Consider the following 71,849-nt stretch of genomic DNA (forward strand, 5'->3'; position numbering starts at 1 on the left):
GTGGCATTTTTAGGGCCTTTGATGGTGGAGGGAGGAGCATTTCTTTCCGTTTAGGAAAATCACTACTCAGTTCGGTCTGGAATTAATTTTCTTCGTCCAATTATTTTCAATCAAATGCATTGTGAAGAAGCCACTGTGAACTTGTTCAAAAACTCTTCTGTTGTGTTTCTGTGGCTGTTTCAGTGTTCAGAAAAATATTTTATCCCTTTAAGGAGTCCTGACAAGAAGTTACAGAGGATTAACAGGGACCAGGTTGTAAATTGGAGTTGGACCATCCATCATGGAGGAGGGGCTGTTGACAGTTTTAGAAGCCTTGCCGTAAAGAGGGAGACACTGTGTGCTCCATTTTGTGGATTCAGGATCCTGTATCAAGTGAGACCTCTTGATAAATAGTGGAGCAGCTGAGAATTCAGATACTTGGGGTGGGGGGCGGATAGAGCAAGACCTTCACAGGTCAACAAAAGAACATCAAGAAGACCATTCTTTCAACAGGCATCTGGCTTGGGAAGAATAGCTCGACACCGAGAATACGTCTCAGGCAGTGGGGCAGGACACAGGCTCAGCATTTTTAAAAAATTCCTTTTCCATTAAGAGATGGAGTCTAGGTCCCTCTTCTTGACAGACTTCAGACACCTTTGACCAGTAACACATGCGGGAAACAATACCATGCAACTTCTGAAGCTGGATCACAAAAAACAATGCAGCTCTGTCTTGTTTGCTGAGACAATGCTCTTGGATCTCTGTAACCAAGTCAGAGGTCTGACTGTCCTGTGGCCGCCGTGCCACAAGGCAACCGTGCCACACGGAGAGGCCACCTGTAGACCTCTGGTCTGCAATCCACGTCTTTTCGTTAGGTGAGCCAGATGCCAGATGCATGAGTGAACAAGCATTCTAAATCCTAGCTGTCAAGCCACCCCCAGACTCTGAGTCTCCCCTGTTGATGCTCCAGATGTGGTGGAGCAGAGACAAGCCATCCTCTCTGTGCCCTGTCCACATTCCTGACCCACGCAATCCATGTGCATAATGAGATGGTTGTGTTAAGCCACTAAGTTTGGGGTCATGTGTTCATGCAGCAGTAGAAACTGGAATGGGCGACCTGTAAAATGGTGGAAAAATAAAGCAGATTGAGGTGTTAGATAGTGAGGCAGATGTAGGTGGGGGCAGACCTTTGGGAGAGGGTGTTAGAAGACTTCTCTGAGGAGCTGACATTTAAGCAGAAAGTTGAATGATGTGAGCATGCGGGTTTCACTTCTGGGGGTGGGGGACGGGGAACCACAGATCCTGGTCGTAGGTAGAAGCCAGTGCAAAGGCAAGAGATGGAATGAGATTATTCAAGGGATAGCAGGACGGCCTATGTGTCTAGAGCTCAGAGAGTGAGGTGGGGAGTGATAAGAAATCAGAGGGAGCCACACGTAGGGCTTTGCTGATCTTGATAAAGGATTTGAGTTTTATTGTAAGCCAACAAGAGGTTTTGAACAGGGGAATATTCTCTACACTCACTCCCTCATTGATTTTATCCAGTCTCATGACTTCAAATAGCTTCTATATGCTAATAATTTCTAGATAGATATTTCTCATCCAGACCTCAGCTCTGAATTCCAGATTCTTTATATGGCTGCCTCCTCAACTCTTCACATAGTTTGTTTGATAGGTATTTAACATGTAATGTGTACAAACTATTAGCTTCTTCCCTGTCCTAAACATCCTCCTCACATCATCTACTCAATATTGTCAAATGGCGACTCTGTACTTAGAGTTGCTCCTGTCACCTTTGACCCCTTTCTTTCTTTCACATCCCTGTCGGATCCATCAGTAAAGACTACTGGTTCTGCTTCCTATCGCTTGCCTCTGCTTTCACCCTCACCTTCCTTCCATATATTGTCCTGGCACAAATATGTATCTGTTGGAAAGTCTGATGACAATCTGATTGTCTTTTCCTTACTAGTAGCTTGATCTTTTTGCCTAGATGTCCAAGGGATTTTATATTTCTCTTTAAAGTCTAGACAGTTATCAGAATATATTTTGGTATTGCTTCTTCTGAGTTGGTTTTGACTTTATATATGTCGTGTCAAAATTTTTAAATTAATTTCAGAAAAGTTTTCTTGGATTGTAGTTTTTAGTTTGGGTTCTATCCCTTGCTTTGGTTTTCTGTTTTAGGGACTCCTTTTATACAAATGTTGGATCTTCTTTGCCTGTCTTCTATTTCCGTTACTTTCTCTCAAATCCCTGTTCATTCTTTCTTCATTTCTTTTGATGTAACTTTTTTCCTTTGCATTTTCTATTTCTCTTAAGGCATAATCTGCTGGATTTATGCATGCTTAGTACTACTGTGATCTGTTTTTGACAACACTTCTACATCAAATGTCTGCATTTTTCATACCAAATTCAATAACCTGGTATAATAGCTCATGCGACCAAGGGAAACACTTAATAGCAGATGAAAAGGTAGATACAGCAAGGCCTGGAAGGGTCCTGACCACAGGAATTTCTGTCCTTGAGGACTTTGGGGTGTATCACCCCCCTGGAACATGAATGTGTTCACCAACGTGGAAACTCTTTGGACCCCTTCATTTAGGTTTTTCTGGAGATTCCATTACATAGGCTAGACCTGATTAAATCATTGGCCATTGGTGATTAAAGCCCTAATCCCTCTTCCCTTCCCAGAGGTCAGGGAATGGGGCTGAAAGTTCCAACCTTCTAATCACATGGTTGGCATTTAGCTGGTTTCTCTGGCAACCAGTCCTGACATCCTGAAGCTGTCCAGGGGCCCAACAAGAGTCATCTCCTTAGCATAAACACAGGTATGGTTGAAAGAAGCTTATTATGAATAATAAAAGATTCTCCTCTCACCCTGTGACTCAGGAAATTACAAAGATTTTAGGAGCTCTGTGCCAGAGACTGGGGATGAAGACCAAATATATATTTCTTATTATATCACAACATCACAACTCTTGTCTTCTTTTTAATGTAATCTAATTTCTGATATGGATAAGACATTTCTAATACTTTCTCGAGTTCTATCATTTTAATACTGAGTTTTTCTAGCTCTGATTTATGTTGTTCTTTTAGGTATTTGGGAGAAATAAGTTGTAGATTTCATTTGTTTTGTGAGCATGTCTTTCTGGCACGTTTTATAGTCTCTAGGGATGTAATTCTGTCATTTTTATATTTTTTCCTGAATGACTTTCTATGTTACTTTTTTGTGTGTTGAAAACTTTTATAGGAAATTCATTCTTCTGAATTTGTAGAAGATGTAGTTCCACTTGGCTTCTCTAACTTCACTACTCTAGAATTCCCCCTTCTGTTGTCTCCATGCAGTATTCAAGACCGTGGTAGCTGACTTTCTGAGGTCTCTAGGCTCTTTTCCCCTTATTCTTTTTAGGTGGCCCTTTCATCTGTTTTTTTGGCTCAGACAGTTCCACCCCTTCCAGATCTTTACTGCAAACCCCTTGAACTCACCCATGACCTGAGTGGGTAAAACCCTTCCAGTTACAGCTGCTATTCTCAAATTGTCTCTGTCAGCTTTCCACTGAGTACCCGTTCAGTACTCTGGGATTTTCAGGTTTGTCTGATCCCTGATTCTCTGCTTCTTCTTGTACAGATATTAATATTACTCAGGTCTTGTATCTGTTGGTTTGCCCTCACCCATTTATATTCTAGGGACTTTGTCCCCCAATACTTTTGTCAGTTGGTTTTGTGCTACATATGATCCGTGAATTTTGGTTTTGCTGTCTGTACTCCTGGTACTGTCTATTTCTCATGATGGGATTTGGGAGGATTCAAAAATTATGATATCGTATTCAATGTATTATCCAGAATGGTGTTATTAAAATGTGTATCAGATCACATCACATCATGATAAGAAATGCTTTAGTGACTCTCCATGTCACTAGAGCAAAAGCCTACATCCTTACATTGACTTATAAGGTGCTATGTAATCTGACTTTCTCTATCTCTCTTCCCTGTTACCTCCCCGAACTCATCTCATACAACTCTCCACTGTGCTTATTACACTACAGGCACACTCTTTATTGTCCTCTTTATTGTTTCCGAGGCATGCCAGGAATGGTTCTGCTTCAAGGTCTTTACACTTGGATGTTCCCACTGGTATTTATTCAGATGTCTCTGTCTCATCGAAACCTGTGCTGAATGCCCTATCTAAAATTGCAAACCCTCCCAACATTACCTATTCCCCCACTCAGACCTTTCCTGCTTCATTAAAAAAAAAAAAAAAAGGTTACTTATTTATTTTGGGGGCGGGGTGAGGAGCAGAGAGAGAGGGAGAGGATCCCAAGCAGGCTCCACACTGTCAGCGCAGAGCCCCGATGTAGGGCTTGAACTCATGAAACTGTGAGATCATGACCTGAGCTGAAACCAAGAGTCTGACGCTTAACTGACTGAGCCACCCAAGCGCCTCTCCTGCTTCATTGTTTTAATTAGCATTTATTACCACATATTTTATTTATTAATTTACTTATCGATTTTTTAAATTGTCAGCCAGAATGGTAATTCCACAGAGGTAGATATTTCTGGTCAAAACTAAATTTTTGTTGAATGAGTGAATACATTTCAAAATTCCCTCTGTGGAGAACAGCACTGCGTGGGGTGAGAGAATTCAGAGGGAGAGACCAATGAGAAAGACTACTGCCACTCTTCAGGCAAGAGAATGTGCTGGAAGCAGGGGTAAATAGTTGAATTTGTGGTCTGCTTTAAAGGGAGAAAAGGCAGTCTTGCTAATTATCAGTGTAGGTTGGTAGATGCCTCTTAATTGTTTGATTGGTGAACTATTGTAACATGTGGGCATGAAGATGATTTTATGACAGGCCGATCACAGCTCTTGGTCCCCATAAATTCTCAGTTTTTCATTGAATAATCTGCCAGGTGTAAAAGGGAAATTCAAGAGTACTCAAGGCAGAGGATATCTTGGAGGTGGGGATAGGAAAGGCATTTCAGTGAGAATTTGCCACATGTTAAATCGGCCTAGCGCTTAGTGACTTAACAGAAGATTTATTATTTTTCATGATTTTATGGGTTGGCTAGGCAGTCTGCCGATTTTCCCTGGGCTCACTCACGTGGCTTCATCCAGCCAGAGGCTCAACTGGGCTAGACATTCATCTCAGGATGGCCTCTCTCACATTGTGGCAGCTGGTGCTAGTGGTCAAGTTGGGGGGGGGGGGCGCTCACTTCTCCTTCATATGGTCTCTCCCCTTCTAGTAGGCTACGCCAGCTTCCCAACATGGCGGTCCAAGGGTACATTTCAAGAGGGCAAAAGTGGAAGCTGCAAGGGCTAGTCTTGGAAGTCACACACTGTTAGGTCTGCTAAATTCGATTTGTTAAGGCAAGTCACAGCTTAGCCCAGATTCAAGGATAAAGGAAACAGACTGTAACTCTTGATAGGAGTAGCAGCTCAGTCATTGCCAATCGGCATGCTTACCAAGATTTGGGGCCACATTTTGCAATCTCCCACAGAAAGGAGCCAACATTAAAAACAATTTTTTTTAATGTTTATTTATTTTTGACAAGAGAGAGAGAGACAGAGCATGAGCGGGGGAGGGGCAGAGAGAGAGAGAGGGAGACACAGAATCCGAAGCAGGCTCCAGGCTCCAAGCTGTCAGCACAGAGCCCGACATGGGGCTCGAACTCACAGACTGCAAGATCATGACCTGAGCCGAAGTCAGACGTTCAACTGACTGAGCCACCCAGGCGCCCCAGAAAGGAGCCAACATTTATGGAGTGTTAATTACGTTCCTCCACACACTGTGCCGGTACAACACATAGCTGAGTCTGCTCGAGCCTCACAGAAATCTTGGGAGGAAGGCCACTGAAGAAATGGAGGCCCCGGGACAACACATTGCCTCTCCTAGGACCCAGAACCAGCAAGGGGGAGGCTGACGTTCAAGTCCAGAGTTATCTGACTTTGAAAGCCTGCTTTTTCCCCCCTCTTCTTTCATACCGATACCGGTCATGCCTCTTTGTTGTACAGAGAGGCATTCAGTTGGCTTTGTTAAGCATTTTTTCTTTTCTTCTGCCTTCTTTCTCTTTTGCTGATTTAATGAGTTCCTTACCTTGTTTGGGGATTTTTTTTTTTTTTTTTTTTTTGGTTCCACACTTCCTAGCTAACATTTACCGAGTAGTTACTCTATGTGAGTCACAGGTTTGCTCACGGTAGGCTCTGTTGTGTAGACGGCAGCGTTCACAGTCGACCAGGCTGTTCTGGGTTGCCGGATTGGTCAGTGGTCTGCTGTCCTACCAGACTGACCTTCCTGTCCCTGGTGTTGTCATGGGAGTTTTCTTCTCTGCTGCAGATTTCTGCCCCATTGGAGGCAGCTGTGAGCAGGCCACCAGGGCATAGGAGCCGGGCCGCATCCCGCACAATGGCCTGAAGGGTCCTTTGTCTTTGGGATGTGGCCACCAGGTAGTATTCTGGAGAGCCTGGGCCATCTCCCTTCTGGCTGGGGCCATGGGATCTACTTGGGTGTGGATTTACCCCCTGGCCTCCGTGTGTCCTGTTGTTCTAAGAGGAAAGATGAGCGATCGTGTCTCCTAACTGGGCAGGGAGGGGAGGAACCTCTCGCCACGCCACGCCCCGCCAGTTCCCCTGGTCTGGGTGCCCGTTTCTGCCCCAGGCAGGGGTTGCTGGTTTGTGAAAGCACACTCAGACAGCAAGGTTTTCATCGTCGGCTGACCGCTCACCTTGGGACAGCCAAGGATAAAGTTCAAACCACGTTCACGTGCGTGTTCCCACGAGAACCCTGCAACATTCCTGTGGGGGCCGCAGGGCGGGTGATAACGTTCCCATTTCGGAGAGGAGGACAGCGAGGCAGCTGCCTGACTCTCCTTTAGACCCAGGAGGACTCAAGCCCAGGTCTGTCCACCCGTAAGTCCTGCTCTTCTGCCCTCGTGCTGGGCTTCCCCTTGAAGACCAGGTGCCAGGGTGTGGACATTTAGGAGGAGCCTGGGAACATGGGAGGAACAGATGGCCTGGAACTCTCTCCAGTATCTGCTCGTCACCACCTAGAAGCCAGCGGCTGTGATGCAGCCACAAGCTTCATTCAGTGATGGCTGCCTTCATTCTGTGGGTGGGACCGCAGTGCCGGCTGCCTGGGGAATCCCATTGGTGACAGCACAGCATCCTTTTGCGCTGACGCGGCAGCAGATGCCCCAGACCAACTCCAAGCCTGACAGCATCTCTGCGAAGCATGTGAAGGGACAGCAGACGTCAGAGCCCTCCTGTAAATCACCTTCACAAAGGCTCTTTGTGGTTGATTCACTGATGACTCATTTATAATCTGGTTTCAACATTGTGAGTCAAAATGTACCACTTTCATTAAAAATAACATTCACTGGGGTCTAACGGCTTTCTTTTTTCTGTTTTTTACTGTACTGTGTGGTTTCTGGATGGGAAGCTGTCGGCAGGCGAGGTGTTCCGAGGCACTTGAACATCATCATTATGCGGTGCCTTCACAGGCTCCCGCTGCGCCAGGGATGATCGAGCAAAGGAGACCGAACACCTCCCGTGCGTCCTGCAGCCTCCAGCCCCGAGAGTGTGCGCGTCGTCGGCGTGGGTGTGCGTAGGAGTGTGCATGGGAGTGTGCGTGCCCAGTGCACGAGGTCCAGGCGAGAGACCAGGTTGTCTGGCCTGCAGGAGATTCCAGCCCACACACAGATCCAGAAGCATCGGGAGGACCTGGGATGCTTGTTCATGCAGATTCCTGGGCTCTACCCACACCCCCCGTGGGCGGGGCCTAGATAAACCCCCTCAGGAGATTTCGGGGCACAGTAAAGTTGAGAGCCTTGACTTTCGGTGAGACAGATGGGAAGTCCCTGTAGGCAAACCCTTTCTGTGAGTGGAGGAGTGAGGGGAAGGCAGGTGGGCTGCGAGACAGAGGGGATGGGGGTTGTAGTGGCACCAAGGGTGAAGTGGGACCCCCTGGGGTCCCCGTGGGGACTGCACTAAAACTCCCAGCTCTATTTGAGGCACCCACGGCCTTTCTGGTTTGGGGACCAAAACTTGGGCATCCCCTACGCCCCTGGTAGGGGAAAAAAACACCATACAGAAACCATTTAGTGGGTATTCTGCAGGGTCAAAAGCCCTCGCTCTGGTGATATCTTTATATTTTGTGTTCTTCAGCGATGCTGGAAACTCTAGTGGGAAAGCTGCTGATGAGGTACAGTTGAGGCTGACCTGGAACAATGTCAGGACTGGCACCGAAGGTCTCAGCTGATCTTGGGAAACCACTGTTCCATTGCAGCCATTTGTAACTTTCTTTGCCAATTTTTGCTGTTACTGCCCTAAAGTTTTGTTTCATGAAGACTTTTCCCTGCACGCCTAGGGGGAAGTGTGACCTGACTCCCCATCACTCCCTCCTCTGATGGGTCTTCTCTCCAAGGCCTTCTGGGACCCAAGCTCTCTTGATGGAAATATGGCGTGAGGTCCGGGAGTGAGGCTGAGATTAGGAAGGTGAAAGGTTCATCCCAGATGGCCTTGCCATCCTGGCGGTGGGCGTTGTCATTCGGCAACTGTGGCCTGGCCTGCCGGGGCTCCCTGACCCTCTCACTGTTCCCAGCTTCAGCTGGCACAAACACCCAGGACCTTGTGGGGACATCACCACGGTCCTCACCTTTTTGCTGCAACACCACTCATTCCTGTCTCCCCCGGCTATTCCCGACCATCTGTGGCTTGCTTCCCATGCCTTCCCTGGGCTCACTCCTCCCAGCTTACTTCCACTTCCGTGGTTCAACCCAATTCTAGTTGCTTCCTTCTGCTTCCATACCAGTGTACTTCCCAGGATGCTTCCCAGCACCAACCCACATGGCCGCCCTTCCTGCTGGTTTCCCCTCACCCTGGAAGGTAATTGGGTAGCTGCCATGAAACTCTGGTGGTTCAGGAAGGGATCTTATAAATTATCTGCCATTTCCTGGTCCTCATGCACCTCTCCTCATCAGTCAGCTGTATCGTGAGGCAAACGACCACAAGGAAGAAGAGGGTCTTGATCCCTGGGCTCTGTATCTTCGTGCTTAACAGATGCATCGTCTGGCCCATTACCTGTCACCTGCCCATTTTTGGTAAGAAACTTACTTCAGCTCATTTAACTATTGGGGTCTTCGCCGTTAGCTTTGGAGTTGGTTTCAGGGGACAGCTTGGTTAAGGAAAGAGAGGCGACAGAGTAGTGTCCGAGAGCGCGAAATCTGGAGTTCGGGTTCAAATCCAGGCATGGTTGCGTCTCCTTGCACGACTGACTTAACCTCTCTGTGCCTTGGTTTTCTCATCCACAAAATGGGCCCGACAACAGTAGTCCCCATCTCTGAGATTTTTCTGGGGATTAATGCATTGACTGGTCAATGCCACGTGGACTTGTTCAGTTTATTTCCTTCACTTTTACCGAGCAGCAAAGAGACCCGGGGAGGATGAACAAGAGAGCGGCAGAGCCAGAAACCAGGGGTTGGGCAGGGGGTGGGGGTGGGGGTGGGGGTGGGGGCAGGCTGACTCTCCCCTCGCCCTCGCTCCCAGCGCCACCGGCCGCGCCTCTCAGCGGCTCCAGCATCGAGCCCCTGTTCTGTCTGCTCCGCCCAACTGCGCGAGTTTCCTAACCGAGCGGAGTGGTCTGAACGGCGGCCCCCAAATTCCAGGCCCCAATTCCTGGAACCTCAGATGGCACCTTGTGTGGGAAAGTTTTTGCAGATGTGATTAAGGTTTTTTTTTTTTTTTTTTTAATTTAAATTGTGGTGAAACGTACAACATGAAAGCGACCATCTGAATCATGTTTCAGTGCAAAGTGGCGTTAAGTACATTCACGCTGTTGTGCGACTCTCACTGCCTTCCCTCTCCAGCTCTCCTTTTATCTTGCAAAACCGAAACCCTGCACTCATTAAACTCTGCCTTTCCCTCGGATCCCCACTCTAGTCCTACCGTTCTACTTTCTGTTTCTATGAATTTGACCCCTCTGGGGACCTCAGATAAGCGAATCCAACAGTATTTGTCCTTCTGTGACTGGCTCATTCCGCTGAGCATGATGTCTTGGGGGTTCATCCATGTTGTAGTGTGTCAGAGTTTCTTTTTTTTTTTTTTTAAGTCTATTTATTGTGAGAAAGAGAGAGAGAGAGCACAGGCAGGGAGGGGCAGGGAGAGAGAGAGAGAGAGAGAATCCCAAGCAGACGCTGAGCACTGAGTCGTCTTCCGTTGTATGGGTGTACTGAACTTTATTAATCCATTCATTCGTCTGTTGGTGAATGCTTCAGTTGCCTCCACCTCTTGGCTGCTGGGACTCATGCTGCTGTGACACGGGTGGATGAGTGTCAGTTCGAGTCCCTCCTTTCAATTCTTTGGGGGCACATCCCCAGAAGTGGAATCACAGGAGCCTGTGATAATTGTCTTTGATCTTTTGAGGAACTTCCGCACCGTTTTCCACAGTGACCATCTTTCATTCTTACCAACCATATATATGGAAGAGCTGGAGACCTGGAAAAGGAGGAGATTTTCCTGGATGGTCCAGAGGGGTCCCCGACGCCATCACAGGTGTCCTGGTAGGGAAAAGGCGGGGGCAGTTCAGACACACAGGGAAGGCCACGTGAAAATGGAAGCGAGGGTTGGAATGCCGAGGCTCTAAGCCAGCGAATTCTGGCCGCCACCAGAGGCTGGAAGAGTCCGGGAGCAGAGAGAGGGTGGTCTTCCTGACACGCGGGAGTTCAGCCCAGTGAAACTGATTTCGAACTTTTGTCCCGAGAGCTGCGCAAGGGTAAATACGTTGCTTTTATTTTAAGCTGCCAAATCTGCCGTAACGTGTTACGGCAGCCACGAGAAACTAATACGCTGGTCTCCACACATTCAACGTCGTTTTCCCTCCACTCAGCGCAGTTCCAGTGTTCTTTCAAAAATGCAAATGGGGGCGCCTGGGTGGCTCAGTCATTAAGCGTCCAACTCCTGATTTCGGCTCAGGTCATCATCTCATGGCTCGGGAGTTTGAGCCCCGCATTGGGTTCTGTGCTGACGGTGCAGAGTCGGCTTGGGGTTCTCTCTTTCCCTCTCTCCCTCCTCCTCCCCTACTCTACGCTGTCTCTGCCCCTATCCAAATAAATAAATAAAAACTTTAAAAAAATGCCTTTAAAAGTGTGAATGGGATCACGTCACTCTTTGGCGTGGGTGCTTTCCGTTGTGTCTCGTTGTCCTTGGCGTGGTGATCAACTGCCCCTCGACAGGCTGATGCAGCCCTCAATGCCAGGTCACAGCCTACCTCTGTGGGGGCTTCACGGGAGCTTCTCGTGTCCTTTGCTGTTCATACCCATTTCTCCTTGGTCCTCAGACACACCGTGCTGTCTCTTGCTTCTAGACCTTCGCAGTGCTGCTCTCTGTTTAAATGGCCCCATCCATGCTTTCTCCTCCCACGTTTGCCCTAAGTAGTTTTATAGGGATAACTGCTAAGCGTCTGCTGGGTTGGCGATCTCAGCGGTAACTGTCACCGCCTCTGGAGTTGCTCCGCGTGACCGCCGGGTGAGGTTGGCCGCTCAAGACAAGTGGTCTCTCGGCTCCTGGTGCCGGCTCATCACCACGTGCCTCACCCTTGACTGCAGGTGCTTGTCTGCTTGTCTGTCTTCCCTGCTGGGGGGGGGGGGGGGGGGGCAGCCTCCTACAGGCCGTGACCCTGGCACGCTCGCCCCCCTCGGTCGTCACCGTCTCACACAGAGCTTGGCCCGCGCGGTGTGTAGCAGCGAATGTTTGCTGGCCAAATGGCTGAGCGGATTTGGTAAGGGAAGCGAGGCAGACTTCACTCCAAGACAGCAAGGCCGATGTCCGAAGTCACACTGTATGTCCAAGGCACGCAGTGCCTGGTGTCTACCAGGAAGCACGTGATACTGTGCTGGGTGCCAGGATTGGCACCACTGTTGGAGGAGGATCAGGATACTTCGGGAGCCAAATAAACCACCCGAGCGTCGCTCGTCACCGGCCAAGGGGGTTGTCCCGGAGATGTTACTGGTTCATCTAACCACACGGATGTTACTGGTTCATCTTGCCTTTGCTCTGAATCTTGGCTTGGCATGTCGTCACCCACACCTGTCTCCCCCATCCCTCATGCAACCCGACACGCAAACACACAACCCTGACGTACAAAGTATTTCTGAAGAAACTTTTAGAAACTTAGAATGGTGCTTAAATAACACATAATGTAAAACTTCCCGCAGCCATTTCTAAGCGTACATCCCAGTAGGGTTCAGTTCCTTCACGGTGTCATACCGCCATCAGCACCACCCGTCTCCAGAACCCTCTTCATCTTGCAAAACGGAAACTCTGTCCCCACTAAGCAATTAGTCTCCATTCTCCCCCGGCCCCTGCTCTAGCCCCTGGCAACCATCGTTCTACTTTCTACTTCTATGGATTTGACTCTTCTAGGTACCTCGTGTAAGTGGAATCATACAGCATTTGTCTTGTTTCGACTAGCTCATTTCACTTGGCATAATGTCCTCGAGGTTCAGCCATGTTGGACCATGTGTCAGAATTTCCTTCCTTTTTAAGACTGAATAGTATTCCATCGTATGTATGTATGTACCATATTTTGTTTATCCATTCGTCCATCAATGGACACTTGAATCGCTTGTGCATTTTGCTGTTGTAAAGAACGCACTATCAACATGGGCACATAAATATCTTTTAGACTCTGCTTCCAATTCTTTTGGGTATCCACCAGTGGAATTGATGGATCATGTGGTAATTCTATGTTAGATTTTTTTGAGGGATTGTCTTACTGTTTTCCATAACAGCCATACCACCATTTTACATTCCCACCCAAAGTGATGAGGGTTCCAGTTTCCCCACATCACTGACTCCTGAAGTTTGGATGGGTTTTGTAGACTTCTACTGAATATTTCTTGGTAGAGGTTGGAAGGAGGTGGTTATATTCATATCGTACCACAAATTGTTTCTAAAAATGTTCTTTAAAAAAATGGTTATGTGTTTATTTTTGAGAGAGAGAGAGGCAGAGAGAGAAAGAGAGAGAGAATCTCAAGCAGGCTCCACACTGTCAGCCCAGAGCCTGATGCGGGGCTCAAACTCATGAACCGCGAGATCGTGACCTGAGCCAAAAATCAAGAGTTGGATGCTTAACTTACTGAGCCACCCAGGCACCCCTGTAAAAATGTTCTTTAAACATCTGTCTCTTCCCTTGCGATTCTACTTCTGATGGAGATGGCTCCTCTCCCCTCACTCTCGTTCTCACCGACAGGGACTCCCTGTTAGTCGTGTCATCCTTTTCATTATTTATTGTTTCAAAGTATTCCCCCCCCCCCAGCTTTTAATTTTTTTAGAGCAGTTTAAGGTTCATAGCAAAATCGTGAAGAAGGTACAGAGATTCCCTATATACCTCTTGTCCCCCTGACATGTGTAGCCTCCCCCATTATCAACAACTACCCACCAGAGGGGTGTATTCGTTACAACTGATGAACCCGCGTGGACATACCACATCCCCAAAGTCTGTGGTTTACACTATGGCTTACTCTTGGTTCTGTGTATTCCATGGGTTTGGACAAATGTGTAACGACAAGTACGCATCATTATAATATCATACAGAGTATTTTCAACGCCCTAAGTTTTTCTGTGCAAAAGTGCTTTTTCATTAGGTAGTCGCTCATGGAGTTCAACATTGAAAATGTTCACAAGCCTCCCTCCCAGACAGCCACCTACTTCCTCCCACCAGACATTCCCCCATGTGATACTTCCTCGGGTGCATAGTGGGAGATATTTTGTATACATAATACAGGAGAGCAAATTGATGAGGGATAAGGTGAAGCATGAAATATACAAGCGATAGCAAGGTGTCACCAAAAACAGAACTGAAAGCACACGTACAGGGTAAAGTCAGGTAGGTCTGTTTAGTGCCAGCTGAGCTGATGAGATATAACGTAAAGTAACCACCTGGTTCTTTGCATGATTTGGATCACAGAAGCACAGTGTAGGTTGCACACATCTGGAAGCACAGCAGTTTGCACTACAGCAGTCCCCAAGGCAGGACCATAGGACTATCTGGAGTTGGGGCTGTGGTCCAGGACCCCCAGAGGAGAGATTTCTGGGCAGACTCAACAGAGGGGGGCAAAGGCAATGTAGGGTTTGGTGTTTGGACAAATACATAAATCCAAGCGTGCATATCTGAGACATCTGGAGTACTGAAGACGCGCTCAGTTTTTCAGTGATCCGATCAGTTGTCAATGCGAACACAGCTTTAGAGATGTCCCCGCTTCCCGCCCCCTCCCTCCCCCCATCCCCTTTCACTTCCCCTGCCTGTAGGTTTCATTTGGAGGACAGGTCCTGGCCAGGTCAGGAGTGGTTGTGCTTGTGAAAAATCTGTTCTCTTCTTCTGTGGTGCGTGGGTAGTGTTAGTCCCTCCAACAAGTGGGGCCATGGACTGGTTTTCACCAGTGCAGCACGATAGGAGGTGACATTGCCTTCCACAGATAGAACAAAGGTGTCTATGCGTGCCATGGAAGGCAACCACTACTCAGAAAGAACCCTGTTCATGACCTCCATACCCTACTGTCTTCCTTTGGTTGCCTCTACAAATCATATCCATCATTAGAGAATAAATATTTATTCCATTATTGAGTATATCCAACAAAATGCCCCTGTGGACAATCTTCAAACCTCTGGGCAGTAGCTCCACTGACCATAGCTTGAGCCTGTGTCTTGGGCCCTCTTGGATCTATTTAGAAATATCGGTCTCCTCCTCGCAGGGACCCCTCAGATATTCATAGTTCCTATGAGCAGATGGAATGCCAGTTCCCGGTAGGTCTTGAGACGTGCAGGTAGCATATTGTAATTCAGGATTAAACAAATTCGCACAACCCCGAATTTACATGTTATCACATGACCCTTCACTGACTATTGACTCAACCTGCCTGCATCCCGCTCCTACCCTCTGCCCCAGTTCCTGCCACCTTTCTGCATCCCTCACCCATTGGTCAGGTGAGGTCATCATCATTATTTGAACAATAATCAAAACCCCAATCGAATGTCTCAGATCTTCCCTCTGGTTAAAAAGAATATTCTAATAATATTTTAACATCAGGACTAACAGTGCAAGAGTATTGTGTTTATTAATGTATGTATGTATATTGAACGCACATGTTTTCTTCTGACTTTCAAATTTAACAAAATGGGTAGATGTGTGAATAGATATATATGCTTTTCATGAATTTAGGCTTCTGGCCAAAGTATTGAATGGGGAAAAACATTGAGGATTGTTCCTTGGGCACATGAAGGACAGTAATCGTACTGGGGGCAGGGCATTGGGGGGCATGTATGTTTTCAGCACTGGACAGTCATTGAATGTTTCTGAAACATAACTCAGGTGACAGCATCTTCCCCAATATCTTCAGAGGTCGGTGAGTCAAGGTGGCTTTGCAATGCCCTTTCATGAGGGTCTGTTCTAAGCCCTCGGTGACCTCCTTCTGAGCTCTACGCAGGTTGACATTGCTCTCAGTTTTCTCTTTAAGCTTCAAACAGAAGTTGTCAGTAAAGTTAGGACACTGATACATGTAGGATTCCAGAAGGAAAACCCATGTAGATCAAGCAAGGATTCTTTAATTCTTTCAGTGACATCTGGCCAGACTGGTTACTTTGTCAAAGTATGATTGGGTCCTCTTTTAGTTTTCCCATGAAAATCTGTGTACTTTGGAATTCATAGTCACATGAATCTTTGCCTGGCAGAAATGTAAATGTTTTGATAAGGCTGTGTCTTTGTGAGTTTGAGCCACTGCAGATACCGAGGGACCCATGGATGAAGGATGGATGAGGCATGCTGATGCTCTGGGCAATTTCTAACGCTGACAACACACAGATACTTCCTTCCCTCCTCGACCTCCACATCTCCTGTCACTTTCAGAAAACACCAGGCTTACGGGGGCCATGGAGAGAACGTTCCCTTCTCTCTGATTCTGGCCCACTATGACATGGGACTGATGGGCTAATTTAAACCCAAACAATGGTTTACACCTTTTCTTCATTCTTTTTTGTGTGGGGTTGGGGCTGTGTGAGGTGATCTCAGGCTCCTTTGTGAATTATGAGCTGTGTATCTGACCCAAACGGACAGCACATGAGTATCCTCGGAACAGGGCCCTCATCTGTCAGATCCCAGTGATGGAGAAGAAGGAAAAGAACAGAGAGAACTGAGCTTAATTTGGGGGTTGTCCGATGGTTGGATATTAATGAAATATGGCTGACCCACTGTTAGTTAGAATGGAGGAAGAAACAGGCATTCCTGATTTTTTCTTCCTTGTTCTCCAGTTTAGCAGGTCCACTTGAATGCCCATGGACTACAGCAGGTTGAGGTTACACCCTTGGCCGGTGTTGTTCACAGCTTGTAGACACACACAGGGGAGGTGTGGAGCTGCTGGGTGGGGTCCTGGACTTAGTGACAGGAGGCTGAGTCTGACTGTGCTACCTGTTAGCTCTGTGGTCTTTGGCAAATTGTTTCTCCTCTCCAAGGGGTGATTGTATCACAGTGCTGTCCACGTCATCAAGGTATGGTGGGGTTCAAGTGACAATGATGACTGAGAATGGAAGACCACTTGGAAGGCTAGAGTTGCTTCTGAGGGCTTTAGCATGATGGTCATATACGAAAGCTGAACAGGATCAGGTCTTGTCTAGAAATGTGCAAGCCCAGATAACCACAGACTTTTGCTGTGTTAAAACTCGATGGAAATGTAGCAGGTATTTTCTCCAACTCGTCCATTGGCAGGTGAGGAAATTGAATCTCAGAGAAGGGAAGTCCCTTGAAGGGTTGTCTTGAGCCATCTGAACAGCCTGGGAGAGGCCTGGAGAGACTCTGGACTCTATTGTGCGGTCACATCCCTTGCAATGAGATGCCTCCAGGGGTCCAGGGACTCCTAATTTCCAGGTAAAGAGCGTGAAGAGCCCTTTGCCATGCCAAGAAGTTGGAGAATCCCCAGGATTCAAATAGAACTACCTGAAAGACAGGTGACAGATATGGAAGATCTGACCCCTGCATGAGAAACAAAGGCCAAGAGAGTTGCCCAAGGGTGAGATCCAGAGGGTTCTACTGTTTTTCCTGAGAAGTCCCTTGACCTTATGAGCATAGGTAGGCCTTGGCCAACTTTTCCATGTCCCAGAGTGGCCCGAGACTCAAATGTGCCTGTTAATGATGGCCCCTCTGGGGTGGGTGGGGGGACATTGGGAAGCCGTGACTCAGAGCCACTGCCTGCTGGAAGGTTCTTTCTCCATGACAAATTGCTCTGGTGGAGAATTATAGGTGTGGGCAAGACTAACCTTAAAGGCTATAGCTTTATAGGGCATGAATAAAAGCTGATGCATGATGTCTACTAACAAAGTAAGGGGCAGGTCAGGCTCTTGACCTCACCCAGAGAGGACTTGACTTGTTCGGCGGGGTCAGGGATGCTCATGCGGCTCAGGGTGGAGAAGGCAGAATGTGGGAGACAGCAGCAAATGAGAAACCCAGGTGCCAGCCCAGAGGTACGGAAGCCTCTTCTTTCCAAAGATTCGAATACATGCAGGCCCTCTTTGGTCTGAGACAACTGACACCTGCAGCTCCAATCACCCAGGGACAACCGGGGAGGGACAGCTGTGTCCTGCTACCTCTGGGATGTTGGAAGCACCGGCCTCAGGAGGGACAACAATCTCCCCCTTTCTCATTCTCCACCCCACCCCCTACAAACCCACTAGGTCTGCGATCCTCTCTAGCAAGACAGCCGTGTGTGGCACTGCTGTCCTTGACATTGATGGCACTTCTTTCTGTCAAACCTATGCAGTGAATTACAGTGGAACATGAGTTCTGGTGTCTTCCTGGGGGGAGAGCTATTCCTCCCTTCATTGGGCGTACTGCGGGGCCCGATGGAAGAAGAAATGCCTGAGAAACAGACCCGTGTGGAGGACCAGGAGTGCAGGACTGGGTCTCTTGGCCTGTGTGGGAGGAGGAGGGGGGAGGCAGCCGTCCAGTTCCCTTGAACCTGCAATCTGATGGAGCCGGCCGGGCTGAGCAACCACAGGGGGAGGTCGATTGTCACTTGCGAATTAGCTGGGAAAACGGGGATCTGGGAGAGGTAGCGCAGAAGGCCTGCACTGTGTGGCAAAGCACAGGCTGCGAAGGGAATGGCCGTGCTCTCTCCAGAAGCAGCCCTCACGTAGGCCCAGAAGGACCTGGAGATGCCTTGAGCTGCTTTTCCTGAAGGCCTGGGCTGTCCTTGGCTCACATCAGCGAGGGGAAGCTACCCCGGCCCTCTGAAATGGGGTCAGTCTGGGGAGCTGAGTCAGAGGGAATGCCATCTCTCACCCTGGAGTGGGGCCAGGTCACAAGGGTGGACTTTTCTAAAAATAAGCCATTCATGTCTGGACACCATGCATCTGTCTCCTCAGAGACCCGGCACTCAGTGCCAGGCCAGCTCCTGTGGCGCCCCGCGCGTCGAGGCTAGGGACTGGCTCGGGAGAGAGAAGGCTCTCCAGACTCTTTTTCTGCCAGGTTGGGCACGAGGGAGGTGGTTCTTGGTGAGATGAGCCTTCGCCATCACAGCCTGGGCCTCAGCCAAGTGCCGGGCTTATAGGGGGGAAGGAACCCGGAAGCAGAAGCTAGCTGCTTAGGCCGGAGGCCCCTGTGAGGGAGTCAGCAAGGTCTTCTCCCTGGGGCTGCCTCTCCAGGCCCTTTTCTGGCTCCCCACTCATGAAGCCACGCCGTCTCCCCCCCCTCAGTCCGGGCCCCCTCCGTCTGGGTACGAGGGGCTACGAGGGCGCAGAAGTGGGGCATGAAAAGAACATTGCTATTATTTTTTAAATGAAAAGGTGACGTGTACTCATTATTTAAAAAGATCAGACATAAAAGGAAAAGTATAGAGAAGAAATTAAGAAATGACCTGTTACCTCCCTCCTTCCACAAGTTTCTGGGGAAAATAGATGTATTTTTCTACACGCATATGCACACTTAGTTGAGTATATTTTCTTTTTATAAGAATTGGGTTAAGTCAACATTTTCCAACCAGTTTTCTTGCTTAGTAATACATCATGACAACTTTCTACAGCCACGATTATAGATTTGCATAGTAATTTTAAGAGCCTCATATAGAGGAATCGTAATTTAACCGAGGGGTCGGCCGACTTTCTATCACGGAGTAGATGGTAAATATTTTCAGTTTTGTGGGCCAGATGGTCTGTATTGGAGCTATTCAGGTCTGCAAGTTATAGCTCCAAATGGTCAAAGGTAATATGTAAAATATGTAAACGAACAGGTGTGTGTGTGTGTGTGTGTGTGTGTATGTGAATGTTGTGTACATTCACATACATACATAGTCACATAAATACATGCACACAGGATTCCCATACACCCCCCCACACACACACACACATACACAGGCACAGAATCCAGACACACACACGCACACACACACACACACACACACACACATCATTTATCTGATGGCATCTGTAGGATAAATTGTAAGATGTATTTTTCTGTGATTTCAGAGGGAGGCTTGCACACCAACTGTGGATTCCGTTCGCTCTCATGAGCCTGCATCTCCTACTTGTCTAATAAATGCATTTTGACCAGGCTTCGATTGACAAAGCGTGTATTGAAGAGGAGTCTGTTTCAGGTCTCCTGGGCAGGTATTATGTTCCCATTAGAGGCCTCCCCCTCCAGGAAGGGCCTGCCGGGGAACTCTGTTTCTGATAGCTGTTGGCTGTCTGGGTGGCTTCCTGAGAAGAGAAGAGAAATGGGAGAAGTTGACGCCCGTCAGGACAGTGCTGTCATTGGGATTCAGGCACCTGCTGCAGCCCTGTGCCTGACCTGTTCTCTGAGAGACAAGTGTGGGTCCACGCTTTTTATAGAACACCGTTAGAGGGACGGACCGGGGCGCCTGGGTGGCTCAGCCGGTTAAGCGTCTGACTCTTGGTTTTGGCTCAGGTCATGATCTCAGTTTGTGGGTTTGAGCTCCACACTGGGCTCCATGCTGACGGCACGGAGCCTGCTTGGGATTCTCTCTCTCCCTCTCTCTCTGCCCCTCCCCTGCTCACTCTCTCTGTCTCTTTCTCAAAAATAAATAAACTTAAAAAATTTTTAAAAAGAAGGGGGGACCAGATGAAAGAGGTTGAGGACAATGCCTTCCAAGGTTCTTTCTTCCATAGGAGAGGCACGGGCCGGCCTGAGAAGCAGCATTACAGGACACCTGCTGAGGTTGTGTCTTGCCCGCAGGGCACGCTGCTCCTTTCACTTCTATGAGCTTGGGGTCATCCCTGGCTGACACTTGTTTTCAGGAGTAGCATGACAAGGGCTAGGGGCGGCTGGTCACAAAGGGATCCTGCTGGTAGAAGAAAGCTGAGTTCTGCAGGGAGAGAAGGGCGTGTGTTGGCAAGAAAGGAGAGGGAGCAGTTCCAAAGGGCACTGAGCAGGGACAGAGGGAGAGGCTCAGGGGCAGTGTTGGCTCACTTTCACTGTGGTGGGCCGTAGGCCCGCCAGTGGGTTTCTCCGGGCCTCGGAGTCGTCATCTGTTATGAGAGGGCTCACCTTCTACCTGATTCTGTGAGGAGCATAAGAAAAACATGCAGGGAGAACAGGGTGCATGCATTCGCGGACGTGTGTGCGTGTACGTAGCAAAAGCGTCATCCTTTAAATTGATGACGGACCAGCGTCAATCCTTGCCAGTCCTCGGGCATCTTCTGCGCCCGATCCACCTGTGATGACCGGTGACATGGGGACAGGTGCCTGGTGGCTGGGCGCTGAGGCCAGAGAAGTGAGGTGTGGGGCTGACGGGGTCTGTGCGCACAGTTCAGTGCTTCCTGGGATCCACGGGGCCCGGCTTCGAAGGCCTCCGGGGACCATTCCAAATAGAACTCCCGGATTGTTCGGTCTGAAAGTCGCAGAAGCCCTTGAAGGTTCAGATCAGCTTGTGTGATATTTGCCCTTGAGGAGCGGGGAAACAGTGTCTGAGGATCTGGTGATTTACAGTAAATCCTTCGCAGAAGGAAGGGGGGGCCGGACCACGTTGGGATGCGGGGTTCTGTGCTCCGGACGGCCTTGGTAGGCTTCCTCCCGCACCTCTGTGCTCTTCTGTCTCCGTGCTTTGCTGGAAATGAGTGAATCCTGTTCCCCCTCGCCGGGGCTGGTCAGTTGTTTCGGCCCTGAAGAAGAAAAAGAGCTTCCTTCGCCCTTCCCCCTTGCCCTTGGGAGGTGGGGACCAAAATCTGCGTTGCCGCTTGACTAGGTAGCAAGCAGGAAGTGTTTTGGCAAACGATATTGGTTCTTAAATGTCATCGAGGGTGATTTATTAACGTTGGCCGTGTTGTCCCATCCTGCAGGATTTCCTTCTCTTTTAAGGCTGAGTAGCCCCGCGCTGCATTGCGTGTACAATTCATCTTCTTCCGTTCACCTCTTGAAGAACATTTTGGTTGTTCGCCTCTCTTGGCTATGGGGAATAATGCTGCAGTGAACACAGGAGGGCGGCTGTCTCTTCCAGACCTTGATTTCGGTTCTTTTGTATGTATACCCAGAAGTGGGATTCCCGGCTCATATAGTAGCTCTAGTTTTCATTGTCTGAGGAGCCTCCGTACTGCTCTCTGTAATGGCTGCACCAGTTGATGTTTCTAGCAACAGTACAGAAGGCTTCTCTTTTCTCTACATTCTTGCCAAGACTTGTCTTTAATTTTTATTGTTTTTTAAACAGCCATCCTGACATGTGTGAGGGGGTTTTGGTTTGCATTTCCCTGATGATAAGTGATGTGGAGCATTTTTTTCTTGCACCGGTGATTAGCTGCATTTTAGATAGGGGGAAATGGAAGCTCCCAGGGGTAAAGGGGGACCCTTCCCAGGGTCACACTGTCAATTAATGATGGACCTGGAATTCAAATGTGACCCTGGCAGTGTCACCATTATACTCCACCCTGTGCCCTATCTCAACGCCCACCCCCGCTATAGGCTGAATGTTTGTGTCCCCCCAGATCCGTATGTTGACATCCTAATGGCCGGTATGATGTCACTGGGAGGTGGGGCCTTTGGGAGGTGCTTAGGTCACGAGGGTGGCACCCTCATGAGTGGCATTAGTGTTCTAATCCTGCGCGTGCCCCATCCCGTGAGGATGTAGTGAGCAGGTGGCAGTCTGCAAGCCCAGAGAGGGTTCTCACCAGAGCCTGATCACACGGGCACCCCTGATCTTGGACTCCCATCCTCCAGAACTGTGAGAAAATAGATGTCTGTTGTTTGTAAGCCTCCCAGCCGGTTATTTTGTTATAGCAGCCGAAATGGATTAAGACACCCCTCCGAGTTAATTAGGACAGTCAGTGGGCCAGTTAGCTGGCCCAGGCAGGGGAGAAGGCAACACTTTAATTCAGGCTGAGTCCTAAAGAGGGGGAAGGGGTGGGTGGGAGCGACAAGGGGGGAAGGTGCAGGGAGAAAGGCCGATCAGGATGGCAAGAGGGGTGGGAGGTGGCGGTAAGGGGGTGGGGGATGTGGCTGGAGGGAAGCAGGGCCAATGTTTGGGGGAACGACACGGAGGGCTGCTGTCCTGGGAAGGCGTGAAGCTTGACCGAGGGCACGCGTGGGTCCTGGACTTATGAAGGGTAATGGTGTTGCAGAGACAGGCACAGTTCTAAAGGAGCCCTCAGAGTGAGGCAGGAAGATCGAGAGGCTGTGGCTTCATGTGGAACTAATCTGAGTCTCCGCAGGGCTGCGCGGGGGTGGGGGGTGGGGTGGGGGGGATCCGGAAGAAGCTGATACAGGGCCACGTTCTGAAGGGAGGCTGGACGCCATGGCAACCCTCTTGCTCACATCACGGTAGCCATTCCCATGATCCCGTGCTGCCGTGTGGGGAAGGAGTACATGAGTTTAGTGGAGCCATTAGGAGGTTCCTTCACTGCTCCAGGGGAGGGGTGATGGCGAGGAGGTGGCCCAGCATTTGTAACAGATGCTGAAGATAAAGCCGTCCTTGCTGATGTCAAGCGTGAGGGGAAAAGGGGATAGTCAAGGATGACCGGGTGCTTTGCCCTGAATAGGGGTGTCGTTTACTGAAGTGAGGAATGGAGGCACGGGAGTCGGTAGCTCCTTGGCGATGCAGAGGCTAGAGGTACATGTCTGAGGATCATCAGGAAGAAGTGACATTTCGGCGACAGAGGGAGAGCCCTTGGCCCCAGGATTGGTTCCCTGGGTCTAGATGACTCTTGAGGACTTTTTGCTACAAAGGAAAGCAGAGAGATGCGGAGGGTTGAATTGTGTATCCCCCGCCCCCCAAAAGATGTTGAAGGGTTTCGAACTTTTTTTAAGGTTTATTCATTTTTGAGAGACAGAGACGGAGTGCAAGCAGGAGAGGAACAGAGAGAGAGGGAGACACAGAATCCGAAGCAGGCTCCAGGCTCTGAGCTGTCAGCACAGAGCCCAATGTGGGGCTCGAACCCACGAACCATGAGATCATGACCTGAGCTGAAGTCGGACGCTTAACTGACTGAGCCACCCAGGCGCCCCCAAAAATGTTGAAGTCTTAAGGTCCAGAACCCATGGCTGTGACCTCTTTTGGAAATAAGGTCTTTGGAGATGAGGTCATTAGGATAGGCCCCAACCCAACCTGATTGGTGTTGTTCTAAAAAAGAGGGTTTGGACCCAGAGACACAGAGGCAGACACCTACAGAGAGAAGATGAAGTGAAGGGACACAGAGGGGTGACGGACATCGACAAGGCAACGAGAAAGGCCTGGAACGGATTCTCCCTCCCAGCCCTTAGAGGGAACCCAACACTGACACCTTGATCTTGGACTTCTGGCCTCCAGAGCTGTGAGACAATACGTTTCCGTGGTTCAGGTGGTCCAGTCTGTGGTCCTCTGTTACAGCAACTTTAGCAGCTGACGGTGGGAGGTATAGCTGAGGTGGATGTGGACTTTACTGCAGGTCTGTAACCAGGGGTGGGGGGGGTGGAACGACATGCCTGTAGCAGGAGGGCAACGATCCGGGCTCGAGGGAAAAATGGGGCATGTGGGAGAGCGAAGGGGTGGCTCTCTGAAAAGACCAGGTTCTGTGCATCTTGGGCCTTTGCACACGTGGCCCCCGGGCCTCACTGGATGGGCTGCCCCTCCAAGGGACCCGGAACTGCCCCCCTGTGCTCCGGGCACCCTCACTGCTGCCCCATCTCTGCACTTTCCACCCACCGCCCAGTGCTCTGGGAGGGACCAGGACTCGGGACGCTGAGCCTAACAGAGTCCGGCCACAGGAGGGGCTCTGCGAACACGCTTTCAGCAGATGAATGTGAATCCTTCGGGAATGTGTTTGTCCACGGGGCGCTGGTTTTAGAACTCATTTTGGAAATTGGTCCTGGCACGTCCCCGTCTCTCCAGACCAACGTTGATTTTGTCCTGTGTTTACTCAATGCTTTGGGGGGTTATAAATCTGGAGACAGCTCCACCAAGAACTTTTCACTGGGGCAGACCCTGTGAACTGTGTAACCTCGAGCAAGCTACTTAACCTCCATGACCCTTGGTTTTTCCATTAGTCAAATGGGGCAAAGCGCTGCCCTTTTTCTGCCTCACGGATGTGGATGTGGTGGCTCCAGCTAAGTTCTGAAGCAGAAGCTTGGGTGTGTGGATGCATCAGTCTTTGTGGGCCCTAAATGAAAGGCACAATCAGTGGGTTTCTCGGAGAAGAGCTGGCATGTGTGCATGTAAAGAGGGGGAAGGTTTAGTCACTCGGTCCTCTTTATCCAGAGCTCTGAAGTTTTAAAAGTTTTCAATAAAGAAAGTTGAATGGTGGCAAAGTGCACATAACGTTTACCCTCTTAACCGTTTCTGAGCGTGCGGTTCTGTGGGTTGAACTTCCTCACGTGGTGGTGCCATTATCACCCCCATCCAGAATTTTTTCATCATCCGCAGCTGAAAGTCGGCACCCATTAAATGGTAAGTCTGCATTCCTCCCCTTCCCCCTCAGCCCCTGGCAACCACATTCATACTTTCTGTGTTTATGCATTTGCTTCCTCTAGGGGCCTTGTCTGAGTGGACTCACATGGCATTTATCCTTCTGAAACCGGCCTGTCTCACTTAGCGTAATGTCCTCAAGGTTCATCTAGGTAGCCTGGGTCAGAATTTTCCTCCTTTTTAAGGCTGAACACTATTCCGTTGTATGGATGTACCATGGTTGGTTCATCCATCCATCCATCGATGGCCATTTGGGTGCTTTCACCCCTTGGCTGATATGAATTAGCCTTCAGAAACCTGAGCTGTATGTTACGGCTTGACTTCTACGTATGTCTCATTGTCCATCCGTGGCTTCCTTAGCCTTCTTGTTTGATTCATCTCAGTGTGTCAGAAACCCGGACTCATCTGGGCTCTTCTGCACTGTCTATGCTTTTAACTTTTTTTTTTTTTTTTTTTTTTACATTTCCATGAGGCCTTTTTGAGAGAATTAAACATTAGATAATTTAAGGTATTATGGTTTTGGAGTTAAGGCCACTTTGGTGCGTTTTTCCCCCCCCGGAGGATCATCTGTTTTATCTCCACTTGACTTTTTCAAAATGCTGGAACTGTCTTTTGATTGAACTTGAAGCTTTTTTTTTTTTTTTTTTCCTTGACATTTATACTACCGAAGGCGGAGAAATAAGACCTTTGCTTATTAACAAAATGAATGCGTCTCTTTCCCCCATGGGAAATTGAAAACAATTTAGAGAATAGAGTAAACTCCAGATTTTCCTGTGATGTGAATTTGGGTGACCTTTCCTTGAGGTAAGATTTAAGGGAGATCTAGCTGGGCTTGACAGACAGCGATGGAGCCAGGTGCCTCCGGATTTCACCTTCGCTCGCCGTTGTTCTTTCCAACTGGAAGCACCTTCCCCCCCCCCCCCCCCCCCCCCCCCCCCCCCCCCCCCCCCCCGCCCGCTCGTCTGGGCTCTTCCGGCATCAGCAGAGAGAGCACAGCTGAGGCCCAGAGAGGTTCAGTGTCTTCGCGAAGGTCACCCAGGGAGCTGGCGACCAAGGGAAAGCAGGGCTCAACCCAGGGGCCCTCATGATGCAGCAGCGGACCCCTGCTCCAGACAGTAAATTCTCAGAGGCAGTGGTGGTTTATTGTTCGGTATCTTCTCTCTTCCTTTTCACTCGTCTATGCCAGATGTGCTTGGGGAAATTCCCCGTTAGACCAGCGCATAGTTAACACCTCCTTTGTCTGACCGTGTCACATGTTCCCCCTCTGGAGATGGTGGGGGCCCGGAGTTTCCAGCCAGCTTGATCTAGAGCCATGGCCTGTGGTGCGGTGCTGGTGGCCGGTGCTGGAGAGGCCTGCCCGCCATGGGCCCGTCCTTGCCCGGGAGTGGGAAGTAGAGAATAAACAAAGCAAAGACACCGTGTTGGAAACAGGACTGCAGAGCTGAGAAGACGCTTAGAAGAGTGGCCTTGGGCCAGCTCCTACTCTCTCTAGGTAGGCCAGGAACACTGGGCCCAGAGCAAGGGGACAAAGCAGTGGAAAGAAGGAAAAAGAACCGTCCAGGACCAGGGCACCCTCTTACCTGGTCTAGTTAGCAAAGCAAAAGGGTACTCCCTAGCCCCAGATAAAAGTGGGTCAGAACTCAGAAACACTCGTGACTAAAATTTGTGCTTCTTTGGGCAAGCATCTCCAAAACCAAATCTCCTATCCTCCTCAGCATCCCTTTTCTTGGGTGAGAAAGCAACTCAGAGGACCCTTAAGAGAACGGGTTTGTTTAAGCACATCACAGGGAGTGAGCAGGGCTGAGGTAGAACGCCCCCTTTTCCCAGCTGGGTGCCGAATGTACTGTTTGGCACCAGGGATTAGTTTCCCAGTTTGAGCAGAAGATCAGATCCTGACAGAGGACAGAAGGTCAAAGGTCACACCAGTCAGGGAGGGAGGAAAACAAAACAAAAACAGGAAGTGGCCCGCTCAGGGATTTTCCATGGGAAGGCTGGAAAACATATCCGGACTTAAAGAAAAAAAGGAAGACAACGGGGCACCTCCGAATCTTCTGGAAGCCTCTTGAGATGTTGTTGGAACTGTTGTCAGTAGGAGCCAGCTTGATGGAAGCGTGGAAGGGGACCAGGACACCCGGTGGGAGCCCCAGTCCTGGACTCACATTGGCTCATCACCAGATCTTTCATTGCCTCTGTCCTCCTTTTGGAAGGAGAGTTTTCATCTCTTGTATCCCTTGGGGAGGTGTGTTCATGTGTGTCCTAATGTTGAGGCACGAAGAGGGGTCTATAACCCAGAAAACATCCCCACCTCTAAGCAAGCGTCCACAAGGGGTGTTTCTGATGTATATGGGCATGTTGTCTTTACAGCGAATGTCATATTAATGGAAAAACACCTGCCTCTCACATTTAGGACTAACTGACTCAGTCCTTTTGCTACCGAAATTTGCAAAGGTCAAGGCCAGAGAGGGGGCTGGGCAAGGCTGAGGGAGGCTGTCCTGCCATCTTCTCTCAGTTTCAGTTCTGCCCCTCCCTCTCCGTCCTAATCAGGGCAGGGACAGACTCCCCGAGAGAACCACTCTGTCCTCTCCCTCCTCGTCTCTGCCTTCTCAGCATGGGTCAGGGGCTGTCAGGCAGGAGAGTGACAGGTCCTGCATGGAGGTCCAACAGAGGAAAGACTCCCTGTTGTTTATAAATCTCACCTTTTGTACGAGAGCAGGGGACAAATATCCTGGATCCCCATCCTGTGCTCTGTGCAGTGGCCACCCCCTCCCTCACAGGGCCTGACTCAGTGGGTGCTGTGCTCAGCCCCGCTTCCCGATTTGAATCGAGGAGTCTCCTTGCCAACAACTGAAAGGGGGGAAAACAGTCCCCAGTCCTTCGTGGCCGTGTTCTGTCTTGAGATCTTGTTTTAGTTCCTAGTTAATCAAGGAATCAGAATTTGACGTAAAAAGAGAAGAATATGCCAGTGTGTTTCTAACGCCCCACATGCAAATGAGCCCGTAAAGTTTATCGCAGGCAGCCACGGGAGGTCAAAGGTCACCCTCCACGTCTGACAATTATTTTGCTCAAGATAAACGGTGAGCAGGACTGCAGGAAATGAGTTGCGGCAACCTCAATTCATGTGTGAAAGTTTCCAATTAAGAATTCAAAGAACTTGTTGCTTAATGAAAAAGTGAAACAAATTCCCTTTATGTGTTTCCCCACTTCCTTGGTGGTCCCTGGCAAAGAGCCGGGTCCGCAGGAATATGGCCGTCTTTCAGTTCACCTGATAAAAGAGGGAGCTTGGCAAGTGATTATATGACCAGAAGCAAAACGTGAAGTAAGGGGAAGGTAGTTGATCAGATCCTCTGGCTTGGGGTTGGCAAAGCACCGCCTAGGCCAAATACGGCCCACAGCTTATTTTTGTCAATAAAGTTTTATTGGAACACAGCCATGCCCACTTGTTCCTGTATTTTCTGTGACTGCTTTTGCAGTACAGGGGGCATGGGAGCTGTATGAGGGAGCTGAATAATTGGGACAGAGAGACCATATGGCCTGCAAAGCCAAAGTATTTGCTTTCTGTAAAATTTCTGTACAGAAAGTTTGCCAACCCACCGTCTAGTTCATTGGTTCTTAATTTTTGTTGCACAGTGAGATCCCTTTGAAACTGTGATGAAAACTTTATACACACCCCCTTATAGAAAAATGTATGACATCTTTGTTAAGAATGCCTACATGTAACTCTAACTAGACCCTTCTCCAGAGCCTGGGATCAAGGTAGTCCATTCTGGACCCCCCACAGGAGGAGTTTCTGAAGGTACGAAGGACACCTGCTACTATCCACCTCCACCCACGTGCTGGTCCCAGTTGTGATAAAGCATGAAGAACCTCAGATTGCAGGTCAGGGGACACAAGTTCTCTTCTGGGCTCCGTCACCCTTAAGCTGTGTGACCTTGGGCAAGTCACTTCACTTTCTCCGTGCCTTGGTTCCCTCATGTGTCAAATGCGAGGTCCAGAAGAGATACTTAAGAAAAAAAATTGTTTTAATTGAGGTATAATTGACATGTAACATTGTATTGGTTTCAGGCCTACAGCATAACAATTTGATATTTGTGTATCTTGTAAAATGGTCAACACAGTAAGTCTAGTTAACATCTGTTACCACCCAGCGTTAATTTTTAGATTTACGCCCTTGGTAACTTACAGGTCACCATGTTGTCTCTTGTACCCCAGGACTTGCCTATTTCATAACTGGGCGTTTGTACCTCTTGACCCCCTTCATCTTTCCACCCGCCCCTCTGGCAGCCCCTTCCTCCTCTGGCAATCACAATTCTGTTCTCTGTATTTATGATTTTCATTTTGTCTTGTTGGTTCCCTTGTTTTACTTTTTAGATTTTGTGTCCAAGTGATATCATACAGTATGTGTCTTTCTCTGTCTGACTTATTTCACTTAACGTAATGCCCTCAAGATCCCTCTGTGTTGTCACAAATGGTAAGATCTTATTTTTTATGGCCAAGTAATATTCTGTTGTGCCTCTATCTATCTATCTATCTATCTATCTATCTATCATCTTCTTTATCCCTTTATCCATCAATGGACACTTAGATTGTTTCTAGAATAGATGATCTGCTTAAAGCTCTTTCTGGTTTTAGATTTCTATGCTCTTCAAGGGTCTCCTGGAATTTATTTCTGGAGCTGAGTAGATAAGGTGTTGTGATTCATATACTTTCAAAACATCTGAAATCCCTTGGCAACATAGACCTGTCTGGGTGGCACTGAAATCTGGGATTTGATGACCACGCTGGATGTTTGGCACCTGCGGGAGAAGACCCTCACATGCCCCGGCCTCCACCCAACCCTGGCCAGCCATCCTGATAAATCGAGTACACACAGGGGCTGCTCAAAAAAGCACAGGCGGACCCAGTTCAGCCCATCAGAACTCAGGGGAAACAAGGTAGAACCCAAGGCCTCTTTTTTTTGTTTTTAAAGTTTATTTATTTATTTTGAAAGAGAGAGAGTGAAGGAGCACGAGCAGGGTAGGGGCAGAGAGAGAGAATCCCAAGCAGGCTCCACGCTGTTAGCACAGAGCTCCCGGTGCGGGGCTGGAACTCACAAAGCAGGAGATCACGACGAGCTGAAATCCAGAGTCGGATGCTTAACCGACGGAGCCACCCAGGCTCCTGGAACCCAAGGCCTCCTGGTAGAATGATCTGCAATGACACCTTCTACCAGAACGAGCACATGCAGCTTCTCTGGGACAGATACTGCCCGCCAGGAAGACAGGTTTTGCTTTTGGATCGCTTTGGGTTTGAAAAAGGAAAATAAATACATATTTTCACTGATCCTAAAAATACTTCACATTGCTTGTAGATAATTTTAAGAAATACAGAAAATGTGAAAAAAAGGTGAAATGTTACGCTGAAATCCACCTCTGCAGAGACGAGCATTGCTAACAACTTGATAAACCTCCCAGGTGTCTTTTATGCATGCATACCATGAACACACGGTTACGTAAATGGGCTGTACGTGTTTTGTCTTCTGCGTGTCATTTGCCAAAGTGATCTGTGCTGATATTGTTCTGTGGCGTTGGAGGTAGAGTTCCAACATTATTTGTAACGGCCGCACGGTATTTCATTGGACGTACTATAATGCACGGGCTCGTTCACCTCTAGGTTTTTCCGGTTTGTGTGCGTGTGTGCTCTCTTCGTACTTAGATCTCGTGCGTTTTGCTGCTTGTTCAGCTGAGGAGCAATTCCTCGTGTTGAAATCCGGGAGTCAAAGGCCGCTCCTTAATAACTGGAACGCACAGGGTGAAACTGCCTCCAGAAGATGTGTAGCACTCTGTGTCCACCAGCACGGAGGAGAGCCATCCGTTCCCACTCTCTGGCCGACACTGACTGTTGCCGTGGTGGATATTTAGGGTCTTGGCCGACGTGATAGGTTAAAAGTGATCTTGTCGCGTAGCTTTGCATTTCCAACGTCGTTTTGGTTTTGAATGGCACTGTCTGTGATTAAGCAGGGGTGAAGGTAATGACTTCATATCGGGTTCTGAGCCTGGCGTGAGAGCAGACGTATATCGTTCAGAGGAGCCCGGAGCCCCCGCCGAAGAGCTTGGATGCTCTTTGAGGCCCATAATCCTTCACTGACTTACTTAATCACAGGCTCACTTGCGGCTACTTTTGGGCACCTGCCTAGAAGGCCACAGGGTTCTGGTCATGAAGGGGCCTGGATGACAGGGAGGACACCCGTGCCATAATTTTGAGGCTCTTTGCGGGCAGAGAGCTGGCCCCCTGTGTCCCGCTCGTGCCTCCGCTCGATGCCACGTCCACTGACGGCATCTCCCTTGGTCTGAACGGATCTCCCCACCTCTCTCCCGAGACTGGCTTTAGCTAATACAACCAAGAGATCCTCTGGAAGAGTCAGAAATGCCCGGGGCTGCCCGTGACATAGTGCAAAGGGTGGATCGGAGAGTGGAGGGCAGCCACCAGGGACGGCGGTGGAGAAGCTGAGTGTGTGGAGCGGCAGGTCTGTCCCGCAGCCTCCGCCGTGGCCTCAGGCCAAGATGGGCGGCTGGGGCAGGAGGGGGCTGCGGCACGGAGCCCTTCCTTCCAGGTCTGGTGCTCAGTGGTTTCCTGCCCTGCTGAAGGGCCGTTGCTCGGTGGTGATGATTCATGGCATTTGGACACTGTGGCCGCGTTCTGAACAGGGAAGTGAAAAATAGCACAGCCGAGGGCGGTGCAGGGCAGGGCAGGGGCTGTCACAAGATGGGAAGCTCTCCTTCGGAAAATGCAGGGGGCGGGGGCGTCACAGCCAAGTGGGTGGCAGCGGTTCCCGCCGTGTGAGTGTGGCCCCGTTTGCCCTTCTCCTGGGCATCAACTTTTCCAAGTGTCGGCCACTAAGTTGTCCCTCGGAAGTGGCTGCTGGTCTTGGCCGAGCCGCTGTGAGGAGGAGGAAGTGGACGGGTGATTCAGTGAGTGTCAGCTTCCTCTGTGACTCGGGATTGGATCCGTTTCTTAGGGTGGTGCCAGAGGGCCTGTGTGGCTTTGAAATTCTCTGCCACTGGCGGTGGCCCTCCCTTGACCCCTTTTGAACGAGTAAGGGGATTCAGCTGGATTCTGCAGCCTCCCCCGAAGTTGGGCAGGCCCTTCTGACTTGAGGCCTTCCCGTGGCTCCGGCCGACAAAGATCAGTGACGGGCCGAGCTGAGGCCTCTGCTGGGTCTGTGTGCATGTCAGGAGCTGCCTCGTATTTGGGAACTGGATTGCGAGAGCAGCTGGGATCTGAGGGGCCCAGTCCCGGCAGGTGTTAGACTGAGGGAGGAGGCAGTTCAACTGCCCGGAGCCACCAGCTCTCCTGGAGGCCATTTGTCCACGTAGCCAGTGGACGACAGGAGACGGCCAGATGCACAGCTGCTTCCTTCCCACGAGGAGAGTCATGACTGGCTTTTTCTTCCGGAGCACCGAGTTTTCCATGGATCTGTCGTTAGCGCGCAGCCTAAGCCGCCATTGCTGCCCTCGCCTGAAACCTGTTCTAAGAAGCACTTCAATCATCCAGATCCTCGCCTCTGCCTAAGAGTCCATAGTCCTAAAAGCACTGACTTGGTAAAGACTGAAAAACCCTCTCAAAAAATGCTGCAGGGGCTTCTGTATTCGAATGCCTTCCATCACCTTGGAGAACAGCCTCCGCTTCCGGGTCAGTTCTGTCCCACCTCTTCCCCCCTCGGTCCCCTCCTGTTTCTGTGGCCAGAACAGAGGTCAGCTGGTCTTACTCAGGCAGGATGGCCAGCATCCAGTCACTGGTGTATTTAATGAGGACTCTAGTATTAGTCACACGCACAGAAGTGCAGCTCAAACCAGTCGGGGCTTCCAGAAAGGAGCTCTGTGTGACAACTGTACAAGGGGGGAGGGGCCCGAGGCACTTGCAGCTGGGACCTGACCCTGCTGGGTGCTCTGTCCTTTCTCTCACATCATCTTCCAGCAAAACAGTGATTTTGATCTCTTTGATAAGCTTTCTCCACACGGAATGTGCACGATTGCAGTTTGCTCATCACACCTCACAGCATCACTGCCAGAGAGGGGCTGAGAGTTCCAAAGTTCCAGAGAGAGGCCTCGATGGCCTTCCCTGGGGTCAGATGACCATCACTGACTCAATCACTGTGGCCAGGGAAGGATCTCTGAGCACATGGCTGTTTCGCATTTGGACCCTATGATTAGCGCTGCGCTAAGCAGGGGAGGCAGTATTTTCCAGAAGGAGGGGCTCCTGTCCCGGGCAGACAAACAATGGGCCCACTGCCCCGGTGTGCTGAGCTCTTCCTCACCCCCAGGCTGAGGACTCAGGCCCTCACTGCCTCCCCTCTGCCTCTCCCGGGCCAGGGGGTCCCCTCAGAACCCACTGTTTTATTGCTTAAAAATCCATAAGAGATGGGGGTTTTCTCAGCTAAGTTTTTTGCGGGGGGCGGAATACAGGTCTGGGGCGGGAGCTGTACGATTTTCTGAGGAGACGGCCTCGGAGGATCTAAGCAACGAGTGAAGGAACGACAAAGGGACCCTTCTCAGAAGCATGGCAAAAATGAAACCAAATAAAAACCCCATAAAAATCCCTACTGGGGCAGAGGAAATACCAGCGTGATGCTTTTGAGCCACATCTTCAGTAATAAAGGAAAGATTCAAGGATCGGCCGTTCTGACGGGATTATGTTTGGGCTTGAGGGAGAATGTGCTGGAAAACAATGAAAGGGAGTCATCCAAGCAAGGGAGGTCTGTTGGTGCGTGCATTTGTATGTGTGTTGTTGCAATTCAGGAACTGACCGATGACCAGGGTCATGGGGAGTCTGAGAGAGACACCCGACAGGAACCGGTTCAAAGTTTGTGCCCAGCCTGGGGAGATCAGATGACCGGCAGCTGGCCTGCCCCCTGCCGGCTCCCATTGATGTCGGAGGGGCTCTGACCCCCGTTTGGTCACAGAAATACCCGTTTGGAAATCTCTTTGAAGGCTGATTAAGTAAACGCTCTCGCGGCACCGACAGTCACAACTGAGTGACGTAGTCGAAGTGCTCGTGGTTAGTGGAGGAATCTCTGGCTGCCAAGCTGACAGGCAACTCGCCTTTCTGTTCCTCTAACTTGGCCTCCCTGCTTCCGGTCGCAGTTTCGGGCACAGAGTTTCAAGGGGACGGGGCCGAGGATGTGGAGACTCTCACTGTCATCGCGCGGGTGGGACAGGGCCCCCAGGGATGGAGCGTTGTCCTGCCGCACAGCAGCTGGCCGCGGCCGGTGACCGGTAGTCCTCCCGGCACGGCTAACCTTTGATGTTGCTCGTGGGGTCCTTCCATCTGGTTTGTGGCCTCAGGCTGCTGTGACCCCCAGCGGGGGCGTCTCCCCGGGCCTCCCGGGGCCCGGCAGGGTGAGCGTGAAGGAAAAGTCTGGTTTTCACCCGGGAGCGCCGAGCCCCTCTCTGCGTGACGGCTCTGCTCGCGGCCTGGCCAACTGGACGAGGGCTGCCGGCCCCTCCGGACGGGGGAGTGGGGGCCCCTTCGTCACTTTACTGCCCTCGTTATCTCGGAGGCCCCGTTGTCATTGGGGGGGGGGGGGGGGAGCGGGCTGCCAGCCCTGGACCCAGCTATGCCTCCGTACCCGGCAGAGTTGACGTTCGTTCATTCACTTCATCCGTCATGGATCCATCCACTTACCCATTCATCCGGGGCTGTCGTTCAGTCATTCGGTTACTATGTGACCAGGTCTCCTTATCTTTTATCTTTGCTGCCTGGCACAGGGCCAAGCTTGTAGGAGGGACTCCGCACACGTTCGCTGACTTCTCTTCCTGCTTTACCTCTGTTATGGTTCACGTTCTACGTTCACGTCCATGATGTTGAAGCGCTAATCCCCAAGACCCCGGAACGTGACTGTGTTTGGAGATAGGGTCTTTAAAGGGGTAGTTACGTTAAAATGAGGTCATTTTAAGTGAAAATGAGGCCCTGAAGCAATCCTTTTAAAAAAAATTTCTTTTAATGTTTATTTTTGAGAAAGAGAGAGACAGGGCATGAGCAGGGGAGGGGCAGAGAGAGGGGAAGACCCAGAATCCGAAGCAGGCTCCAGGCTCTGAGCTGTCAGCACGGAGCCCAACACGGGGCTCAAACTCGTGAACCGAGAGATCGTGACCTGAGCCGAAGTCGGACGCTCAACCGACTGAGCCACCCAGGTGCCCCCAAACCAATCCTTATAGGAAGAGGAGTTCGCAACCCAGGCACATACAAGGGGAAGATGATGTGAAGACACAGGGGGGAAGACAGCCATCGACAAGCCAAGGAGAGAAGGCTGGGACCGATCCTTCATCCAAGAAGGAGCCAACCCTGTCGACACCTTGGTCTTGCACTTCCAGCCTCCAGAGCTGTGGGGAAATAAATTTCTGTTGTTTAAGCTGTCCCAGTTTATGGTGCTTTTTTATGGCCACCCTAGCCGACTAACACAGCCTCTCCACAGGTCCGTAGAGCACGTAACCAAGTCCAAGGTGCTGTGGGACGTCCAGAGACAAAGTCGAGAAGTCTGGGAAAGAGGAGCAGCGAGGGGGTCCATCCTCTGTTCACATTTTCTTCCCCCAAATCCCGCTCTCCTCCACCTCTCCTTACCTCTATCTATCCCCAACAGAAGGGGAAACAGGAGGAAATGAAATAAAGGGCTCCGCATGAGATGCCATCCTGCAGAAGGTCTGGCAACGCGTGAAAGCCCTTTAATGTAGAGTCAGAAACGCCATTTAGTTATTTATTTATTTCTGCCCGCCTCTCTTCCCCGACAAGTTCTCATTTAGCACACGTATGTGTATGCACATGACCAGAAGGTACGCATGACAGCCGGGTGTGTCCGGGGGAAGACCGCGAAGATGATCCACAGCTTTTGGGGACACACATGATTGTACAGCTGGCAGCACGTTCCCCAGTCCCAGCTTTATGGTGCCTGGTAGCCGGGAAGGGCCACAGCCAGCTCTCTCTCGGGACCATGCATTCCCTCGCTCGTTGCCCTTTGTGATTAAAGATGATGCTTATGTGATGTTTCTCTACAGCTGTTACCGAGAGGTTGTCCTTTGAATTAAGGCCCTGGACAGTGGCTATGGGCTGTGATCTCTTTGCAGGAATCATGAGGTCGTTTCATTGTGGAGTAATCTTGGGATCTCTGGGAACATTTCTGAGCCTTCTGATCTTCTGGGTCTATTGAGAAGCCAGGTCCATTTGAAAATTTGCACAGTATGGAAGTCTCGATGTTTTTAAAATTTATTTTACTTTTTATATTATTTGAGAGATGGGGAGGGTAGAGAGAGAATATCTTCAGCATGACCCTAGGATCATGACCTGAGTCAAAATCAAAACCAAGAGTCGGACAGTCAACCAATTGAGCCACTCAGGTGTCCCACCATTTTTCAATCAGACATTTTTTTTTTAATGTTTTTCTTTTTTATTTTTGAGAGAGAGAGAGAGAGACAGAGAGAGAGACAGAGTGCAAATGGGGAAGGGGCAGAGAGACAGAGACACAGACTCTGAAGCAGGTTCCAGGCTCTGAGCTGTCGGCACAGAGCCTGACACGGGGCTTGAACTCACAGACCGTGAGATCATGACCCGGGCTGAAGTCGGACGCTTAACCGACTGAGCCACCCAGGTGCCCCAATCAAAGACATTTTCTACTACACAAACTCAGTAACAATCCTGTTCCCCTCTGGGGTCCTTGTGCAAGCCTAGTTTAGCTCGTTGATTTTAAAGGGAACGGGGATTCCAGGAGCTCCTACTGGCCAACCGGCCCCATGTTGCAGAGTACTGAGTCCCTAAAGGACTTTGGCAAAGATATCACCGCCAGTGTGGTTGCGATCAGCTTCTGTGTGCATGTCCAGGAGTGAGATTTCCACATCATGGTCACTCATACTGATTGGCGTTTCTGAAGTGTGGTGGCATTTCTTCATTTAACGTTGATGTTGACACAAGCATCCTATCTTTTCTACATACACGCAAATGAACATGCTCCCTGGATGGTTTGAGGGCTTGTCTGGCAAAGCCACCACGTGCAGGGCCACTCCCTGTCTCACTTCCTCCTGAGTGCCTTCCTTGCTTGGACATTCATTCCTCCCCTCTTCTCCACCCCATAAAACCTGAGGTGTGCCCATCTCTGGAGATTATCTGCATTTTAAAATGAATGACCCCCTCCCTCCCCCCGGGGTGCCTGGGTGACTCAGTCGGTTGGGCATCTGACTTCAGCTCAGGTCATGATCTCACAGTTTGTGAGTTCCAGCCCCATGTTAGGCTCTGTGCTGACAGCTCAGAGCCTGGAGCCTGCTTCAGATTCGGTGTCTCCTTCTCTCTCTGCCCCTCCCCTGCTCGCACTCTGTCTCTCTCTCTCTCTCTCTCTCTCTCTCTCTGTCTCTCAAAAATAAATAAACATTAAAAAAAAATTAAAATGAATGACCCCCGAACACATAAGCTTTCCAAACTCCAAGGAATTTTCTTTCAATGCTTAAATGGAGCCAAGAGTTGCTACCTGGACTGGTTGGGCAGATGGGTCTACTTTGCTTTACTCAAGTAACCAAGCCAGTGGTTGGCCTGGCTCTAAGTCCAGCGGGTACCCCTTTCCTTGGTATGTGTTTTGTGTGATGCAGATGACCCTCCAGCCAAGGGCAGAGTGTGACTTAAGGGTGTGTGATTATGGGTCTACTGCAAGGTGGAGGCTGAGTCGGGCCCTCGGTGCTATCTCTCTGCCACTTCCTCCTAGCCCCAGAACTATATTTACTATCTAGCAGATAAAAAAAGACAGCTCCGTGTGCTCTCAGACCCCACGCCCTCTCCTCCCCAGCTTCGATTTCGTAAATGTTGGTTCCTCCAGAGAAGCGACCGGAGCCCGTAACCGTGCTTGTGCTTTTCAATAACCTTATGACTCCCAGCGTGGTCCAGCCAATGAGGACGGAGCAGTGACCCTTAGATAAAAGGCTTCATTTGGCATGACTCATCCTTGGAGACATCCTGCTTGCTTGGCCTGTGTTGTTAAGTGCCTGGTTTTGTAAATATTGACAGTTAGAAACCATCCCAGGAACTACCGAGCGGTGATCTGGAAGGTAATGTATATGAATATGACCAGTGATTAGGCAATGCTTGTCATTTGCTAAGATTCAGCCACTGATAAATGTCACCCCATTATCTTCCTTCCTAATAGCGGCTCGTTTGCTTGCGTGTGACTCATCGTTGATATATTAGGAGGTCGGATTCAGCAAGGAAAGTTTGGTCTGCTGCGACAGAGGACAACATCCAAGGCCACCTCGGTTTTCAGGATACTAGTTTCTTAACAAGGGTGGCTTGTTAAGAAGGAAAAGTTCAAAAGTCCCCATCACTGAGAAACTAAAGGGGGTTTGGGAGGGATAAAGAGCAGAACAGTGCTTTTCACCATTCAAAGCTGATGTGCTAAAACCTACTTCTCCATGTAGACGTACGTTCGTTGCATTCACCTGTGGACGCCTGTGGCTCCACGAGGCCGTCTCTCTCTGTTCAAGGCTACACTTTGGGGCTCGTCGGGCCTGCCCTCAGACGAATAATCTCTGCTCACACAGAAACTGGTTTTTATCTCTTGCCCTCCCTTTGTCGCTACCTAAAATAAATATCGTCACCTGAATGTCTGTCGATGCTTTCTGATGGGTTTGGCTGTTTGGTTTATTGAACTTTATCACTTGCAGGAACTTCCCTCTTTGACTCACAGCCCTTTGGAATGGCCCTTGTTTATTTCCTTCATTTGCTCTGGGCTGAGGGTCTGTCCTGCCAAACCAGGGATGAGCTTTTCAGTAGTTGGGCTTTGAACATGGGCCTTTGGCAGACTGGTATGCCAGATAAAAGCACTACCCTTGGCTGAAGGCAGGTGTGTATGCACACGCGTATACACACACACACACACACACACACACACAGAGCTGTGTCCCTCTGTATAATCAGTTAACACTTACTATGCTGTCCTGTAATGAGAGCTGAGCTCCGCCTGGGCTGACCACGTCAACACTGTGAAGGAAGCGTGCATCACCTTGATGGAAGCCACCTCTTGACCACTCGCTGGCTGTGTGACTTTGTGCGAGTTACTTAACTGCTCTGAGCCTCAGATTCCTTACTTGTAAATTAAGGATAATAATACCTACCCTTCAGGGCTAGCGGGAGATAACGTATTTAACCCACACGGATCATAAAAACCGTTCAGTCGACGGTCGCTGTTACTGTCTTTAGTACCAAGCCGCGGTGAAAACTTGCCGGCAACAATTTTGGGGTGTTATGGGTTCGACTGTTAAGGGTGGACTGTAGCTCTGAGGTTTTACACGCATCGTATCAGCCCTTCGGGAGCTGGAGGCTCAGGAGTCCTGCCGGCCAGCGTTAGAAGCAGGCATCTCCGGCCGTCACTTGCGTCAGCTTTCAGGGACACTGGAGGTCACGACCGTGCATGTGGTTAGCAGAGGCTGGCAACTTGCTGTGTCAGGAGGACACTAGGGCACCCGCCTCACCTTTGCCCCCATCACACAAGCACAGGCTGGTCTGTGTGCCGTTGGCCAAACAGCTTCACAAAGTCCTTGCTTAACCACTTGGCACTGGCTGAATGTTCTGTCCTTTTGTTCAGGTAGCTGACGCACCTGCCGAGTTGCAGGGCAGTGTTCCGGAACCTGTCGATAGTCCATATTTTTAACAGAATGTCGATGGATGAGCTATAGGAGTCCAGTCTGTGGGGATCTGTGGGGGCGGGGATGGGAGCGGAGGGGGAACTAGGGTGCTCGAAGAGTGGGAAGGAAGTTCAGGTTGACAGTCATTCCACTCGGTCCTGGTGATCAGAAGGAAACAGACTGCTCGAGCAGGAGTTCCTCCTCCAAGGGCCCTCCCTGTGGCCCCAAGCCCCCTCTCCCAGGGAGACGCTTTACACGGGGCAACGAGACGGAAAATTCTGCCCTCACGGGACTGCATTATTAACTGCGTTTCTGTGGCATCAGGGCCATATGGCATGTTTGAAGGAACGGAGAGGAATTCAGTAGCGCAACATGCAGACCACGAAGGAGAGAGAATTCTCCTGCAGTGGCCACAAAGGAGGAAGGTGTGCTTCGTGGAGAAAAGGTCCTTGCCGTGACTGCGAAAGGCCAGCACACTTACACTTAATAAATGAGAGCTTCCCGGCACAAACACTTCCCGACGGTGAGAGAGGCCCTCGGCGGCCCACCCAGGAAAGGCCCCGTGGCATGAATCCCTGAATGTCCCAGGGGGTCGGACTGTGCTTCCCTGAGAGCCCAGAGATCACCCAGCAGGGCTGGGGTCAGGGGTGTCCCCAGAGGGAGCACACGTGAGGCTCCGAGGCAGGTAGGCCAGCTTTGGCTGCCCGGAGATGAGAGCTCATCCCTCCCTTAGGGGTCTCTGCACGGGAAGCCAGCAGGGGAGCAAGTGTCCCCTCTCAGTGGTGACCAATGGAGGCAGAGGCTAGAGGGAGGCAAGGCTGTAAAGGGACCCACTGTGACCAACTTGGAAGATATGCATGGGTTGCCCTCTATTGGATGCATCTGCTTCAAGATACCCTAAATCCTTCAGGTCTAGGATTCTCTTCCATGGTGCCCCAAAGAGTCAACATAGCCTCAAGCTCGTTTCCACCTTCGTGAGTGCTGAACAAGATGATGCTGTATAAGACACGTGCGGTATCCGGCACATGGGATGTGTTTAATACGTGTCCCCTCATGTCGTTACTGCCACATCATTACGTCAGACTCCTGGTGCGCGTTTGCGCTTTAGAGGTCGGCCTTCAAACCGAATGGTTCCCTCCAGCAACCATGCCCCCACCCCATCTTCCTCCCCCCCCAAGAGTGTTTGGGCTCCTTTTTGCTTTCTTTGTGTTCTGAACAAATGAATCCCTCTTATTCACTCACTTGCTTATTCATCAGTCCTCTGAACACTTCTGCCAAAGATTTACTGTGTGCTGGGCCAGCTGTCTTGCTGAAGTGCTGTTACCTGCTTATGACACTCGCATACACAGCACCCCCATATATACAAATGCAATGCTCTTTTTTCAGGTTCCAGGTCTAATTGCTGAATAGAGATGTGTGATCTCACTCGCTTTTTTTGTATGTGTATTTTTCCATCACCAACGTGTTTCTCGTGGGAACTTCATGCCTGCAGAGGGCATTTGGAGGCTCTGGTTTAGAGAATGTGAACTGCTCTAAGGTCCTCTGAGGCCCTTGCTGTCCAGATCAGAGGAGAGGAGGAGGGAGCCACCATGGTCGGGTGGGAGAGAATCAGGCCCGTTATGTACCTCGGGCCTGCTCCCTACCGGACTCCACTTGGAACCACTTTCTATTCTGTGAGGTCTGGGACAGATTTCTCCTTTATAAGAGGTGGCGGGGCAGAGAAAGACAGAGTCAGGTCATGCTGGAAACCAAGTCATCATATGGCAATGAAGAGCCACACAGAGATCTGTCCACTCCACCAGCACTTCCTGTGTGGCCACCCACAGGACCCTGCCTGGAGCGTTGGTGCTGCCTGTGTTGAAAAAATGTGCACAGAAACAGTTTAAAGGGGAAACAAAGATATTGCAGGCTCAGGCTACCGAGGCTTACTTATCTTTGGAACCCTTGTTCTAGAGAGTTCTGTCATAACATGAGGGCAGCTGTTGCTGTCTGGAATGAGTAGAGGAAGAACAGCTCCCAGTTGCGGGGGGTGGGCTGCGGGGAGAGGTCTGGGGGAGCCGGGAGAAAGCGCACAGCAGCCCAGGCTGGGTGCCCGGATATAGCGGCAGGGGAGCAGGACGCATGCTCTCCTCTCCGGGAGTCTATTTCAGGCTGGCTGGAGACAAAAATGCGTTCTTTGCCACAGGAAGAATGCTCCCTCAGACAGAACTGCTAATCGGGCAAGATGAAGGGCTGCGGAATGTACGGCCAGGGGTGGTTACTGTTCGCTTTCCAGCAGGCTTTTTTTTTCTCTCTTCCTTCACTGAGTCACATGTATTTTTGGCTGGCTAATTTGGACGGTGGCTGGGTAGCCCCCTCCCCCATAGCCTTCATTTTTGAAAAGGTGGGAATTATCTGAGCCTGTGAGCTATCTTGCAAAGCTATGAGCAGTTTTCCAGAGCTACCCTATGTCATCTGTCTCCCTGACATAAAGAGGGGAGGCGGGAGGAGTAAGAGGAGGGTGTGGACAAGGAAAGGAGGGAGGAGGGAAAGCCGAGTAAAAGGGGGAGAGAAACATCTTGCTGACGTCAAAGAAGACCACACTCTGCAGGATAACATTACTCGGGACCTCAACCGCCCACTCCCTCTAATTTACTAGAAACCAAACAGCCTGTTTTGAAACCTGTAGCCTGCAGTCTGTTATTTTGTTTGTTTGTTTTTTATTTTTGGTTTTGGTTTTTTTTTTTTTTTTTTTGCTATTCTCTCGGGACCCAAAGGACTATTAATTGTTGGGAGTTTGAAAGCTACCTGATTCCCTGAAACAGAGGGGATTTCCACGAGTAATAATTCAGCCCGTGCTTGTGTTAGGGCGCTGGAGCTAGAGTAAATTGATCCAGCTGCTTGCAAGCTGATGGAAAAGTGCCCGGGGGAGAGGACGGCATCTGCAGCTGGGGCCGCGGCTGGCTCTGTCACGTGGCCTGGCCTGCGACCGACCGCAGGGCTGGCTCCAGCTCGCCCTCCGCCCCACCCCCTGCGCGCCCCCAGCCCGGCCCCCCCACCCCCAGCGCGCCCCCCGCGCCCCCCCCCCCCCCCCCCCCCCCCCCCCCCCCCGCCCCCCGCGCCGACTTCCCTTACAGAGCAGGTGTGGCAACCTCTTTCTTGGGAAATGCAGGACACAGAGGATGATGGGGGGGCGGCCTTATTGCCTAAGCTCCCTGAAGAGAGTCACCGTTTCGGTGCGTTGGCCGGTGGAATTATGCTTCCCAGAAGCCTCCCCTAGTTCTGTCGTCCGGACACTCAGGGCCTGTTTACAAATAAAATCGGAGCTGGCAGAGGTTACCTGTATGTAACCAGAGGCTAGAGAAATACTGATTCCACCACCCAGATGGTAGAGTTCAATCTGTTTTCTGGCCAAGGCCGCACAGTTAATTTTTATCCTAGTAAAGAATAATAAACACGGCATTAGCAACTAAATGTTTATCAATTTACAGTTCATTTCCAGCCAGATCATTTCACTCCAGCATGTTTTTACTGCTAGCTGATGCACTGGCGTGCTTTTCATGAAACCATATGTGACTATTTAAGTCCTAGCCTCCGTAGCATCGATGTGGTGCTTTTCACCGTAATGGGACGATATTATTTGGCTATTTCAGGCACGGTCTTCCAATATTACATTCGAATGATGAAGAAACTGCAGCGAAGAAAGTTTACATGACCGGCTGGGGATCACCCCACGGTTGGGAGATGATGCTAAACAAGGACCCCCAAGTTTTTGTTTTGCTTTTAGTCCAGTGCAAACCTGTGTGCACTGGACCATGTGCCTGAGCCAGGGCTGCCTTGCTGGGGTTTCTTTTCCTCTTACAGTGAGTTCATACCAGAAGGGGCGGCAGAGCAGGGGTGAGGAACCCCGAATAGGAGGAATGCCTTATCAAGGGAGACAAACAATGAGAGTACGATTGAAGCTGAAGTCCGTGGGGCTGCCCAGACAGCCAACCCGTCTTGCAAGTGCTTTGGCTGGTTTTGTTGTGTCAGTGGACTCACACCATTCGATGGTGTCATCTCTCGTGTATCACCAGACTGCGATAGCCAGAAACGATGCAGTGATGACAAAATGAACGCATGGCTAGCCCACCGCTTCCCACTGGCACGCATGAGGCCGGTAGGGACTGTGAGCAGGCAGAAGGCCGCTCACAGCACGTCGTGCGTAGGCACAGCGTGTGGTGCGGGGCAGCCAGCTCTTCTGACCCCGCTGTCGCCCACAGGCCGAGCAGAGGCGTGGCTCTTGAGCAGACGCTCAAGAAATGCTCTTGATGAGCGGGGTAGGCTTGACAGGGGCTGGTAGGCAATGGGTTGAAGATACCATAGTTGCAACTCCACAAATGAGGCAATGCCCCATTTCCCAATGAGCAGGTTACAAAAGTCTTGGTGTGTGTGTGGTTTTTTCCCTTGGTCAGCCTGAATCTATATACTTTAATGATGCAAGAGAAAGAGTCAAATTTCTAGTTATAAGATTTATTGATTTAATTATGTGCATATATAAAATCATACACACATATATGTTTTTTTTAGAAACGTTGTCTTTTTTTTTTTTTCAGTCATTATTCAGACTCTTCATCATCACCTGTCTTTGTCATCACTCGAGCCCCTTTCTCAGTGATCTCACCCAGTCTTTGAGAACACACCATCCTGCTTCTGCCCAAGTATCTTTGGGGTTTAGTACTTTTTGAGTCTGTATGTTGTGGTCCCTGGAAATGTTTGCTCAAGCTCAATACCCATGCACTACTTGTGATCTCCTTAAAGCTAACTTCTTGTTGTACTGCTTTTAAAGGTGATTTTAATGAGGTTGGGGCTACACAAGGGAATGTTCATGCATTTTAACGATGCATACCAATGTATGAAGGGGTGAAATGACACCAGGTTTGGGATTTTCTTTAAGCTAGTTCAGCAGAGAGGGGCATCTGACTGGCTCAATCTGTGGAGCACATGACTCTTGATCTTGGGGTTGTAGGTTCGAGCCCCACATTGGGTGTAGAGATTACTTAAAAGTAAAATTGGAAAAAAAGAGAGTTCAGCAAAGAGACAAAGACAAAAGACAAAAAAGGAACAAGTGTAGCAAATTTGGAAAAATCTAGGTTATTATTAATCTGGGTGATGGGCATATGGAACTTCATTTTACTATATGCTTTTTTGATATGTGTAAAAATTTTCATAATAAAAACATTTTTTTTTAATGAGCTTTAAAAGACTTGCTTACAATATCTAATTCTTATAGTTGGAGACCAAACCTCCCGGAATAACTACAAAAACTTTTAAATGTGTTTTTTTATTAAAATGGTTTAAAAAAATTTTTTTAAGTTTATTTATTTTTGAGAGACACAGAGAGAGAGAGAGAGAGAGAGAGAGAGAGCGTGAGCAGGGGAGGGTCAGAGAGCGATGGAGACACAGAATCTGAAGGAGGCTCCAGGCTCTAAACTGTCAGCACAGAGCCCGATGAGGGGCTCAAACCCATGAACCGCGAGATCATGACCTGAGCTGAAGTCAGTCATGAACCGAGTCACCCAGGCGCCCCTAAATGTTTTTTATTAAAAAAAACAACAACCCAAATCATACCTCCAGGAAATCTCCATAATCATCCCAGACAACCACTGATTGAATTCCTTTCAGGGTATTTTGTTATTTAAAATAAAGAAATCAAGGGGCACCTGGATGGCTCAGTTGGTTAAGCATCAGCTCTTGATTTCGGCTCTGGTCATGATCCCAGGGTTGTGGGATCGAGCCCCACATCAGGCTCTGCGCTGACAGCACGGAGCCTGCTTGGGATTCTCTCCCTCTCTCTCTCTCTCTCTCTCTCTCTGCCCCTCCCCCACGCACATGCACAGGTAAGCTCTCTCTCACAATAAATAAGCATTTAAAGTAAAATAAAATAAAGCAATTGAGTGAGCACTCGATAATATGAGGAACTTTTAAGAGACACAAATACAGGATGACATCTCCGATTTACCCACGTGTGTCATTTTCCTTTGTCTTTGTTGGGGTGAGCGGATGGGGTTGGTATGGGCCCCAAACAGATAACTTTTGTAAGTGATGGGGAGCTGGCCAGGGTACTTTGTCAAAAGTACCTATTACCTAGTGCCCTTGTTGGCATCTGAGCTGGAAGGCACAGGATAGCAGGGAACATGCTGTCCTGGGAGCCGGCCTGGTGTCACAGGCCTGGGATGGGGCGTCAGTCATGGTGTAAAAGGGGAGAGGCTGCATTTTCTTCGTTGGGCAACGCTTATCCCCTGGACAGAGGGCACAGAGCTATGATGTACACAGCCAAAATGAGAGGGGTTGGGGCAACTGTCCAGCGAGCTCAGTCTAAGTCAGGCAAGAGTGTTGGGGCCTCAGAGTCCTAAATAGGCACGGTCGGAAGGAATCAGAAAACTCTTCAAAATTTACATTAGTTTCATAGTAATGGCTTTTCCAAAGTTGGGGGGGGGTAGAAAATACATTATTTTTAAACATTTTGGAAGGATAAGATTCCTTCCATGCAAACAGAGTGGATTATTTGCAGAGAGTATTGAAATTAAAAATATCTACCCAGCCTGTGTGGGAAGTGTGGAATTCTCTGGAATTCTTTTACTTTATTGTCTTCTCCCCCACGAATGCACTGTGCCGTGCCACAGGCCAGTCACAACCTTTCAGAGAGTTACTTCTGACACTTTGTGGTATCACCTCAGTCACACTGACCATGTCATAAGAGAGAGAATCTTTCGTGTTTTGAAAGAACCTTCTCTCAGACATAAAAATCACAGCGTAATGGCTGTAGAGTGACCATCTCAACATCACGGTGCGAGCAGATCGGAATGCAGACAAACAAAGGAAGAGAAACAAACTGGAGAGCAGGTTCTTTGTGGAAGATGCGTGGTTTTGTGATGAGCTAAGTGTCGATTCTAACCCCCAAGGACCGAAAAGTGTGAGGTTAGGTAAGCGTCTGCCAGATTCATTATTGCCATGTGGATTCTGTGAAGTCAGCTTACAGGTCACTGGCAGTAGCTGCCAAGTAAAGTTCACTGACTGTGCATCCGTGCCCCGATTGGGCAGTTCCTGAAAACACTGCCTGCACCACCTTCTGGAAGCCCTTTGCTACCTTCAGGTCCGCACCGTGAGGGCGGACGCTTCTAGCACGGGAGCTCTGGCTGAATTCTGCAGGCATTGCTTGAGAAACGCCAAGTGGCCACTGGCCAGGGTCTAAGTTAAACCAGGAGATGGCTATCAACTCAAGTTGTTGGGTTTGGCACGTCTTTCTTGAGCTGCTGTGCGGAGCAGGAAAGAGAGACGTTTGTTTGTGGCCTTCGTTCATCAGTCCTATAGTGCACGCTTTAATCTGAAGCTTTTATTTGCTCAAGGGAAAAACAAGTCGGACTTGCCCACCGCGGAGGATTTCAATTGGACGGGGCCATAGAGTCTTCCACCCACGCTTTTTTTACATTTATTTTCCAGCAACCTCATCAAGTGGTTTGGGATGCCTTCTGGTTGTGTTAAAAACTTTCCAATAGATTTGCTGCGCGTCCTATGATAAATATAATCGTTTCCCCATGAATCATGATGATTTTGTACAGTACATTTATGCGCACGCGCACGCTGTTTGCATGAAAAATAGTGTGGCTGTATTAAGGAACGCTGATCTGGCTGCAAAGCCGTTACCGTTGGGTTTTCTTCAGTGTGGTTATCCTTCCTTCTGGTCGGTGAATAAATATCGTTTGGACAAGGTCTGGCCCAGACGCTTTAACCGTAAAGCTTAATGTATAACTAGTATGTTTTTCTTCTGTGTCAGCAGTTGGCAACACGATACTGTAAATAAGGATTCTGGTGAGTAAATGGATGTCTGTAGCGAGAGGAGGGGAAGGCTGGAGTAGGCAGTTTTGAAATTCATGCCAGGGGTTGCTACAAGTGATAAGGTAATTTGAGTAACCTGTAAGACCTGTGGATTCACAGGTTTCAAAAACAGGAAAGTCTCTTGTTTAAAAACCCTCTAAAGCAACATGTGGGCTTAGAAAAGAAGCTGGCTTGTGGTTAGGTGATTGTACTTCCTTATTGATATAATGGCTGGTGACGCAAGGCCTCCTGGGATTGCAGTGCTGTGACCGCAGGCCCGACAGTTACCCTGACCAGGTTCTGAAACAGGCCCGGGGCTTTCTGGACGGATGAGAAGTCTAAAAATTTCCCTTTTCATTTCCTCTCTTTTGTGACTTTTTTTTTTTTTTTTTTTTTTTTTTTTTTTTTTTAAACCTGGTAATTGAAAAGGGAATTTTGCCTGTGCTCTGAAGGAGTTTATCTTGACTGAGTTGCTTCTCTCCTACTCCTCAAAAATCCCACCCTGAAAACCCCAAGCTAAAAAAAAAAAAAAAAATTCATCCATTCTCGCAGATTTTTCAGTGAGTCTATGTTTGATTAATCTGCTTTGAGGCTGGGTTCAGAACGAGCAGATCTTTGAAAAGGGTATGAATTTTGAAAAACACTCCGGAACTTGTCTGTATCCTCAACCTTCTGGGTGTTTCAAGCCCAGTGAATGCTGCGTCCTTCCGGAAACCTAACCCTCGCACAGCCAGCTGGGAGGCTCGATTGGGTAAATGCTCCCAGGACTCATGCTCGCGTTCTGAAACACGAAAACAGATGCCATTCCTGGGTGACACAGCTAACTGACCACGGCATGGAGAGTTCCACCGGCTAGATGTGCCGGGCTGTGCTAGGCCTCGAAAACACGCTGCATGCGAACCGAACTTCAGAAAGTGTTCTCCTGTCTGCTCTGGAGAGGGTTCGGGTGGGACAGCTTGGTGGGCTGAACGTGCTTTGAGGTGGTTGCTACTCTTGCTGTCTGTCCTGGGGAGACCTAGAGGGCAAACAGGTGGAACCCACTTCCCCACCCAGACTCCTCCCAGAATCCTTATGGCTGCATTCTTCCTTACCCATTTACGTATGTTTGTAAGCCAACACATATGCGTGTGTCTATGTACCTGTGTATATGTTTGTGTATACGTATATGTGTGTGCATACATATATACGCACACACATCGGCGTGTTTTCTATGCTATTTAGGCCAGCCCACGAGTCTCTTTCATTTTTCTGCAAATTCAAAGAAGAAAACGTAAGGAAGAAGTGTATATTTTCACGTTCCAGTAAATTACCAGTCTAACGTGCTGATTCTCACCAAACGATGCCCTCATAGTGATTCCCTCGTCTTGGCTCTGACGATCTGCCTGGGATGAATGAGTGTCAGACTTTACTGCTCTCTTTTTGGTAAGCCCGAAGAATCTGCCCAATCGTGTCACTGAGGCCACAAGGAAATGTCATCCTGCTAAGCGTGGGAGCTAATACCTGCCCAAACGTTAAGGTTGTAGTGAGAGCAAGAACCGTTTTCTGCATTATGCATATCTATGGTGTGTGTGTGTGTGTGTGTGCGCGCGCATGGGTACTGAATGTGAGTGTGTCTGCTTTGTATTGCACGTACTGTGTGTGTGGATGGGTACTGTGTGTGTGCGTGAGTACCATGCGTATGTAACCGTGCGTGCACGTGCTGTGTGTGTACACGAGCACTGGGCACGTGCGCGAGTGTGCACGTGTACCATCCGTGTGCATACAAGTGCACACGTGCATGTATACTGTGTGCGTGACACACGGGATGTCACAGAGCCATGGGGGCAGTGACGCGGAGGAGGCTGGTGTGGGGCAGGTCGATCGCTTCAGAGCTTTTCTTTTGCTTTGTTGCCCTGTTACAGAAACTTAAAGACAGGTAAAGCGTGTATCCCATTTCTCCTTCCCGCCTGCCTCTCAAGCGAGTTCTGTGTGAATGTCTTTTAACTCCAGCCTCAGGAGAAAGGAGAGCATTTTGGAATTGAGAACACGGAGCAAGGATTCGACCCGGCACCGTTCTCTTTTGCTCTGCGTGTGTGTGTCTGTGTGTTTCTTGTGTGTCCAAAAGACAGAGAGGAGAAGCCAAAAAAAGGCAAAACAGGGAATCGGATTGGAAAGAGACTATAAGTTTGTATTCATAAAATAAGACTTTTATTCCTCTACCCAGGACTCTGCCCCAATTTCCTGTCACTCACCTCAGTGTCAGTGCTGACCCACTTCTGGCTATTTTTATTTGTTCCTTGAAAATCCTTGCTGCGTGATTAAAGTTTACTCTCGTCAACTTTGTTCTGACCCTCCCTGCCATCTGGGTCCAAAAGTGCAGCCCTTCCCACCTTGCTCCCTGTAATGACAGGTGAGTTCAGAGCCAAGGAACAGCAGGGTTTTACTGGCGATGTGCCAAATCAGCGACCCCTTTCCCTGCTTCCAGAGCTGGCAGCGAGGAGCTCCTGCCTGCTCGTGGAGCGTCGCTGCCCGTGTCTTCGCCTTTTGTCTGGTTTTCCTCTCGGGAGCACGCACAGTCCCCCCCCACCCGGCGACAGCATCTCCGTGTCCCAGCACTGCGGGGGGGCTCTCACCCCCCGGGGACAGCGAGTGTGCGGGCACTTATCTAGGATTACAACCTGAGTCAACAGTGGGACCAGGAAGTGGACTCAGGGTCCAGCATCGTATGGAAAGTTGGGTGTATTTACTTTTCTCTCAAAGCAAACTTTGATTTACTCTTTAATAAGTCACCGCTGAGGATATAATTCTAGAAAACCCAAGTTCCCATGTTGATAACACAGGAGAGGAAACAGTGAGTCTTTGCATTTTTCCAGCTTTATCATTAACCCCAGGTGTGGAAACTCATTTGCTTTAGAAGGATTCGTTTCCAAGTTTTCAAGAAGGTGATCATTCTCCATTGATGAGGTATTTTGGGCATCCTTAGCTGAAAGGCATTATAAACGGGGTGGCCCATGGCACCCTGGAGGAGCTGTGTGACTGACTAACCGGTGACCTTGGCTTCGGACAGGTTAACGTCTTGGCTCTATCACTCCCCGTGTCACCTGGGGAATCTCTTCACTTCATTGGCCTCAGTTTCCTCATCTGTAAAATGGAGATAAAAAGTGGTCCCCCTCAGAAGGTTGTTACAAGGATTCAGGAGGGAGACGTATGTGAAGGGTCAGAAGGGAGAGTGGAATAAAGGAGATGCTTAGTATTCAAGCTGCTGGGATTACGTATGACTTAAGTCATTTTGATCGCGTGGAGTAAACCTTCTCATTTTGCTTTCTAGAAGTTTCTCGAGGAAGTCACCTGTCCAAGGTACAAAATGTGATTTCATCCTCCGTGCTTTCCCTGTTTGCTTCCACATGAGTGGATGGAGCAGAAGGGCTAGAATAAAAGAATGTTCTTACCTCACTGCTGATGGGGACGCGGGTCCTGGGAGTGGTTGGGGTGAAAGTTTCCTCTCCTTATGGTCAGTACTTCCTCATTAAATGTGGTGAGCTGCAAACAAAGGAAAAAAAAAAAAAAACAAGAAGAAAAAGGAGGCCGCCAGGACCCTTCTCATATGTCTGTGATGATCTCTGCAGAGGAGTCATTTCTTTGCTTGCCCCATGGGCCCAAAAATAACTTCCAGGGAGAAGGAGAGCACCCTTTTCTTGAGTTCTCACAAGCTTCTCTCCCGACAGCTCCTGTAGCAGAGATGTGAGCAGGAGTGCATATGTGATGAGCATCAGGAGCAGAAAGAGGGGGGGCACCCAGGAGATGAGGGGTGCGGGGGTGGGTGTGCCATGAGGGGCGCACTCTCTCGAGAGCTTGCCGCTTTTGAAATCTCTAATTGCCATGCACCGGTGATTCTGCACTCTGTCAGTGATAGAATCCTCCTTCCACAGGGCGGCCATTCCTCCTGGGCACTGGATGAGCTGGGGTAGAAGGGAGACAGCGTGGCCCAAAGTTAAAGGAACCTGAGACATTTCTTTCCTCCAAAAGAGGCTGGAGAAGCCAAGTGTTCAGGCATTCTTTGGGGGTCGAAAGAGTGATGACAGACGGGGAGAGACGTGTCCATAGACCGTGTAGTGAGATGTCCCCTGCCTCTGCTTGTGACCCCCAGCAGCCCACGAGGCGGGCCTGGGAGTGGAGCCACCATGGGGCTGCTCTGGACTGGGCTGGGCTTGGGGTGGGGGGGTGGTCACACGTTGGAGACAAGCTGGTAATCGGACCTTCGAGCAAAGCTGGAGGTTGAGGGTGTGACAGAGGCCGGTAGCATTCCTGTATGTAAAGACTCCTTCCCCTTCGGCCCTGACCTGGAGATGGGTGCTCCTTCTGCCCTGCTCTGCTGCCATTTCTGGTGGAAATAGCTGGAAAGACTCCTGCTTACCAACAGCGGGGCTCCTTTAGCTCCCACTGCTACCTGGTGACACGCACAGAATCGTGCTCGTTCAACAGATGAGGAGACGGAACCTCCCCAGTATCACCCCGCTGGGAAGTGATGGGTCTGGAATTGTCTGCCACACCCTGGCCTCTCTGCCTCCAAGGCTGAGGAGACCCTGAGGAAGCCATCGTTTCTTTCCAGTGTTTTGCAAGGCTGGGTGCAACATCATCTTGGGGAGAGTACACGGGGCTCCCCTTAAGCTCACTAGGCCAGCTTATGATGCAGCACAACCGAAGACACCGCCTTTGTGTTCTTGAAGGACACAGAGCCAAATAAATAGACCCTCAACAAGCTGGGGCTGTTTCCAGAGGGGCTGGGTTCCCATGTATGGCAAGACTCATACAGGGCGGTGGAACAGATTTTGAGAGAGCAGTTTGCTTTGAAGGTGACCTTGGAGGCACATGGCCTTTATCGGTTTTCTGGAATCCTTGCTCAGAGGCAGGCCTGACCGTGGGCCCCTGCTGGCAGAAGTGCCTCCTTGTCGTGAGGGCTTTTTGGCTGTGGAAGAACTTGAGAGAGACTCTCACCACCCTCTCTGTGCTCAGGATTTGCTCATCCCTCCCCACCTACTTCCCAAGCACAGAGGAAGCCTCAGAAAACGAGGGAAATGTCTTACACGGAGTCCACTTGAGTTGGTAGAATCCAGTGTGATGCAAGACCCCGTGTTTGAACTCATCGAGGCCTGTCTACCAGGTTCGTTGAACCCCAGGCGCCTGGAGGGCCCCTGAGCACTGGGCCAACCCGATGGATAGGCTAGCGTGAGGCTACGGCCGGGGCCAGGTCCCCACCGAAGGGAGGAAGCCAGGAGCCCCGGTGCTAGGCCTCGTGTGATCTCGGGACAACATTCGGCGGTCTGCTTTGGGCCCGGCCTCCCTGAGTCGGAGAGAGGAATCTACCTTAGCGAAGGAAGACCTGGCCTGTCGGGTTATTTGTGGCTCTCTTCTTGCCTGCCTTTGTTCCGCGGATTGGTGTGCATAAAAGGCTGGCTGGGCCGGCGAGAAGTGCCCATCAGTGACTCGAACAGGAAATTGGAAATCGGACACCGAGGGTCTACCCCCACCCTGCCTCTGACTCACACTCAAACAAACCCAACACCCGCCCTGACCTCTGCCCCCTCCATCTGTGGCCGGCCAGGCCTGACAGCAGCCCCGTCTCCCCACCAGGGGAATGCTTCCAGAAGTCCAGCACTGGGCCAGCTTGCTGTGGGAGAGAATCCCTCAGGTGTCCACATGAAGGCCGTGGATGCAGTCTCTCTCTCTCTCTCTCTCTCTCTCTCTCGCCCGCTCTCTTTTTGTCTTCAACAAAGTGAATTCTTAAATTTTTTCTCTTTAAATTTTCATCCATTATATTCATCAACGCAGCGAGATGGAACATTTGGCAAAATTATTTCAAGTAGCACTCCAACCTGTGATCGTAATTTCAAATCGAGGAATTTGCTGAGCAGCCGTGGGAAGAACAAAGGGCCAGAGGGGGAGGGGAGGCAGGTTGTGCGCACGCGGACGGGGAACTGGCCTGCTCCGGCCTGCAGTGTGTCTATACTGGGCGGGGTAGGACTGCAGTTTTCATCTGCTGAACACACGGCACGAACCACTTAAAACTAGATACGCGGGCAGAGGATTGAGATTCAGTTTAATACGATGGGCCGAAAGCTTCACCCAGGAGTGGGACCGGCCTGGCCTCGCATCTTCAAGCCCCGCCACTCACCAGCCTCCGCTGGGTCACCTGTAAAATGGGAACAGTCACTGTAACCACATCTTTGGGACCATTTTGACATATATTCCTTTAGCTGGCTAATTACTAGCACGTAGTAAGTGTTCAAAATGCTATTACTGTCGCCGACATGCAGAAACGGACAATTTCCGAGCTTCGTCTTTGCAACTGACTCGTTCAGCAAACATCTGTTGAGCACCTATTATGCTCCAGCAGTGGGGCTGGGTGTTGTAGGAGTACAAACATGTAAAGCATAGGCATTAATATGCTACTAGATAAATAATGATACTTCTGTTGAGTTGAAAATGACTCCCAAGAATATTTAATTCATTTACAAAGAATCTTTCCTTTTTTTTTTTTTTTAAACATTTCTTTATTTCTGAGAGACCGAGAGAGACGGAGCACAAGCAGAGGAGGGGCAGAGAGAGAGAGGGAGACAGAGGATCCGAAGCAGGCTCTGCACTGACAGCAGCGAGGCTGATGCGGGGTTCGAATCCACGAACCGTGAGGTCATGACCTGGGCCGAAGTCACACGCTTAACAGACTGAGCCACCCAGGTGCCCCTACAAAGAATCTTTCTTAAGAGATGGTCTAGCAGAAACAATTTGGAAAAAATGTATGAGTTAAAAAAAAAAAGCTGTCTTATTTCCAATTGTTTTTGAACTCCTTGCTTTTCAATAAAACTATGATCTAAATGAATGCAATTTCTTAAAATAAGCCCTGCTTCATACCTGAGAACTTCAAGCAGCTAATTCGCAGATAATCAGACCTATTTGCAAACAATCTGATTTGTCTAAGTGCCTTCCCAAGAGTGCCACGCGTGTGCTCAGAAAGACTGTCATTTGTCAGGATTACCCAGTTCTGCTAAATTATGGTTTTGAGAACCAGAAGTAATCTAGTCCAACCTCTTGTCCTGTGAATAGTATTTCTGAGAGATACTAGTTAAGCTTGTGCTCAAATTCTGTGAGGAAAGGAGAAGGTAGGTACCTTGCAGGGTTGAATAGCTCTAGAGGGAGATTAATTTAAATTTGTGTAGCCATGGAAAGGAGAAAAAGGCTTTTTGTTGTTTTTTGCTTTCATCTTGCTCCCCATTTCTGTTGGCTGGTCTTGCTTTGGCTCCTGTCTGTCTCTCCCCTTTTACCCTGAGCTGCCGCATGCCCTCTGCCCCAGGGGGAACAACCATAGCCCTGGTCACCGTTGGGTGGCCAAGCGTACCCTGCTTTGGAAGTTGAGAGCCAACATTCAGTTTATTGTTCCTTGCCCTGTTCTCTGGGGTGGTTCAACCAGGCTCTGCTTTCTTGGAAAACAACAGTGAACTTTGTTCAGCCAGAGCCTTATTTCCCAAATTCTGATATTTGCTCACTGGCCCTCCTCCCGCCAGCTGTTCCCAACTGCTGACCACTTCTTACGCGCGCGGCTAGCTGCTTCCGCTGTTCTGGCTCTTCTTGGAAGGCAGCCATCAGGGGCCAAGGCAGATGTTGCTCGTGGCCTTGGCTTGTGGTCCGAATCCATGACTGCATCATTTGGAAAGTGTGTGTGTGCGTGTGACTACCTTTGAAACCAAAGGGCTAAAAGCAGAGCTTTTAATGAGCAGAGCAGCTCCATGAAAAACGTGCAGTTGCTTTATGGCTTCTGGTTGCCTGTGGAATTGTTAGAATAAAAAAAAAAAAAAAAAAAGCAAGTCAAGAGCAGCTAAAGTAAAAAGAGAAAAGGGAAAGGTTTATTTTTGGAGCTCTTGAATTCAGAAGCTCCTTCTGACTTCCCCACTTCTCCTGACTTGGCTTTGGTCTCGTGGGCGCTTCGAGTGTCTGGCCTTTGTCTCAGCCCTCGGTCCCAGGGACCCTCTGGCTCTCTGGGTCTTGGAGTGAGATGTCACCCAGCCTCCTTCCACCCTGTCTGATGGCTGCTCACTGGCTGGGTCCTGGGAGGTGCTGCAGAAAGGCATGCCCTAGCTTGGACTGAATTCTGAGTGGCTCATGCTCTTGTCTCAAAACACCTAGACCTCATCTGGAGTGTAAAACGGGCTTTGTTTGGCCTGAGTGATATGTGGTATAATTTGGTTTAGTTATCAACATTTAGGAAACAGGAGGTCACAGGAAATACAGATTTTTAGTTCAGCCTGAAGTTGGGGAGGGGCAAGACTGGATATTTGCTCTCTTTCGAACCGAGTGGTAGCTGCCCTTCCTGACATGTGGAACACGTTCTCCACTTGGCCACACTCTCTCCAGCAACAAGGAGTATCTTTCTGGACATAGACTGGTATTAGATGCCACTGACCCATGGGCTTCTTCCCTTCCACACCCCTCCCCAACCTGCCTCATTCATGAAGGGTCTGCCTGATTCTCCTGGACTTTGAGTTTGCTGTCCTTGTTCAGTGGAGTGTGATTCACATGCTCCCCCTTATCTCTAATAGACTCCAGGCCCCCCACATTCTTCTTGCTTCCCTTCTGGCCCCCTTCCCTCTCTCCTTCTTTCCTCCTCTTCCCTCCCTACTTTCTCTCTCTCTCTCAGTCTCTCTCTCACTTCTTGAACTATAAAACACACCTGCAGAAAAGCGTTCACAGCAAAGACCTGTAACTCGATTTATCACTGAGTCAACACCGGTGTCGTTACCAGGTCAACAGATAGGACTGTAGGGTACTCTAGAAGCTCTCTCTGCTCCCTCCCTGCCATGCCCTCCCCACCACAGGTAACCAATATCCTGACCTCCATGGTAAAACACCCTTAAGTTCTGTAGAATTTTACCAGCAAAATATATGTTCAACGCTAGAGTTTAGTTTTGCCTGTTTTTACAACTTCATGTAAATGTAACTCTACAGCATGTATTCTTTCATGCATGGCTTCTTCCACTCAACATTAGACTTGTGTAATTCACCCCTGTTGTTGTTTATAGCTGTAGTCTATAAATTTTCATCACAAGATTGTGTTACCTTTTATAAGTGTGATGCAGTTTTGTCTTTTTGTTCTACTCATGATGGACATTTGGGTTGTTCCCAGTTTAGAGCTAGTACAGACGGTGTTGCTATGAGCATTCTTATGCTTGTATACTGGTGCATGTATGCATTTCTGACAGTATTACCTCCAAGCCTGGGGTTTTTCCTGTGGACAGGTTTTAAATTACGGATTTAATTAGTTGAAGAGTTATTTGACTAGATAAGATTCATATCTCTTGTGTTCATTTTGATAAATTGAGTTTTTTAGGATTTTAGTATTTATCTAAATTTTCAAATGTAGTGGCATGACATGGTTTACAATATTTTCTTACAATTTTTAACAACGGTGGGCTCTGTTGTGATGTCTCCTTTTCATGCCTGATAGTGATTATGTTTATCTTTTCTTTCTTTTCCCCCCTTGCTCGATTCTGCTGAGGTTTCGGGTTTTAAAATCAATTTAATACTTTTTCCACAGAATCAAACTTTTGATTTTGTTGGTATTTCCTATTGTGTATTTGTTTTCTAGTTCATGAAATTCTGCATTTATCTTTCTTTTCTTTTTTTCCTTTGGGTTCAATTTTCAGTGCTTTTTCTAATTTCTTGAGATGATGGATTAGTTCTTTGATTTTAAACCTTTATTATAATCTAATATATGCAAGTAAGATTATAAATAATCATCTAAACATAGCTTTAACCTTATCCTATGAGTTTCAACATGTAATATTTTCATTATCATTCAATTAAGATATGTTTAAATTTTCTTTGGTTTCCTATGGGTACTTTAGGAACATTCCTGAATTTTCCCATACATGAGAGTTTTCTCATCATATTTCTATTATTAATTTCAAGCCTAATCATAACGTAGTTAGAGAGTATATTTTGTATAATTTCAGTCACTTGATATTTGTTAAGACTTGCTTTGTGGCTCAGCATACAGTTGACGTTTGAAACTTCCTTGTGTTCTTGAAAAGAAGGTATACAGTTAGTAGTTGTGAGCTCAGTATTCTACCGCATCCATTAGGTTATAGTTGCTGATTGTATTGTTGGAATCTTCCATATCCTTCGTGACTCGTTGTCTATTTGTTCTATTAGATATTCAGAGAGGTGTGTCAAATTCTCCCATTAAGATTGTGGATTTGCTGTGTGTGTATATGTGTTGGTTTTTGCTTTATGTGTTTCGAGGTATTAGGTATATATAATTTTTGAATGCTATAACTTCAATTCACTTTTTGAATTGAAACTCTTATCACTATGAAATGTCTTCTTTATTTCTAGTGATACTTTTTACTTTAAATTCTATTTTGATAAATAATATAGGTACTCCTATTTTACATTGGATGTGTTTTTCCATCTCTTTACCTATGTCTATTCTGTATCCTTAAGTGTCATGAGCTTCTCTCGTAAACGTTATACAATTAAAAAAATTAATCCAGTCCGACAATTTTTTCTTTTAATTGGTGCATTTAGTCTGTTTATATTTACTAATGAAATTTAATTTACATTTAATTTAATGTAATTTCTGGTATATTTGGATTTAAATCGACCATACTATTAAGTATGGTATTAATATGATATTCCATTTGTTCCACCTACATCCCATATTTATGTTTCTCTCACTTTATTGCTTCTTTTGGATTGGTTATTTTTTAATATTCCATTTCCTTTCTCTATGACTTTGGAAATTGCATATTCTTTTACTATTCTTCTGGAGGTTGGCCCCAGGATTGCAGCATCACCTCTTGTGTTATTAAGGTCTAATCTTAATTGGTTTTATGCTCTTCTCAGGCATTTCAAGGACTCTGGAACACTCTAACTCCATTTGCCCCCTCCCAAATTATTTTATTATTTTATTATTTTTAATGATTTTTGTTTTTACAATTATTCATTTTTGAGAAACAGAGTGAGACAAAGTGTGAGCAGAGGAAGGGCAGAGAGTGAAGGAGACGCAGAATCCGAAGCAGGCTCCAGGCTCCAAGCAAGTGGTCAGCATAGAGCCCGACGCGGGGCTCGAACCCACGAACTGCGAGATCATGACCTGAGCCGAAGTCGGATTCTCAACCGACCGAGCCACCCAGGCGCCCCCAAATTATTTTATATTATTGTTGTCATGCATTTTAAGTGATACGTATTTCAAATCCAACAATTTTTAAAATCGTTTTATATAGCCACTATCTATTTATATTTACCTATATACTTGCTATTTTCTATGCATTTCTTTCTTGCATCTCTGACTTCCTACTTGGGACTATTTTCCTTTGACCTAAAGAACAGTCTTTAATATTTCCTTTGGTGTGAGTGACAAGTATTCTTAGTTTTGATTTCTAATTATCTTTAGCTGACCCTCTTGAAGGATATTTTTGTTGAGCATAAAGTTCTAGGTTGACAGTTTTTTACTTTCAGCCTGTTCAAACTATTCCATTATCTTCTAGCTTTCATTGTTTCAATTGAGAAGTCGGCTGTAAGTCTCATTGTTGCACCTTTGACCATAATCTGTTCCTTATTCTTTGGCTTCTTGTAATATGTTTCTCTTTGCTTTAGTTTTCAGCAATTTTATTATGATTCGCCAAGGTGTAGATTTCTTTATATTTCTCATGGTTGGGTTTTTTAAAGGTCTTCTTTAATCTAGCTTTATGTATTTAGTTAGTTTTGGAAAAGTCTCAGTCATTACCCCTTCAAATATTACTTTTTTCCCATTCTCTCTCGACTCTTTTTTTAGGATTCCAATTATATGTGTATTAGACTTTCTCACTCATATTATTTCTCTCTTACCCTCTCTCTTGTCTTCTCCCTCCTTCAGTCCTCTATACTTCATATTTTGTGCACTTCACCTTTGTCTGGTGTACTATGAAATCCATCCATGACCTCTTAACTTTGTTGCTTATATTTTGTTAATTCTAGAGGTCTTATTAATTTCTTTTTCATGGTTTCGAATTCTTTTCTGAAATTCTCAATTTTGTCTTGTATCGTCTCAAACACAATAAGCACACTTATTTTAAAGCCTGTGTCTGATAACATCGATATCTGGAAACCCTATGAGTTTGTTTCTGTTGTCCACTATTCTGCTGGTTTTTTTCATGTTACCTTCTTAAGAAGCCGTTTTTGCTTTTTATAGTGTATGTATTTGCAAAACTAATTGTAGAAATAATTTGAGGCATCGGATGATATCTTCCTCTAGGGAGGATTTCCTTTCCTTTTTCGGGAGCCTGAGAGCACTAGCACCCTGGGATTAATGTAACCCAATTTTGTGAATTGAAAATGATTTGAAGGTCTGCACTGTCTTCAAAGGCCTGATTATTTCTGGTTAATATTTCCTCCCATGGTGCAATCCTTCAGTGTCCTATCCTAAAGATAAGGATTTTCCTGGGACATCCAACTTGGCAGGCTCTGGACTCCAATTTCTGATTCCTTAGCCATATGATCCTGTCAAAAGTTCTACTCAGCCTCTTAGCCCCCTGCTGCCTGGTCTGGAGTTGGCTAACAGTCCAGAGGAAGAGCATCTTGAGGCTTTGGGTTTACCTTCTGGACCTCCATTTCCCCCAGCTCTTGGCTTGCTAATTCTTCACTCTTGTGTTAACCATCTGTTGCCTCCAGACAGATGATTTGATTTTTAGGTTTTGTGTACCTTGTATGTTTGTTTTCACTGAGAAGACTGGGTGTGAATTACCTAGTCTCCCATGGCCCTCTTCCAATTTCTCCTCATCGTCAGACGTTTTCTTTCTCTTTTCTTCCCCTTCACATCTCAGGGAAAGAAATGTTCCTTCTTTTTTTCTAAACCAAGCCCTTATTTGTGTTACGTGGTCTTCTTTCTCTCAATACTTGTGTAGAATCATAAAGCATCTTCAACCTCTCCCTCGACGCTGGGCGTTCCCCTATGAGCATGTGCAACTATCCTCTATACAAAAAAATAAAGGCCGTGCTACATCTGAACCTAAACTCTGCAGTTCTGGCCAATCACCAGACCATGTGGAGCTATTTTTGATGATAACTCTTGCTAGAACAGTGTCTCAGTTCCTTTTTTCCAGAATAATGTTGACAAGTCTGCTCAAATTAGTGTTCCCATCTTGATTGATTCACTTGGCCAGAATACGTTTATAAATCAGTGGAGAATAGTGGAGGAGGGTTGGAGAAAAGAAGATGTAATGTTTTAAGTTATGCGGTCCAGCATGTAATTTTTTTCCATAAAAGTTTTCTCTCCCTTGCTCCTGCTATTTCCCTCTGCTCCCTTTTAGCATCAGAGTTTTAAAAAGAGTGATCCATTCCTGCTGTTCCCCAAACATATATTTTTATTTAAAGGTCACCAAAACATCCCAGCTGCCCACCCAGTGACCTTTTCTTGGTCCAAAGTCTCCTTGATCTTTTTGCAGGATTTGTCATGGTTTCTGCCTCTTTCTCTTAAATTCTCTCCTCCTTCAGGTTCTGGGATGTTTGACTTTTTTAGCTCCCCTGACTGCTCATTCTTTTTTCATGTTTCATTCCTTTGTTCTATTTCCTAAAGGTAGAATTTCTTAAAGATTCCTGGCCCTCTTCTCTTGTTTCCTCTTCTCACTTCTTTTCATCACAGACTTTGCCTTTGTAAACTTATGGCACCCCTCTTGTACAGGACACCCCTAATCTAAATATCTGGCCCAAGCTTCTCTACAGATTTCCAGTTTTGCATTTCTGCATGACTGTCAGTGTCTTCTCTCTGCACGTCCTAGAGGTCCCACAAAAATATTTTTAAAACTGAGCTCATAATTTCTACCCATAAACTTCCTCTTCCTTCTAACTCCCCATTCATCATTCGTGTACTATGACTGCAGCCCAACACCCACTGTTCCTTTTACAATCAGTGCCCTTCCCTTCATTTCAACCTGTGCAAATCCCACGTAGCTTCGGAGGACCAGTTCAATGCTCCCTCTTTCAAGCAACCATTGAGTAATGTGGAAAAGAGTATGGAATTCGGCAGTGGGAGATACGGTGCAAATCCAGGCTCTGTTACCAACGTTTTTGCCGCACATTTTTCTCATCCGTAAAAATGGGAATAGGAATGACTAATCCACAGGTTATTGAAAAGATTAGATGAGTTATTTGTGAATATATTCTATTTCTTCTACTTGCCCCTTAAGAGCAAGATTCATTTCTCATGATGTAGCTCAGGTACTTATTAAATAGTTAAAAATGAATGGATTAATATTGCAGAGTTTGCCAAACAACATGGTGCCGATGTCAGCATTTTATTCATTAGTTAAAAAGGTCAAACCCACTTTATTTTGTTCATTTGAACGTTACGTGATTCTATACCGTCACTACTTTGATACCTTTATTTCTATCCAATTTAGCTGCTTGATTTAATGTCAAGTGTCCGCTAAGATAGGTGAAATCATCGTGGGCCCTTAGAGCCACCGTAGCCTCCATCTGTTGTCGCCTTCACAAGTGCGAGGAAGCTTGGATAATTGTCTAGTGGGTTGAATGGTGTAGATCACTGGCCCTGGCTGGAAGTGTTCCCACATCCCATCACCTCTTTTTATTCTTGCTTAATTTATCCAGATAATTGCTTCAACTCTTCACTTCTCCTGATCTTTGTCAGATAGCCGATTGGGTCCGGGCAGCCATCTGTTCATCCTCCCCTACTCTCATTTCTCTTTTTGACCTTCTTTCCTCCTCCTTAAAGGTGGGTGAAGCTGGCCTTGGAAAGCCAGCCCTTCGCTAGGAAGTGGCCCTTTTCCAAGAGTTCATCGGGCCCAGTACACCTGTCTGCCAGGGTGGGTGCACCAAGCGCTCGTCTCCCGCCTGGCCTATCGCGTACAGCTGAACACATTTGGCAGAAGCTCTAGCAATTTGGTGATTCATTTTCTGCTCTCACCTGGTCGGATCTTGGCTCACCCAGTTCCTGGCTCCCTTGGCTGGCAGCGTCTGGCAGGCATCCCATCTTGGCTCCTTTCTGCTTTGCCCACTCTCCACTCTTAGGTTAAGTCCTTTAAGGGACTTTGACGGAGGTGACGTGAGGTATGAGCATGCATGGTGGAATTGTCATATGATAACCGGGAGGTTTCACAGAACAAAGTTTTCTGGTCACGGCCAGTCTAGCAGGCTGAATAACGGCCCTAAATATATCAGGCCCTGGTCCTTGTAATGTGTACATGTTAACCTTATTTTGAAAAAAAAAAAAAGTACTTTGCAGATATGACTAAGTTAAGGATCTTCAGATGGAGAGATTATGGATTGTTTGGGTGATCCCTAATGCCTTGGCAGGTGTCCTTATAAAAGAAATGCAAAGGGAGATCACCCACACACGCGCTCACACACACGTGCACACGCGTGCGTGCCCATGTGCGTACGCAAGAGAAAAGGCAATGGAAAATTGGAGGCAAAAACTGGAGTGATGTGGCTGTAAGCCAATGTCAGTGGCCACCAGAAGCTGGAAGAGGCAAGGAGCGGATTCTCCCCTAGAGCCTCCCCAGGGGCCATGATCCTGTTTACGCCTTGACTTTGGCCCAATGGTACTGATTTGGACTTTGGATCTCAGAAGAGCGAGAGAATTAAACGAATAATTTTAAGCTAGAAAGCGTGTGGCGGTTTGTGACAGCAGCCTCTTAGGAACATAGCATAGCCAGTAACGATGATGCAGAGGGGAGCCCTGTAGCATCACTTCTAGGCTGGAGGCCCCCTTCCTGCAAACCCATATCTGGGGTGCTCCAAATGCCATGTCATAGTAAGTCAGCAGATATTTATCGAGCAATGCTTTGATCGGTGCTCACCTGCAGAGCCACAGAAACCACCCCAGTTCGTGTAAGCAGAAGGAGGTTGATTGCAAGGCATTAAAACACTAGCAAAAGAGTCAGGATGGAGGGTCCAGGCTGAGCTGTTGGGGACGAATCCAGTAGGAGATGCCGATGCCTTGAGCCACACTTCTCTCCCCACTGAACCCGGTTTCAGATTCAAGTCTTGTGTGACTTCCTGTCACTTGAGGAATTTAAATTACAGCCGGACTTGAGCTGCAGGGGAGTCTGGGGAATGTGAATTTTAGCTTTCCAACTTGTGTCTTGCAGGCAGGCAACTTCCTGTTGTGATGGATTTTGCAATACTGATGCCGTGGGTCCTGAGTGAGCCAATCCGCGATTTCTAACGCCAGCGCTTACTCTGTGCTGAGCGCTGTTCTAAGCAAATAAGACAGAGTCTCTGTGCTCAAGGGGCCGATTTTCTCATGGGTGTAGGAGGTGGTCAGCTCATCAACAGACACGATAACGTCACAGACGGGCAAACCTTCGGGACCAGACCCCTGCGACAAAGTGAGCATCACAATCAAGAGAATCAGATGAAGTTTTGGGTTTCCCAGCACACATTAAAATTATGTGTATACTATACCGCAGTCTATTAAGCATGCAAGCGCACGATGTCTAAAAAAGCACATACCTTAATTGAAAAATACTTTATTGCTGAAAAATGCTAACCATCACCCGAGCTTTCAGTGAGTTGTAATCACTGATCACAGCTCACTCTCACAAACAAAACAATAATGGGAGAGTTTGAAACATTGCTAGAATTGCCAATATGTGACACAGGAGACCCGAAGTGAGAAAATACCGTTGAAAAAACGACGCCAATAGACTTGTTAGATGCAGGGTTGCCGCACACCTTCAATTAATGGAAAAAAAAAAAAAAGCAGTATCTGCAAAATGCAATAAAGCAAAGCACAGGAGAATGAGGTATGTCCGTACTGGTGAGAGGGCTCAAGAAGATGAAGCAGGGTAATGATGTGATGGCTGGGGGTGGAGTGTCGGTTACTTTAGGTAGAAAGGGTCTCTCTCTCTCTCTCTTTTATTTTTTTAATGTTTATTTCTGAGAGAGAGAGAGCGAGCGAGCAGAGGAGGGGCAGAGAGAGGGGGAGACACAGAATCCGAGGCAGCCTCCAGGCTCTGAGCTGTCAGCACAGAGCCCGACGCGGGGCTCGAACTCACGGACCGTGAGATCATGACCTGAGCTGAAGTCGGACCCTTAACTGACTGAGCCACCCAGGCACCCCCCTCTTTTTTTTTTTTTTATATTTTTAATTTATTTTTGAGAGAGAGAGAGACAGAGTGTGAGTGGGCAAGGGTTAGAGAGAGAGGGAGACACAGAATCCGAGGCAGGCTCCAGGCTCCGAGCTGTCAGCACAGAGCCCGACGTGGGGCTCGAACTCACAAACCGCGAGATCATGACCCGAGCTGAAGTCAGACGTTCAACTGACTGAGCCACCCGTACACCCTGAAAGGGTTTCTTGGTGTGACATTTTTGTTAAGTTCTGAACGATGAAGAGGCAGCCGTGTGGAGGTCTGGGGGTGGTATTGTTTCAAGAGGAAGGGCAGTAAGAACAAAGGGCTGGAGGGAGGAATTCGCTGGCAGGTTTGAGGGAGGGAAAGAAGGGTAAATGGACGGACAGAGAAGGGATGTGAGGTCATGGGGCTGCACAGGCCCTAGATCTTGAGGACCTTACAGGAGTTTGGATTTTGTTCTGGTTAGAATGGGAAGTCCCCGGAAGGCGTTAAGCAGGGAGGTTGCCTTAAGTTGAGTGGTGCCCTCCAACATTCACTCCACCTAAGGACCTCGGAATGTGACCTTATTTGAAAATAGGGTCTTCGAAGGTGGAGACGGGGAGGTTTGGGGAGCTGAGTTGGGATTCAGATTTACCCTCTGGTCATGCAGAGTTTGAAGCGCCTCAGCCCAGATGCTGAGCTAGGTAACTGGACTTTACCAGTCTGGGCTTTTGGGAGAAAGCAGCGCAGGGATAGAATTTAACAGTCGCCAGCATATCGGTGATGTTTAAAGTCTTGGGACCAGACGAGGCTGTGGATATGGAAGAGAGAAGAGACCATGTCAGCACTTTGGGACCTTCAACTACTTTTTCAAGGTCTGGCAGAGACAGGGGGTTCTGAGGAAGCAGAATTTTGTTTGAGCTTCTTTATTTATTTTGAGAGAGAGGGCTAGAGAACGCACCTGGGGGAGGGGCAGAGAGAGACGGGGCGGGAGAGAGAGAATCCCAAGCAGGCTCTGCACTGTCAGTGCAGAGCTCCGTGTGGAGCTTGAACTCGTGAACCATGAGATTGTGCCCTGAGCCCAAGTCAGAGGCTTAACGGACTGAGCCACCCAGGCGCCCCTGTTTTATTTCTTAACGTGCTTGGGCTCGTGTGTGTGTGCTTGGGCTCGTGGAGAGAACTGGTGGCTGGTGGGGATCCAGGATCGGGATCAGGATGGGGATGGGGGGGCAGGGGAGCCAGTGGTGAGGGCTGCGGCCCCCCCTTCCAAGACTCTTGAGGGAAGCCACCCCAGTCTCAGAGGGGGCTTGTTCAACTCACATCAGCAACGTCCAGGTGCTGGGAGCCCAGGGCTCTGTGTCAAAAAGTTTTAAAAAAGATACACCCTCCCCCCACTGCTTTCCTTTCTTCCCTGTACCCCCAGTCTCCTCCCCTGCCCCTCTTCAGAAGCTCTGTAGGAGTCCGAGAGCTTTTCTGTTAAATCCTTTAAATACCAAGGGTCTGATTATATTCCCTGTCTCTAGAATAACCTTGTTCCTGCTTTTCAAAATAAAGCTAATAAACTAATTCCTCTTTGTGCCCTCTTTGTCTGAGAGCATGGAAATTTCTCTCCACATGTCTGCTTCTCAGTAGGGCTGCCTTAGGGCTCCTAGCTCATTCCCTTTCGTCTTGCCCCAGCCCTCTTGCAGGGCTTGTCCCCTGGGCTTCTGACACTTTAATTTTTCCCTAAGAAAGGAGAAAAGCTTCCATAAATTTAATCTTAGCTAATTAATAATATGGTTTGGCTTACTGTCTTTTTATCTTGTGGAGCAGTTTTTTAAAAATTCTCTTCAGGGCACCTGGGGGACTCAGCTGGTTAAGCGTCCAACTTTGGCTCAGGTCATGATCTCACGGTTCGTGAGTTCGAGCCCCATGTTGGGCTCTGTGCTGACAGCTTGGAACCTGCTTCAGATTCTGTGTGTCCCTCTCTCTCTGCCCCTCCCTCTGCTCACACTCTGTCTCTGTCTCTCTCTCTCTCTCAAAAATAAATAAACCTTAAAAGAATTCTTTAAAAAATTCTCTTTCATAGACTACTAGTCCCATGAAAATATTCTGCACACCACCCCCCCCCCCCCCCCCCCCCCCCCCCGAAGAATTTTTTGGTCAAGCCAGTTTTGGACATCTTACATGTTAAAGTCCAGAGAAGGTGCAGTTAAAAATCTCACTAAACTCTGTTTCATCTGCCATTTCTCAAATATATCTGGCCACGAAGCAGTGTTCTGTGGAATACATTTTGGGAAATGTCTACCTGTATAGCCCTTGGTGTCCCAGGAAAAACAGTTATCCCTGGTTACTTTCTGGGTCCAACAAAACCTTTAAAACATTTTTCTAGTCATGGTACACATAATTTGCAGAAGAGCGAAGGGAGAGCGAAAAATGACCCTGCTTGAAACGCAGACACGAGAATCGAACCTAAAACATCCACATTTTTTCCCCGCATTTTCCTGATTTGGGACATGTAAACACCGGAAGGGAGGAACACCCTTCGCATTTAGCCAGCTGCCCGTCTGTGACCGTGCACGATTCTGGGACATCCATCTCGTAAGTACTGGACTCAGGCTTCATCCTTCTCTCTAACATGTTCTAATTTATCATTGCTTCCGCTCCTCCTTTGTGCACTTTCGTCGTCAACATACGAGAAAAAAAAAGGGAAGCCTCTGCCAGCACATCATTGTGACGAGGAGATGGCCATCTTCTTTGCTTCATGATTGCCAAGAATTTTTGTCTTTTGATTTAAGATGATCAACCTCACAAATTCCTCTGATTCCTTTCAGCCACCTCTGTACGTACCTGCCTTCAACATTTATCCACTCAAGTATATTCCCAATGGCATAGACGTCGTAAATGATGAAAGAATACTGCCAAATGCCCTGTGAGCGGATGCAAGGCTCTGAGATCATGGGATAAAACATTGCAGGATGAAGTCTCCCGGGTGGAATGGTTGGTGGGACGAGAGCACCGTAATGCCTCTTGGTCCATGGCAATGAATCATTCGCCCATCAGACTTCGAGTCTGGGAGACTTTGTTGAACACACGGATCTCTGAAGACTTGGGCCTGAGACTTCACTTACGTGATCAATTTCATCATTGTCATTAAGGTCTAGGGTCCTACTGTCTCTGTCCTCGTCTCCTGATTCATCTAGGAATTGTTGGAATAGCTTCCTTTCTTTTTCTTCTCTTTGCCGTTATCGTCAGAAAGCAAAAGATTCTGAATTGTCAACTGTGTTCAATGCAAACTTCAAAGATGGTGTCTCCGGTGTTCCTCTATACCCTCTTGAAGACGATGCCATACTTTTGCGAGTTGCACGGGAAGACTCCGAAGGATGCCGTTGTGATGGCTTATCTCACTGTTACATCTTCCTGCTAACCCGGGTCGCTGCATCCTTCTTCGTATTGTTCAGAATAATTCATAAGTATCAATACAATAGCAAATGTGTTTCAGCATATAAGAAAATCAAGCACCCTAAGATCCTCAAATGTAACTTAGAAGTAGTAAGGGTCCAATGAATGTGTGGACTAATTATGCTACAGAATACCTTTAAGAAAGTAAGTAATCACCCCCCCCCCCCCGCCTTTGGAAAGCCTCTAATAAAGAACAAAAAAAAGTCAAGTAATATCAATCCTAACAGATAGATAGAACTGCTCAAAAAAGGAACTCAAAAGTTGAAATTGAATCTAACAGGTCCTGATGAGAGTTTTCTCCCATATTTTGACCCCTAATACAATCTCTTAAAACTTCCTATGAGTGGAAAAATGTTTTTCCTTATTAAGTGGTGTTTGATAAAGAAATTATTTTGAGTAAAACATCTTTTATAGGGGCACCTGGGAGGCTCAGTTGGCTGAGTGTCTGACTCTTGATTTTGGATCAGGTCATGATCTCAAGGTTGTGAGATCGAGTCCCGCGTCGGGCTCCGTGCTCAGTGTGGAGCCTGGTTAAGATTCTCTCTCCCTCCCTCTGCCCTTCTCCCCCACTCGTGCTCTCTCTCACTCTAAAATAAAAACCAAACCAAACCAAACCAAAAAACCATCTTTTATAGGTTAGTGTATTCTTAGTTTTTGCATTGAAAGTTTTTTTAAATATAATTTTTAAAATGATACTCATGATATGTGTCCTTTGTTCACTTAGTAATGCATACCACTTAGTTTATTTGAGATGAATTATGTGAGAAAAAATGTGAATCATAGTGAATAAAGAAAAAAAAGCATATTATTATTCAATTTTAGTTCCTCAATGTATATATATTTTATAATATTATAACATAAAAATGGACAAAAACTTTTATTTTCCTGATGTTAGGAATGCTTATATTTTGCACTTAAACTCATCTATATTTACAGTTTTTGAAATTTTATTTCTTTTTTTTAATTAAAAATTTTTTTTTAACGTTTATTTATTTTTTGAGACAGAGAGAGAGCATGAATGGGGGAGGGGCAGAGAGAGAGGGAGACACAGAATCCGAAGCAGGCTCCGGGCTCTGAGCTGTCAGCACAGAGCCCGACACGGGGCTCGAACTCACAGACTGCGAGATCATGATCTGAGCCGAGGTTGGACACTTAACTGACAGAACCGCCCAGAGGCCCCTCTCTTGGCTTTAAAAAAAAAATGGGTTCAAGCCCCTGGGCCACTTTTGAGAGAGCTTTGCAAACGTGCGTAGGCCATGTGGGTCCGGCTCAGCCTGTGCTCACTGGGTGTTCGGGAGACGCCCTGGCTCATTCCGGTCTAGACGCCCCTGTGCGGTTCCTTTTTGCAGACTCCTTGTACAGCATCACGTCTTCGTTTGCCGTTGTCCAAAACAGATTTCCGTTTCTAAGACTGTAATTCAACCTACGCGAATGTATATGTAGTGCGGGATATTCCCGTGTGGTCAGCAGCGCATTTCTAGAATATTTCTTAGAATGGCTGCCTCTGCAGAGGCCGGTGTTCCGATGTTAATGGTGACCCTCATCGGCTCTGGGTCCAGAGGCTGGCATCTGCAGTGTTCATCCATCCGCAGGATCTAGGAGGTGCGTCCTCTGTGGGCGCGGCATCCCCCTGGGTCCTGCGTTCCTGGCAGTGGGGTGAGAGGCGGAGTGAGCCTGGGGGCCAGCCTCCGTCACAGCCTCTGGGCTGCGTTGGAGAAACCATGGTGGAAGGTGCTCGTGCTTCGGCGTCCGCTCTCGTTAGGGTTTCTCTGGGCTTCGGATGGGTCAACCAGGCCTGGGGGGCCCGTCCCCAGCCCCTTACCTTCGGAGCCACGGGATCTGTCCAGGAACAGTGCACATACAGGGTCAGCAGGGCCTTCCTGGGGCACCCGGCTGCAGCATGCAACGGAAGGGCATCTCCAACTCCCCTGCTCTCGGAAAGCGTCTCAGATACGGATGTGCTGGGCCGGGGTCGGCAGCCTCTTCACCGAGCATCCAGGGGCCCCAAGAGCGAGCAGGGGAGGTGAGAGGACAGGAGAGGGGAAGCGAGGAAATGGTACAGAACAAAGAAAGAAGATCCAGAGGGCTGAGACAGGGAGGAAGATAAAAGAAGAGAGACTGCCGGTGGGGGGATTACTGTTGGCGGTGGCAGTGGCCCCTCATGAAGGGTCGGCACCTGCCAAGCCGGACTCAACCCCGTGTGTTTTGGATGGTAAATGTCAGGCAGAACGTGAATGGGGAACCGGGAGGGAGCCTACTGATCTGGGGCGCCCTGGGGACCAGTGCCCAGCAAGGACCTAGGTCACTTCCAATGTAAGCTGTGCGCAGGCAGACACGGGGGACTGGCGGTCCGCTCCCGTGTCCCCTGCGCAGGGGAACAGCATGCCACGTGTCACAGGCGTGCGATCAACACGTGTGGAACGTGTTCTCTTCTGCGCAGAGCTAGATGAGTGTGCAGTGTGCTACCGTGCAGGGGTCCCTGTGCTCTGGTGGCTCCAGAGGAGAGGAGTCCCCACAGTTGGGGGTTACCTTTGGCTGCCAGACAGTCCTCCCCAGCGCCAGTACCCACCCGGGGCGGCCGGGAGGAGCGGCCAGGGGGACAGAGCAGCCCCGGGGCTCTCTGCTGACGGCCGTCCTGGCCAGCACCCCGTCCCGCACTTCCTGCTCCTCGTGGAGAGGAATGGTGGCCAAAAGCGCAAAGTGACCTCAGCAGACGGTCACGTGACCGGGTGTCTGCCGGAGCCACCGGTGTGCAAGGACACAGACGAACGGAGGCCTCCGCCTCGGGAATCGTGAGAAAGACCCAGAGTGCGTCTGGAGGCCACACGGCCTCGCTGCGGTGTCACGGGGCAGCGTGCGTCGGGTGCGCGGGGACCTGGCGTCGCGTGGGACGGATGGAGGCGGGGCGTGGATTTCTGAAATGACGGCACCAATCCCCGCGCCATCCTGTGAGGTAGGTGGGAGCAAGCCCTTCTGGGGGCCCGTCTCCCCTCGGGGAAGCAGAGCCCTGCCCCGTGCTGGCTGTGGCGGGTCACCGCTCCTCTGCTGCACGGGGTGGGAGCCCTGGGGGATGCAGCCAGGTCCGGGAGCTGGGGGCTCCCCCCAGAGCAACCCTGAGCCGTGTTTCTGCTCTTTCTTGCCACATAGGGCTGCGGTAGGAGGTTCTGGCTAGAGCTGGGCAGGAGTCTCAGGGTGTCTCAGACGCAGGGTAGGTTCCTACCCCTGGGGTTCTGTCCGTGTCCCCAGAGCAGGCCAAGAAACTTTCAAATGATGTGGTCGGGCTATTTGGTCTGGGTTTGGGATTTCCAAAAGGCTTGATTCGCCGTATAAAGTCCAATCAATGAAAACTCATATTGAAACAGGCAGCTTACTTGGCATTAACAAGTCAAATGGTTTGGAAAGCCACGGTACATCTCCCTACTGCGTGCATTCAACTTAATGACATGTTTTGAACACTTTCTACATTCAGGGATGGCCGTGTACAGATGTGCGGTTTGTGCACTGCACAAAGGTTCTTGGCTTGGCCAAGGGTGCGAGGTGTGGGAGATGGAATGTGAATGGGCACTGAAATCCAGATTGTGATTTCTCACAGGATATGCTAGGGGGCTTCGTTCACCTGAAAAGAGGGGTGGCTTTTTCTTTGCACAAGGGCATTGTTCTACAGAGCTGTCATATAGGCTAGTAGGCCCCCTAAAGGCTTGGGGGACCCTGGCTCTTTTCCCCAGGCTGTGCTAAGGTGTTGGGGATACAACAATGAGGAAGATGGAGCCCCTTCCCTCCAACTAGCATACAGACTTCTAGAAAGATCTAGGCACTTTAAACCAGCAATTGCGATCCTGCCACTTTTCTTTCCCATCATATTCCTTTCTGGTTTTTTGGAATGGTAGCCTCCAGTCCCAGACCAAATAGCCTGACCGTGTCATTTGAAAGTTTCTTGGCCTGCTCTGGAGACATGGACAGAACCCCAGGG

Source organism: Panthera uncia, chromosome D2 (genome assembly GCF_023721935.1).
Source record: "Panthera uncia isolate 11264 chromosome D2, Puncia_PCG_1.0, whole genome shotgun sequence".
Classification (NCBI taxonomy): Eukaryota; Metazoa; Chordata; class Mammalia; order Carnivora; family Felidae; genus Panthera; species Panthera uncia.